The sequence below is a fragment of the Oryx dammah genome, unplaced genomic scaffold (assembly GCF_014754425.2).
Source record: "Oryx dammah isolate SB20612 unplaced genomic scaffold, SCBI_Odam_1.1 HiC_scaffold_21, whole genome shotgun sequence".
NCBI lineage: Eukaryota > Metazoa > Chordata > Mammalia > Artiodactyla > Bovidae > Oryx > Oryx dammah.
Genome location: NW_024070205.1, coordinates 28,072,402 through 28,144,490, shown reverse-complemented (window position 1 = coordinate 28,144,490; position 72,089 = coordinate 28,072,402).

The following is a 72,089-nucleotide window of genomic DNA, read 5'->3' as shown; positions in this document are numbered from 1 at the left end:
GAATCTCCAAAAGATAAAATGTTGCTTAGACTTGTTTGGGGTCATTTTTGCCTCCTAACTAGAAAGGACAAAGCTTAGATGAAAGGAAAGCTGGGAGATGACAATCCTCTGAGCCTATGGATGCAGATGTGCCTGAAGCTTGCTTGTGAAAGCGTTAGTCACTTACTTGTATCTGGCTCTTTGCAACCCCCTGGACTGTAGCCCACCAGGCTGCTCTGTCTATGGAATTCTCCTGGCAAGAATACTGGTACTGGAGTGGGTTGCTGTTCCCTTCTCCAGGAGATCTTCCCAACCAGGGATCGAACTCCAGTTTTCTGCATTGCAGGCAGATTCTTTACCATTTGAGCCACCAGGGAAGCTAGCTTACCTCTGACCAATTCAGTTATTGGGAGCTACTGATTTCCCTTACTATAAGTCCGAGGTAATGTTTCTATCATTTGCAACTCAAATAGTCCTGTAACTACATGACTCCGGGCAGGCAGCAGGAAAGTAGGAAGTGCAAACAATACAAAGCCTAGTGTTTTTTCTTTAACAAATAGTATTAAGCTTTAAGGACAAACCTCTCTGAGCCTCAGATGCCACCCTGAATGCTGGTGATCAAGCCTCCCTAACTCACAGGGTGAACAGGGAGAGTAGCCAAACCCTCCCACAACCTCTGTTATCTTTTTTTTCTTATCTTTTTCTCACGCTGCATGGCATGTGAGATCATAGTTCTGCAACCAAAGATCAAAACCATGGCCCCTGCATTGGCAGCTCAGAGTCTTAACTACTGGACCACCAAGGAAATCCCAACCTCTGTTATCTTTAACATGTTAAGGCCAAGGGAAGCAGGAAACCCACAGCCCTGGGAGAGACAGGCTGTCAGGGACACCTGTGCAGCGCTCACCACACCTGAGCCTCTGGCTGGAGTTTGCAGAGCTGCCCCACGACCCTTCCACTTGACAAAGAGCCCCACCCAGTCCAAACCCACAAGGCAGGCACAAGGAGCTTCCCACCAAGGCTGGCACCCTCGAGGGACAGAGTCCCTTTGTTATTCCTCACTTCAGACTCTGCTGTAGCTCAGGATCGACACAGATGAGGCTGCAGAGTCGGCTGCAGTGGGGACAGGAGAGTGGTGGCTACCATGGGCTCCAGCCAGACTCCAGCTGGACTCTGAGCTGAATCCTACCTCCTCTGCTTCCTGGCTGTAGGTCTTGAGGTGAGTTTCTTAACCTTCCTGTGCCACAGTTACTCCATCTGGAAAATGGGATGATTAATGTACCTAATTTATTTCAGTTGTTTAATGCAGGCGACCCTGCAATGCAAGAGTTTGGGCTTCCCAAGTGGCTCAGTGGTAAAGAAATTGCCTGCAATGCAGGAGCCATGGGTTCTATCTCCAGGTTGGGAAGATCCTCTAGAGGAGGAAATGGCAACTCACTCCAGTATTCTTGCCAGGAGAATCCCATGGACAGAGGAGCCTGGCAGGCCACAGTCCACGGGGTCACACAGAGTTGAACATGACAAGTCACTTAGCACGAGCGACTAACACTTAACACTTAGACCAGGCTCCCCTCCATGATGTTCACAAGTGCACATAAAGTGACAAGACCTTCCAGAGAGTCTCTCAGTGACAGGGATGTGGAGGGGAAGCAAGAGTCCCTCTAAGCAAACAACTGCTCAGAACACTGGTACATCCACCTGGCAAACAGCAAGTCTCTGAGAAGAACTCACAGAACAGAACCAGCAAGTCAGCCCAGAACCAGCAAGTCAGTCCAGAAAGCAAGGAGGTGGAGCTGGCTCAGTGACAGCAAGAGGGTGGGGCTCTGGCCCACGGTCATCAGGGCTGGCCACAAGCATAAGCCCGATTACCTTGGAGAGATGGTCACACGGGGACACGTGGTCTTTGGGGAAGCCACTGCTGCCACCACGGGAGCCCAGCAGGGAAGGGAGAAGAGCTGCTGGTCATTCTAAAACCCCTGCAGCTGCCCAAACACACAATCAAGCCTCCTCCAGCTGGGCCCCAGCTAGCTTCCACGCCCAGTGAACTAGGATCCTGGCTTAGGCTTGAGGACAGAGAAGCAAACAATGGAAAGATTCACTGATGTAATGGATTCTTAGTTTCTTCCATGTAAGCGGCAGGGGTGGGGAGGGCTTCCCAGGCGGTTCAGTGGTAAAGAATCCGGCTGTCATTACAGGAGACAGGGGTTCAATTCCTGGGTCGGGAAGATCCCCTGAAGGAGGAAACCCACTCCAGTATTCTCACCTGAAAAATTTCATGGACAGAGGAGCCTGGTGGGCTACAGTCTATGGGGCTGCAAAGAGTTGGACATGACCAAGTACAACCACCAGTCCTAAGATGCTCAGCTTCTGAATTAGGACCTCAGAGGTCTGCAGAAGCCTAATTCTAAGAAGGGAATTGTCCAGGCTCTGTCTGGACAAGTTGGGGGAGCAGAGGGTACCTTAGGAAATTTTCAATGACAATGGAAACACAGAAAGAGTTTTTGGTGCCTAATTTTCTGAAAATAACCTGATGAATGCTGTTAAGACTTGCTGGCATGACATTCATAATTCCCAGTAGAGTATTTGATAAGTGTTCAATAAACATAAGAAAAAATTTTTTTTCTCGAAAATATCCTTGACTTTAAGCACATGAGGGGAAGACTGTTTCATCTACAACTGTTTGCTGGATACTAAGCAAGGATTCTGTTCCACACAAGCGCACTGTAATAATCTGAAGAATGAATGAACCAAAGACTCTCAGGGACTCCATCACACTCAAAGATTCTGGAAACTGAAATGCAAACTTTCCACATGTTTGTGGAGATACAGCGACCAGGCAGTAAGAATTAACCTGCAGTGCAGGAGACCAGGTTCGATTCCTGGGTTGGGACAATCCCCTGAAGAAGAAAATGGCAAGACATCTTGCCTGGAGAATCCCCTGGGCAGAGGAGCCTGGCAGACTAGAGTCCATGAGGTCGAAAGAATCTGCTATGACTGAGTGACTAAACCACCAACCACCAGTAACCAGGCGATACAAAGACAAGGGCAGGGGTCAGACTCAATGGACTCATCATCTCACATCATCAGACCTGGGCCTCTGGCTGCTGGGCCTGAGAACAGGGGCTAGGGCAGAGGAGTGAGGCCAGCAGTGCCCAAGCCACACTCCCCACCCACCCCACTTCTGCCTCTTTCTGTGGGTCGCAAATTCCAAGAGGGAGGGGGGACGGACTTACTTTCCAAACCCAGCAAGTTCTGGTGGGGCTGCAGGTGTTCTCCATACGCTGCCCTCCCTGCCACAGGAGGTTCCTGTGCAAAGGTGCGCCAATACAGCTACCAGATTCAAAGTTGCCTAAGACCTTCCTAGGCTTCCCTGGTGGCTCCATGGTAAAGAATCTGCCTGCCAATTCAGGAGATGATCCTTGGGTTGGGAAGATCCCCTGGAGAAGGAGATGGCAATCTACTCCAAGATTCTTGCCTGGGAAATCCCATAGACAGAGGAGCCTGGCATGCTGCAGTCTATGGGGTCACAGAGTTGGACACAACTTAGCGACTGAAGAACAATAATACCAAGGTCCTTCCAGCTGAGAAATCTACATGTGTGTTTTCTCCCTCTCAGAGCACTTCCTAAAGCTCGACTCTGTGCTCCAGGTGAACGAAGGGAGGCAGATATGTAGGTGCCTTGTGGCCCTGCCCACTTGGGGGTAAGTTCAGGAGGAAGGCCCTGAGAAGCACCCCGGTAGGACCCTGTGGCAAGGCAATGACTGTGCACAAAGGGGCTGGAATGAGCAAGACAGACTTTACAGCAGGGTCGGGGCCCAGGACAGGGTGGAATTTGGATTTTGTACGGGGTGGAGACATAGGAAGAAGAAGGTGGGGGGGGGGGGGGATGAGTCAGCTGGTTCCTGGCACAACGAGGAGACCCCAAGCCCCTCAACAGCAGCCAGGAGGGGAGCTGACATGGTTCACGGCAAAATGAGGACAGGGCTGGTTTGGCTCAGCTTGTTAGTACCAGGTACCCACTCAGGGCCTGATGAGTATTCATCCATTGAGTGATCCAGTACACAAATGGGTAACTGTGATTTAATAAAGATGTGCTCAGCTGGAATCTGAGTGGTGGGTCAGCCAGACCATCAGTCGATGCCCAGAGACCTGAATGAGCTGGAAGTGAGAGCAGAGCCAGAAGCTCAGTGCCGTCAGTGGAGGTAGGTAGGGGGCCAGGAGTCAGGCAGGTGAAGCCTTCACTGCTGGGAGGGTAGGGTTGGGAGGAGGATCGCTTTCTATATGGCAAAAGCAGCTGGGTATGGTGGCCAAAGCTGAGTGTCTGGAAGCCACTGGGGTACAGACAGGGAGACCAACTGTTCTAGTTTGCCTAGGACTGAGGGGTTTCCCAGAATGTAGGACTTCCAGTGGGCTTTCCAGGGGGCTCCGTGGTAATGAAAGAAAAGGCAATCCACTGCAGTGCTCTTGCTTGGGAAATCCCAGGGACAGAGGAACCTGGCAGGCTGCAGTCCATGGGGTTTCAAAAGAATTAGACACAACTTAGCAACTGAACAACAATAACAGGACTTTCAGTGCGGAAACCAGCAATGTTCCAAGCTAAGCAGGAGGAGCTGGCTCCCCGAGGCACAGGGCTGCCCTCACCAGCACTGATGGGGTACGAGCCACATTTGCAAGGTGCCTCTGAGCGTGCAAAACTCTCCCAGATCCACAGGCTCGGGTAAATGCAATCACAGATCTGTGAGCTGAGCCAGGCTGCCACTACGGGTCTCATTCCACGGAACCAGGAAACTGGGGTTCGGAGGTGAGCGATCCGCATAAGGAAGGTTCCGTAGTGGATCAGGAGCACGGCCACGTCTGAGCTGGCCTCCAGCTTCCCTGCTTTCTGTAAACACTGGGAAGACATGAAACAGACAAGTGCTGTCTGTTGAGCACAGCTGTGAGCTGTGCCAACTTCCTTCAGGCTGATGGATGCCAAGGGAAGCAGCAGGGGCCTGCCCCACGAAGCAGGCCTAGGGGCCCCAGGGAAATTGGCCCATCTGGCCCTCTGCTCTTCTGAGATTCTGGCATCGGGTGGACAGCTGGCCACCACCTGGGATTCTGGGAGAGACGATGGGGGTGGCGGTCTGCTGGCCACCGCTCTGCTTGCCTCCCCTGTCACATCCCCATGAGGGCCACCCCTCGTGTAAGGCCAGGATCCCCGAAGACCCTTGTAAAAGGCAGATGGATCATCTCGCCACGCACCCAGCAGTCCCTGGGTGTAGAAAGGTCTTGGCAGCTCTTGGAAGCTGGAAAGAGGACAGGCCAGGGTACAGAGGGAAGGAGGAACAGGAAACAGGATGGGGAGAGGAAGGAGAAGACAGAAGACATTGGGGGGAAATTTTTAAGTTGAAGGAGCTTCCTAGAGCAGTCTTGCTGAGTGACTGGTTTCAAGCTATAGCTGCATTAGCACTGCCTTGAGGGGTCTGTTAAAACCCAGACTGCGGAGCTCACTCTAGGTTTCTGATTCTGCAGGTCTAGGGCAGGCTGAGGGTTTGCAGTTCTACCAAGTTGTTAGATGAGGCTGATTTACTGGTCTTGGCACCCTATCTTGAAAGCCACTGGCCTGATGCAGGTAGTGGGGTTGGGGTGGGGGGACAAAGGCAGAAAGGCACTGATGGACTGCTGGAGGCTGAGAAACCCCCCGACAGTAAAGATGTAACATGCTGGAGCCTTTGGTTCACAAATTTCAGAAAAGATCAAAATCACCTCGGGGTGGAGGTGATGAGTTTAAAGAGCAGATTTCTGGGGCCACCCTAGATAGCTATCTGACTGTCCAGGTTTGGCAGAGGACCCAGGAACTTAAAAACCTAAACAGCTGAGTAGTTTTGAGGCAGGTGATCTGGAGACCACATGGAGAAGTGGGACAGCCTTAGAGGAGCACAGTGGGAAAACACACCTTGGGCTTCATGAGCTGTGATGGGCCATAGCCCCGTCTGTGGTATCAAGCCCTGACTCAGGACCAGCTGCACCAGCCAATACCGTAGCCACTGGCCACATGCGGCCTTTAAAACAGATTGAAATTCAGCTGTGTGGTCGTACTAGCTACATTTTAAATCTAGCGGCTACCACACAGGACAGTGGACCATTTTCAGCTTGGCAGAGAATTCCATAAGATGGTTCTGGCCCAAAGAGATCACAGTGTCTGCCTCTATTTCCCTTTCTGTAAAAGGGGGCTGTCCTCTTCTGGGGTACAAAAGAGGGGAAACAGTCTATCCAGGGCAGCCATTGCTAGCCCACATCTAAAGACCCCTGTACCTGCTGCTGGCAGAAGGCAGTCCAGCTTGGTGGGGGTGGGTCTCCCAGCTAGAGGGGGACCACAGACAGAGCAGAGTGGGGACATCCCACTCTGCCACCCAGGCCTCTTGGCCCCCCACCCTGAAGAAGCCAACAAAGTCCACAGGGTATAAGGTGATAGAAACAGTCCCCATGGCTCCCATCTGTACTGTGGACACGGCAAGAGATGCCAAGAGGAAGCACAGAACAGGCCGCTCAGCTGAACACGTCTGTCATGGGCGCAGCGTTCAGACTAACAACAAAAGGGACCCGCGGCAGGGAAGGGGGCGGCCCGGGATGGTGTCTGAAGAGTCTGGATGAACCACGGTCAAGAATGTGGTCTCCTCTGACTCTCAGCACCCAGCCCAGGACCTGGCCTCTCGGAGGAGCTCAAGGAAAGAGGAATATTGGTGGAGAGAAAGGCTGAGTGAGTGCTAGTGGCAGCCTAGGACACAGAGCAGGACATCCGAGCAAAAAGGCCTAACTGGCGGCTTTCTCAGCACAGCACAGTCTTGTGAGAGCGCAAGACAGAAATCCATGTGCCTCTTTTTAAGAGATTCTGGGGAAAGGTTGGGGGGGGGGGCGGCGGCGAGAGTGAGGGGGAGGAGCAGGAAGAGGTGGAGGCGGGGAAACAGATTAGAAAAGAAAGAAGTGGGATTGAAATAGGATACTCACGTACCTGATGTCCACTCCGGTTCACCTGTGGGAGGGGAAAAGGATGCTGCCAAGGATGACAGGGAGCAGGGAGTAAGCCAGAGTGTGCGGCTCCCTCATTCCTTGCTCAAAAATTAACCGAATCCCAGAGAAGTGGGCTTCCCTGGTGACTCAGCTGGTAAAGGATCCACCTGCAATGCGGGAGACCTGGGTTCTATCCCTGGTTTGGGAAGATCAGCCGGAGAAGGGAACGGCTACTCACTCCAGTATTCTGGCCTGGAGAATTCCATGGACTGTATAGTCCATGGGGTCGCAAAGAATTGGACATGACTGAGCGACTTTCACTTCACAGAGAAATGAATGGCAGAGGTTCTCCAAGTCTGATCCACGGAAACCCCACATCAAATTTACCCAGGGCACTTGATACAAAATACAAGATTCCCAGGCCCTTCCACAGATCTAGAGAGTCAGAATCTTGAGGTGAAGCCTGAGAAGGTGCATACTAGCAATCACCCTAGACTGATGTGATCCCCAAAGTCTGAGGCCCCCTTCAAAAGATCAGAGGGAGCTAGGGAAGAGGGTGAAGAGAGAGAACACCCAGCTTTGCCAAGACATCCAAGTACCTTTGTAAGTTTTCACGTCTCACCCTGGAAACTATCCCGCGTGACACCTTGGAGCATGGTCCCTTCCTCGCTCTGGGCCTCAGTTCCCGAGCTTCGGAGAGGGAGTAAATTGACCCCATCCCTTCCCTCTCAGGGCTCTGCATCCCAGCTTTCCAAATGGCCAAGGCCAAACCTCCTGTCACAGGCCAGCTGGCCTCTTTGGATTCTTGCCGGGTTAGAGGTGTGGGCTGTCTTCTGCGGGCCCTTAGGGACCCTCCTTCCAAAGGTACCCAGCTTACTGGATGCTGTTATGCCCAAAATGAGAAAAAGAAAAGCATCACAGCCTCCTCCTGGTGCCCCAGTAGCTCTCAAGGCATCGTCAGCTGATGAATGAAACCGCAGGGAAGAAAAGGAACACAGGTAACAAAGTGCCTGGCTCCTGGGCGGCCCTCAACACAAATAAGGATTCTTCCCTGCCTGGGCACACAGGACTTCAAAGTTAGAAGTACCCTGGCAAGGCTGAGGGAATAAAGCATACAGGAACCAGCAGCTGTTGTTTTTACTTCTCTCCAGGCCCCCGGGGAGAGCTTTCTGAAGCTTCTGTACAATTAAAAGGTACTGAACACAATGCCTGTGATAAAGTTACAGCCCAAACTAGCTGGGAGCCTGAGCCCGTCTCCAAATCTAGGCGGTAACAAAAGACAAGGCAGTCAGCACCTGCAGACTGGCCACTGGGCAGACAGTGTTCACCGAAGCGGTCCCCGAAGCCCAGCATGATACACTCGGAGGGTCGCCACACCGAACCCACCAGCTCCCCTTCTCCCTGGCCCAGGCATAACCTCATCGTTTAGGGCCAGGACACTAGGTAGGTGGGACGCACATACCTGTCGCACCTTTGTGGCTGTCAATTTCTTCTAAATTTGGGGCTGTGGCAGCACCAGCTGGGCTAATGCCATGAGGTGAGAGCTCCAAGGAACTGCCACAATCAGCATCTTCTAACCGGCTTCTCTTGAAGGCATCCAGACAGCAGACAAGAGAAAGTCCGAAGTCCCCACCTTCATGGTAGCTGTCCCAAGAAGGACAGAGGGCCTGGTCCTTGAGAATAGGAAGCAATCCTGACTTTTCCCCTCCTGGACAGGCACTCATCTGATGCGCTCAACATGAAACACATTTACGGAGAGTCAATTCTTAAAAAATAACTATACATGCAGGCACGCATACATGCAGGCACGCACACGTGCATGCGCACACCTTGTAACCACAGCTTGCCATCCTCTCTGGAGTGTTTATAGCCCTTAGTGACTCACAGCAAACACAGGATCCCCACGGCAATTGCTTTGGACAGCTTTAATGACACGCTTGGTATGCTTATCTGCTGAGGCTAAAATCTGTGCGCACGCCAATGTGCCTAATTTTCCACTTTGGTCTACGGGCTGTCTTCTGGGGGAGGGGCGCTAACACTGAGGGGGTGTCTGCTACCGTCCATGAGCCACGCGCGCTCTGTGGCTCTTGAGATGATGGGAAGGGAAAGAAAATCCTCTTTGCCCAGAATGGCTGGAGGGTCCTAGCAAATCACACAGTTGACTCAGCTGGAATATTAACACAAAACACAGAGGCCATTCTGGAAATTTCCCGATGACTCAGAAGGCCAAATAAGCAGCTCGTACTCTGTCAAAAACACCTGTCCCATCAAATCCCAATATTTCAGACTTCAAAAGTTTAACGCATTTTTGAGACTTCTCTGGCAGTCCAGTGGTTAAGACTCTGCACTTCCACTGCAAAGGGCATGAGTTTGATCCCTGATCGGAGGATGAGAAGGTTACGTAGCATCCTCAACTCAACAGACATGAATTTGAACAGATTCCGGGGGATAGTGACGGCCAAGGAAGTTGGGTGTGCTGCAGCCCATGGGGCCTCAAAGAGACACAACTTAGTGACTGAACAACAACAACGGGGAACTTAAGATCCTGCATGCTGCATGATGTGGTCAAAAAATTTTTTTAATTTCACACACACACATTTAAGTCCTTTGTACTCTGGATAAATGGGAATCCCCCCATCCCTTATGGCATAGGTAGCAGCAGGCCCCATGGGTATGAAGGATGCTAACCATACAGATTCCTGTCCAACAACTCTGAGGTGGCTAACAGGATCCCATTTTAGAGATGGGTAAACTGAGGCTCAGAGGAGCCTGGCGGGCTGCAGTCCATTGGGTCACAGTGAGTCAGACATGACCGAGTAACACACACACACAGAGTTCAGGACATTAACTAACTTGCTTGGAGACAAACAGTCAGGAAGCAATAGAGCTGGTGAATTCAACTAGCAGGTTGCATTTGATTCCAAACCTGGTGCCCTGTACCCACTGCCCTGGCAGAAGGATCTTTCAGTTCCTCTCCCTGAACAGTCACATAGGGTGGAGGGGGCTGGGCCACAGCAAACTGCCTGAGGGAGACCAATGGAAAAATACATTCAAACAGCAGTGACTTTTCATTCCTGAGTGTTCAGAAGAGCCACAAGCCCCCAGTCGTCTCTCTCCCACCCCATTACAGAGGAAGCTCACTCTAAACCCTCTCAGGCCTAGTGGCTGACTTTCAAAGACCATCCCCAATTCCAGTGTGGAGACTGAATCTCCCCCTCACCCAGCAGAAATTCTTTACAGAAGGGATCACACAGAGCTGACCTAGTGAGGAAATTGCTAAAGGCACAAAGATAAGCAAATGTTTGAGTTGCTTAAACTGAGGAATGTCAAGGAGAGGACAAACTTTTTTTTAGAGATAAAAATTTAAAGGAAAAATGGACCTGACACTTACCATGGGTCTACTTTCTTGAGATCACAGTGAGGTGCTCTGAGGTTTACAACGTGGGGCCAAGTCCTGGCTGTGACACCTACTAGCTGTGAGATCTCAGCGGAATTTTCTGAGTACCAGTTTCCCCATCTGTGGACAGAATTAGCAACCGCATCTACCCCTGGATGGCTGGAGGACTAACAAAGACAAAATCTGGCATTTGGTGAGCACCAAGCCTGGCCCCTGGACATCCGAGGTGGTGCTAGTGGTAAAGGACCTGCCTGCCAATGCAGGAGACATAAGAAATGTGGGTTTGATCCCTGGGTTGGGAAGATCACCTCGAGTAGAAAATGGCAACTCACTCCAATATTCTTGCCTGGAGAATCCCATGGACAGAGGAGCCTGGTGGGCTACAGTCCATAGGGTCGCAAAGAGTCAGACATGACTGAAGCTACTTAGCATGCAAGACTGGCCCCTGGGAGGGCAAGGGATGGGAGCCAGTATACAGGTACACAGGGCCTGGCCCCCTCCTCCGGGGGGCTTTATGTGAGGGGGAGGGGCAAGAGAAGATCAGAACTTAAATGACTAATAAAGGAGGAAGCCTGGGAGGCTTCAGATTTGGACAGATAAAGTGCCCAGCCTACAAAAATACTAATTTACCAACAACTTAAAGAAAAAAAAATGACTTGATTGGGAATTCCCTGGCAGTCCAGTGGTTACGACTTGGTGCTTTCACTGCCAAAGGCTGGGTTTGATCTCTTGTTGGGGAACTAAGATCCCATAAGCTGCGTGGCCAAAAATTAAAAAAGAAATAAAAAGACTTGATTTCCCTTTGTCGACCAGCAATATCCTCTCGTCTTAGGAACTCAGCACCCACGCAGCTCCCCTCATTCTTTTCTAACCACTTATACTAAAAACCACCCGCTCCCACTGCGCTAACCCCTCACCTGTTTTTCTCTCCTGCCTAGCCTTTACCATCCCTTGACACATCCTGTGGGTCTTTGCCTACTGGAAATCTCCTCCCACAGAATACAAGCTCCATGGAAACAAGGGCCGCAGTCTCCTCGCTGCTGCTACAGCCCTGGCAGCTACAACAGTGCCTGGAGGGAGGAGATGCTCAAGAGATGTGACTGAACGGAGGGACAATCGCAAGGGAATCATTCAGGTTCTCATCTCAGAAGGTTCTGGGGCCACCTGAACACTCTGCGGGGACCCTGGAAGGAGCCTCCCTCTGGTGGAGTCACTACCACCCCACACCAACAGGGAAACCGAGTTACAGAGTGTCTCAAGGTCAGACAGATTTGGGGCTGCATCAGGTGCAGACCAAGCACCGTGTCTCATTTCTGCATCACCTGCTCTTGTCCGCAGTATACACGCAAATGGTAACCTCTCCTGGAAGTGGCCCCGCCCTGGAGGCCTGGGGTCAGCAGAAGTCACCAGCATAGGGTCTGTCACCCTGACAATCCCAGGAAGTCACCTATGAACAATATCAAGGTGCCAGGCCTCCATCCCACCAAGCGAGCATCCCTTCTCCCTTTCCCCTTCCCCAAACCCTTAAAAGTGCCAATTTTCAGACACTGTCACCCAGAAGGGCACTCTTGCAGTTTCTTAAACTGAGCTTTGCATTGGGCTGGGAGTAACGTTCTAAGATCTTGAAGTGAGTCACCTCACAGCCTGGCTAACGTGTCTATTTCAGTAGTAATTTTGACTTGCAGTTCTAAGCCTGAAGACTTTCCATTGACCTCCCAGTGGAAAATCCCTCATGATAGCAAATGGTGTGAGCACCCGTGTCCATGATAGGCTGTTTGAGAACCCGTGTCCATGCAACTACCATGGACTTTCTCAGAAACTGCATTTGGTCTTTAAGATCCAGAGACCAGATGAGGGTGAAGGGTGGTAGGGTAGAGAGAACTCAGAACTTTCTGTTTTAGCTGCTGGCTTGATCCTGTTTCATACCAGTGATGCCAAGTGTAGATCAGGAAAGGAGATGCCAACTGCTCTCTGCCCTAAAGGGACACCAAGAGGGCCACTGGAGTAACAGCCACCCCCAGATCTCAGAGACAGGCTTTTCTCAGCTACATCATGTCATTAGGATGTTGTTATCATGATACACAAGTGGAGTCTATACAGACAAAAAGTAAACAGATTTATCTCCAACCAGCCCTCTTCTACATGTGTACATAATAACAGCCTCCATTGGCCCAACAGTCAGCTTGGGATCATGGAAGTATTTTACAGACAAAACAGATGTCATTTCAACATAGTTCAGGAGCAGGGAGATGGGACAGATTAACAGTTCATCCTAAAGAAAAACTGAGTCAGCAGGGGCATCAAAAGGTACCCCACAAGTAAAGCTGATGACTTACATTCATCAGGATCAAATATGAACTAGGGAAGGTGCTTTGCAGACATGAGCTTCTGAATGATCAAAATGTATCTGACATTATTAATATCTCCACTTTACAGATGGGTAAACAGTCTCAGAAAGATCAAACGACTTGCCCAAGCCCTCCCATTTGCTTATTCTCTGCATCTATGTTCTGTTTCACAGCAAGCTGTCTTGGGTTCTAATTGCTCTTTGCAACAGGGGAGGAGGTGGGATTGGGTCTAGCAAGCCCAGCTCCTAAACCAAAGGCCCAGGGACTCAAGCTCCTTCCAGTCCTCAGTGTCCCGCTTCCAGACCCTTGGTGATCCAAGACACCAGCTGTTCCAGAACACCAGTGCAGCTCAGCTAATCAGAGTCAGTTGATTGGTGGTCCCAGCTCCTGTGGCTAGAACTCTGACCTCTGGAATCCCATCTCCTGGGGAAACCAATATGGGCAGCCTGGAATTAGGAGGTTTTGCAGTTGGCTGTTTTTAAGAAAGAATTATTAGGTGAATAAGCCTGGTGTTTCCCAGTTGGTAAGCTTGTTGCCTGGGCGAGGCATTCTGGTGCCAAACCAGACGGAATTTGAAATTCCAGTACCAGGGCTTCAGGGCTTTGCGACTTGGGCAAGTCCCTTAAACTCCAGCCTTTTCTGACCTCATCTTCCTGGAGATAACATAGCCTCACTGCCAGGGTCGTAATAAGATTTTAAGACACTGCAAGTAAATTACTGGAACACATGGGTGTTCAAGAAATAATGAATAATCATGTGGTTCACCTATTCCCCACCCCCCACCCCATTTTTCCTAGAAAAAGTATTTGAACTTCAAACTGATGATGACAGTCTTCTCGGAAGCCCTTCCTCTTCCAGCTTCCTACCCTAGAGTCTGGAGGATCCAGGGGTTCCTGTGTCCCATCTTCCATGACCTAACTGGAGCTGGGGAGGGACCAGCTGAGGCCGGAACAGAATGGAACCGGAGCATCCACTCGGAACATTTAACGCTCAAACGCTGTTCTCCGCTTGGGGCGGATTAGCCAACGATACATAATTAGACCATTGCATTTGTGTCTCCTCCGCGGCAATTTCTCTTTCTGCCTTAGTCGTTCAAGTGTACGAGAAATCTCTTCGCTCCTAGCAAAAGCGAGTCATCACTTTCGTCTGAGAGGGGCGACGGGAAGGCAGCGCTCCCCTCGGCACTTGATGGGGTTGCCAGGTGGGTTACAGGTGCGGTCACAGGGGGCCTCCCCAACACAGCGCGAAGCTGGCCCCATTCCCACGCTTCCCAGACAGGCACGGGATCCGACCCAGACCCGGGTCTCCCAGCGCCGCGGGATCGCACGGCTCCCGTGGCCTTGACCACCCTCTGCAGCTCCCTACGGGGCTCTGCCGGAAAGCCGCCGAGCCCCGAAACCCCCAGGCTGAGGACTAACTCCGCGTCCCGCGCGTCTCCTCCTGCACCCCAGCCGGCGCTCGGGGCTCCGGGTCCGGCGAGAACTTTGCCACCAGCGGCTGCCGGATCCCGGTCGGGAGCGCCCCCGCGCGCCCGGCCCGGCGCTCCCGGGCCTGCGGCCGCGCCGCCCTCCCCTCTCGGCGCGCACCTACCCGGCTGGCTGCAGTCGCCATCCGCTCGAGCTGAGGGTGCCCCGGCGCGGGGCCGATCGCTCGATCCCGCCGCGTCCGCACTCGGCTCGCAGACTGCAGGCCCCGGGGGGCGCGCCGGCCCGGCCCCAGCCCCGCAGGAAGGCGCCGGTTCGCCCTGCGCCGCCAGCTGGCGGACGCGCTCCCAGGTGCCAGAGTCGGCGGCCCGCATGCCGCGTGCCCGGGGGGTGCTGCCCGCGGCGGCGCGGGGGGCTCCGACGGCGGGCGCCGGGCTCACAGCCCGCGGGGTCGTCGCCGCATCGGGGCGCAGCCGAGCGCCGCCCCGGCCGCCCGCCCGGCGGCCCGCGCGCGCCGGACCAGGGCTCTCAGTCCGGCCGGACGCTCGGCTGTCCGCTGCCGCCGCACGCGAGGAATTCGGCCGCGGAGTCTCTCACGTGGGAACGACTCTCACTCCCGCGGCTCCTCCTCCCGCTCCTTCCGGGCTGGCGAGCACCGCCGCTCGCCCCGCCCCCGACCCCGCCCCCGGCCCCTCCGCGGCGCCCAGACTCGCCCCAAGGCCGGGCAGAGCGCCGCGACGCCCCTTTGTGCGCCGGGTCCTGGCCACTTGATACGCTCCCAGCACGGTCATTCCTAGAGAAACTCAGGGTTAGAAAGAAGGGCAGTGTCACAGCGCTTGGGGTGACAGGCCTGAATCCAGGTAACCCAGCCTGCATGTGTCTCTCTACTTTTCTGACACCCTTGGGACAGCCTTGCTGGAGAGCTGAAGTCCCAGCAAGTGGCCGGGAGAGGGCGGAAAAAGCAGGCAGGAAAAGGGGTGGGCCCTCTGGGACACTTCCTTCACTCACCTGGACTGTGCGGCCCGTCCTGCCTTAAGTGCATACAGTACTGAGCGCAACGGCTGTGCCAGTGGGGAGGAAAACTGATACGGTCCATACCCGTGAGGAAGCACTGGTGGGGGACCCTATGTCTGCACCTCAATCCTCCGTCTCAGCTTCCCTATCTATAAAATGGGACATCAGGACTTCCCACCCATCATCAGTGCTAAGTATGAACTCCCCTCTGGTTGGCGGGGCCGGGGGGCGGGGCGGCGGGGGGGTGGGGGGGGGAGCGCATGTGGCAAGGGAAGTGGTTCCAGGGAGGACCAGGGTCTGGGCCCCTGCTCTGTGGGTTATAGGCCAGCCAAGCTCTGTAGGAGGTGACACACTGAAGGGGCCGCAAATCGAGCCCGCCCACTCCAGTGGGTGCTCCCGTGGCTGGCAGAGTTCACTGTAAAGTGAACCCAGCAGCTCTGAACCTCCTTTGATCTGGGGATTATAATACACTTTAGAAGAACTAATTATCTCCTTGCAGCCCCAGGAGGCAGGTCCCGTAGACATGGGAAGGTGAGGCTACCTGGCTGGGTGAGGAGTCACACACTTTCTCTGGTGTCCTCAGCCTCCCCCTCCAGACAGCAGGCATCCCAGGTCCTCCAGGCCTGGCTCAGTCACCTATGGATTCCACTGGCCCACTCCTGAGCTCTGGGAACTTCTAGGTCCTGGCATATGGCTCTCTGACCAGCGATGGGAACCAAAGTCTCCCTCCCCTCCCCACCCCCGCGCCGGTGCAAGTCTGGCTGCCTCAGATCCTCTGCCCTTGTCTAATAGGGTGCCCGGCTGCCCAGTGGAGAGTGGACAGGTACATAAAATCTTAGTGATGCTCCCAGCTGGGAAAGAAAACCATCCATGGGGTTAATTAAACGCCCATACCGCTCTGGGAGAAGGAACCTGACCCCACACCAAGTGACAAGAGATGCTGGGAATCCCCTATGTCCTCTGCCTTTGCTGGGAAAAATGGCAGAACAGAACAAAAGAAAGATCACTCTGAACCCTCACGGGAGGAGAAGCTGGGAGGGTCTTTCATTCTGGAGACATCTGGTCCTGGAGACTGTTTTGGATGATTTCAGGGACATGACTGAGGGAAAGGGACAGCAGGGACCGCTGTGGTCTGCTTTATAGGGTATTTCGGTTGTTCTTTTTACTTAGGATGTCTTTGCATATTAAACTCATAAGGAGGTTCTTCACTTCTACAAAGAAACACACTCTTTCCCATATTTCTTGAAGTACATGGAACTCTTGGTCAGTCTCCTATTTTCCCTTTTTTCACAGAGACATTCACTTCCCTCTTCACTTCGTAAGGAGGACACAGCAGTGCAAGCATGGATATGAGCACTTGCCACTTGGATTCAATGTCAGGGAGACCTTAGGGAGTGTTGGGGACTGTGGCAAACAGGAGGGTTAGGGTTAGAGTTAGAGGAGGCAGCAGATGGTTGTCATACAGGAATTTGGCTCCAGCGTTACCAGAGGTTCCATTTTTTTTTTTTTCTGGAGCTACGAGGAATGTGAATTTTGATATGAACTCGAAGTTTGAAATATTGGCAACTTTTAAAAACCTAAGAAGAAAGAGGAGGAAGAACGAGGTCAATATATCTAGAAGTTTGTTTGGCTCACTGGCCACAGGTGCTCATTGGTGCCCTGTGCAGCCTTTCTAGAGTCTGCACATGTTTGCTACTGACGTTTCAATGATCCAAGCTATTTCTCAAGCTCCCAACCCTGGGGAGTTTCTGCTGCTCTCCGTTCGCAGCAAAGTTTGGCCTGGCTGGTGTGTGTGTGTGTGTCCCCCACACTCAGGACTAGGACTTCATATGGCATTTGGGCCCACCTGCCCTCACTTTCTGGGATTTTCTGATGACCCAGGCCTCCCCTAGTCAATCTCAGCCTCTCTGTCTCCCTGTTCACAACTCTACTAGCAGGCAAATCAGTGACAGGAGCGGCAGACTGCAGCCTTCCAGAAAACCATCCATCTGCCTCGAGTGGGAGGTCTTTCCTCTTTGAGATATGTTTCTGATTATGAGGATGTCCTGGGCCCAGGAGACATTTCTGCTTAACTGCAACAGGAAATGCGGGAGCCAGGGAATGACAGCCGTTTTCCAGGAATGGCACCTCCAGGGTGGTTTGTATTGAAGACTCCAAGACCGGGCTGGCTTCTGAATGTGCTGCCTTGCAGAAGGGCCCTGCACTGGGGTTTTGTCATCACTTTGATATTCTTAAATTAGTTTTGAACTAGGGGCCTCACACGTTCATTTTGCATCGGGACCCGCAAATTATGTAGCTGGGCCTTCTCCCAGAAGACCTGCTGGCCTCCCTGGCAGATGCTGAGATTTGATGTTGGAGACAGCTGGGCCTGGGGTTTGGCTCTCTCTGTCCCTCTGGGTAAACTGTGTCCAGCCTCTGTAAGGCAGTGGGAAAGGAAGATTTTGGGTGAGGAGAAAGGCTATAGGAATTGTCCCCTCCAGTCCTCCTGACTACTCATAAGGAGCAAAGGCATAGTGAGAACTCAAAGTGGGGGCTGGGGGGTGGGGTGGGGATTGGCAACCCGGCCCAAGGGTTGGGAGGCTGCTCTAGTTGTAAGCTCTGAGGCCAGACAGTGTCCCCATGACCCTGACCTCAGGCCAACAGGGCACCACCAAAGAAAACAAAAAGGAGGCTGGGGGTCAGGGACATCAGGGGCCAGTGCAATTCCCATTCGCAGCGCCTCTTCATTCCCAAGGAAACTTCCTTTAGATAGATCACAGGAGCAAGTGATGTGACAAGATATATTTGACTTAAGGAATAAAACCCAGAAACCTTATAGTAAAAACTTCACTATATTCAATATCTGGTTGAAACTGAATATTTGAATCCACTGGAATTTTTCAGGTTTTTTTTTTTCTTGATTATGTTTTTAGTATTTGTAGAAGAGGTTTAACTGATATCTTCCAGCCACAATTACTCTCTTCAAACACCTGGCACTAAGAGAAGGTAGCAACAGTGGATTCTCAAGACTGTACCATTTTGTCTCTAACACCCTCGTGAAGTCCCAGAGTCTGGAGACCTTGGTACCAATCCCCTAGCTTGTGTGTAACTGTGGAAAAGGATTGTTCTGTCTCTGCATCTAAGCGCCCTCATCGGCAAAAGCAAAACGAAGGGCTGGATTAGCAGAGGAGGGCGTTCCCAGCTCTGCCCAATACGGGTGAGTGGGTCTTTTTTAATCCTTCTCATGGTGGCTGTGGGGGTATGCGTGTTCTGTGTGTGTTGCTGGTAGTGACAGCAAGTGTATTGGTTATCTATTGCTGCATGACAAATCACCCCAAATTGCAGAGGCTTGAGACAACAAGCATTTATTATCTCCCAGTTTCTGTGGGTCAGGAGACCAGGGTGGCCTAGCCTGGTGCCTCAGGTTCAGGGCTTCTGTGTAGACTGCCGACAAGGTGTCAGCCACGGCTCCATTCAACTTAGGGCTCTCCTTGGGGAGCAACTACTCCCTAGCAAGATTCAGTTTCTTGTGTTGGACTGAGACCCTCCACACCTCCTTGGCTGTGGGCCCTGAAGCCACCCTCCATTCTTGGCCATAAAGCTGTAGATCTTCTCGAAAAAGTGCAGCTTGCTTCCACCTTGGGCTCCAGGAAAGAGCAAGAGAGGGCGTACACAAGATGGAGACTGCTGTCTCTGTAACCTAATTTTTTTTTAAAAATACTTTTTATTTTTTATTGGGGTCTAGCCAGTTAACAATGTTGTGATAGTTTGAGATGGATAACAAAGGGACTCAGCCATATATATCCATGTGTCCATCCTCACCCAAACTCCCCTCCCATCCAGCTGCCACATAGCATTGAGCAGAGTTCCCCCTATGCGATACAGCAGGTCTGTTGGTTACCCATTTTAAATATAGCAGTGTGTACATGCTGATCACAAACTTCCTAATTGTCTCTTCCTCCTCCATCCTTCCTCCCTGGCAACCATAAGTTCATTCTCTAAGCTTGTGAGTCGGTTTCTGTTTTGTAGATAAGTTTATTTGTCTCATCGTTTTAGATACTGCGTATAAGGGATATCATAAGATATTTCTCCTTCTTTCTCCGACACTGTAACCTAATCTAGGAAGTGGCATCCATCACCTTTCCCCTGTTCTGTTCATTAGAAGGGAATCACTAGGTCCTGCCCACAGTGGATGGGAGGGGTGACAAGACAGTGTGACCACCAGGGGGCAAGGATCAGCGAAGGCCATCCTGGATGCTGCACACCCCCGAAGGCTGGGGACACATTCTCTGGAGGCATAGAGACGAGGACTCAAATCCTGGCTCTGACACACACGAGTGTATAATCTAGAACACACGATTTCAGCCCAGAAGCCTTGGGCTCCTCATCGGTCAGATGGAGGTGCTTGTGGTCATTACGTTGAGGGTTGTGGTAGGAGGATTTTGCACATGCAGAGCTCTGAATGGTGCTTGTTGTTGTCATCGCTAAGTTGCATCCAACTCTTTTGCGACCCCATGAACTGTAGCCCGCCAGGCTCCTCTGTCCATGGGGTTCTCCAGGCAAGAATACTGGAAGGGGGTGTCATTTCCTTTTCCAGGGGATCTTTCTGACCCAGGGATCGAACCCACAACTCCTGCATTGGCAGGCAGATTCTTTACCACCGAGCCACCGGGGAAGCCCTGAACGGTGCTTCAAACAAAGTAAACCCTCAAAAAAAGTGAGCTTGAAGACATGGCTGGAGGAGGCCAGGCGACGTGTCTTTTGCTTTTGAGCCAGATAAGCACTCTGCCATCTCCATGGAGATCTGCAGCTTGTGATCTATTTTTCAGAAGTCCTTCCAGCAGGCCCCAGGATGCCTCTGTGGCTGAGGCCACCGTGGGGATGGTACCGATCTCCTCTCTTCACTCGGCCATCCCCGTAGGACTCCGGGGCACAGGTGCAGTGGGAAGGATTAGACTGGTGTTTTCCCCTCAAACCTTCTTAGACCTTAGCCCTTGGAGGCTGGAGGATTTTACCCCCTGTCCATCTTGCCATCTGTCCTGGGGAGGCCTTCTTGGCTGGAGACTTTTGTGTGCCTGTCATGGGCTCACTGATACCTTTGCTGATCTTTCCTGGGCCCCAAACGACCTGTCGAGGATCCTGATCCTCTCTGGAGGTTTCCAAAGGACCTGCCCTGGAGGCAGATGCTTATCCCAGATCCAGACATTGAAGTGTTTTCACCAAGTACAACTGTGCCCTGCCTGTCAGACAATCTTGTATCCTAAATTAGATTCTGAATTGCACCAAAAGGAAAAATTCCTTCCTCATCCAGAAGCCACATCTCTCCCATTTTCTCTAAGGCTCTTTTGAGCAAGTTCATATCAAACAGAGAGGTTTCTACAGAAAGTTGAAATGTTGCAGCTTATTCAGGATCATTGGGCTTCCCGGGTGGCTCAAGTGGTAAAGAATCTGTCTGCCAATTCAGAAGACGCAAGAGGCACGGGTTTGATCCCTGAGTCTGGAAGATTCCTTGGAGAAGGAAATGGCAACCCACTCCAGTATTCTTGCCTGGAAAATCCCACAGAGAGAGGAGCCTGGCAGGCTACAGTCTATGGGGTCCCAAAGAGTTGGACATGACTTAGCAACTGAACACAGCATTCAGAATAAATAACATCAAAATACTATGACTTCTAATAATAATATTGGCAAACATTTACATAGTGCTTACTATATAACCTTCCCAACAATTCTGAGAATTATATGTACTATTATTATCATCCTCATTTTACAAATTTTACAAACAGACACAGAAGTTAAGTCATTTACCCAAAGGCACACAGCCAAGAAATGATGTAGGCAGGACTCAAGCTTAATGTAGTCTGGCTGCAGAGTCTGGGCTAATAACTATCAACCTTGGTAACAGTGTCATTGACTGAGCACTTACTTCACCCCAGGGACTGTCCTTTCTAGCTCATTCAACCCTGCACCCTATCCCCATGTCCCAGATGAGAAAACTGAAGTTTAGGGAAGACAAAGGGACTTATCCTAGGTGATGTGGCTGGTAAACACGGGGTTGGGATTCTAACCCTCAGAAATGAGGGGTGTTCTCTGGTAGAATACCTTGAACCACAGGGTTATGGAGAATTGTGGGCATAGTGGAATGGTCAACCCTTCCATGATTAACTCCTGAAGTCAGGAAAACATCACGGAACCCTCAGGAGGCATGGGGGAATGGGGCCTCTGCTGCCCCCAGTGGCCACTGGCAGTACTTCCCCTTCCTCAACTGGGGTCCTCAACTGGGGTCCTCAACTGGGGTCCTCAACTGGGGCTGCTGGTTCCTGGGAACAGGACCACTATGTTCACCACCACAATTTTCAGGCCCCATGTCTCCATGTCCTATGTGTGAGTCAAGAGACACAGAGGCTATGGGCCAGCGAGTACCCAAAATAAGAATAATGTTTACTGGGACTTCCCTGCTAGTCCAGTGGATAAGAATCTGCCTTGCAATGCAGGGGACTGCATGACTGATCCCTGGTCAAGGAACTAAGATCCCACATGCCCCAGAGCAACTAAGTCCACGTGCCGCAATCAAGGAGTCCCTGTGCTGCAACAAAACTCCCACATGATGCAACCAAGATATCTCAAGTGCTGCATCTAAGACCTGATGCAACCAAATTAATTAATTAATTAATTTAAAAATAAAGAATAATGTTTACTGAGCCCTTCCACATCTGTACCAGGCACTCTGCTATGTACTCATTATTGTTCAGTTGCTAAGTCATGTCTGACTCTCTGACCCCATGGACTGCAGCATACCAGGCTTCCCTGTCCTTTACTATCTCCCTGAGTTTGCTCAAACTCACGTCCATTGAGTCAGTGATGCCATCCAACCATCTCATCCTCATTACTTCAATGTTATAATTTAATTTATCGGCACACAGATAGAATCATCATTGTTAAGGGTTATTTATAGTATTTGGATGGGCTTCTCAGGTGGCTCAGTGGGTAAAGTATCCATCTGCAATGCAGGAGAAGTATTCAGTCCCTGAGTTGGGAAGATCCTCTGAAGAAGCAAATAGAAACCCATTTCAATATGCAGAATTCCATGGACAGAGGAGCTGGTGGGCTACAATTCACAGGGTTGCAAAGAGTTGGACATGACTGAAGTGACTGAGCACACAGGCACGTATAATATTAGATAGAGCACTTTATACATATTAGCTCATTTTAATTCTCACAACGCTGTGTAAGTACTCTCACAATCCTCATTTTATCAACGAGGAAGCCAAGAAACAGAGAGTTTCAGTAGCTTGCCTGAGGTCACACAGTAGAATAGGATGAAGCCAGGAGTTACAAGCAGGCAATTCTGCCTCCAGAGCCAGTTTTCTTAATTATTATGCCACTATTTTGTATTATTATAAAAATTATTATTTTTCTGATCTTACGGTTGAAGAAACTAAGGCTTAGATAGGTGGAAGGATTTGTCTAAGATCACATAGCTGGTTAAGTTTAGACTCAGTATTTCAACCATGTCTGTCTTCACTTATTCATTCATTGACTCAACAAACACTGACTGTGTACCAACCACGTGCTAGGCATCGTACTGGGCTCCGGCTGTAAAGCACCATGCAGGTTAGTGTGCCACGGGCACCCGGGGTCTACCAGCATGTGACACCACGTGGTGGGTGGCCATTTCCTTCTCCAGGGGATCTTCCTGACCCAGGGATCGAATCCTTGTCTCTTCCATCTCCTGTACTGGCAGGCAGGTTCTTTACCACTAGCACCACCTGGGAAGCCCCAGGCCTAAGGCAGACTCCCAGAAAGACCGGCAATTTCTGTAAAGAAGAAAGTGTTCTCCCTTCCTGGAAACAGGAAGGACCTGGATTCCTAGATCACCCCTCTCCCAGCTTCATCTCCACAGCAATTATCTGCAGAATGGCTCTTAGAAGAACACAGAAAAGAACACCAATTAGACTTGGGAGAGGCTTGCAAGGGTCTGCGGTGTGGAGTTCTACACTTCTCCTTCAGAGTTGGGCAAGTCAGACCACCTTCCTGGGGCCTCAGTTTCCCCATCAGTGAAATGGGGATAAGAACACTTGCCTGTCTCTCCACAACTGTCCTGTGAAGAACAAAAGAGACCAGGGGTAGGAAAGCCCACGTAACTGCAGAAGGCCAAACAGACAGCCAGGCTGCAGGGCCGGTTCAGTTAAGGAACCATTTGCTTATTTCCTTGGGTCCACATGTGCCATGAGTCCACTCCTCTCTTAGATACTATGGGGAAGGTCCCTGAGTGTAGTCAACCTGGATATTCAGATGAGACAGGAGAATTGCTGGCAGATATGACTTTGATTATGACTGTGCTGCAGAGGCCTGACCAACTGGGACAGTGACGAGTCCTTCCCCAGGGAAACAAAATTGTCCCAGAGCTCAGGCTAGCAAACAGCTTCAAGGTTCGTGCATGCAGGGTGAGCACTGAGGCCGAGAGATACTGGCCTGGCCTGTCTCTTTAAGGCTTACAGTGCCAATCTCTCCCGAGGCAACTGCTGTCACAGTGGCCACAAGCAAGTTGGCACCAGGGAGAAAGACCCTTGTGCAAAGGCCTGTGAAGGTCTCTGTTGTTCAGTCGCTCAGTCATGTCTAACTCTTCAACCCTATGGACTACAGCACACCAGGCTTCCCTGTCCTTCACCATCTCCCAGAGCTTGCTCAAATTCATGTCCATTGAGTTGGTGATGCCATCCAACCATCTCTGAGCTACCTGCAAATAGTAATTAGGCATCTCAACACCAAGGTGGGGTTTATCTGTTCAAAGAAAAAGCTGGCTTCTTCCTCTGAGAGGGGAAAGAAAAAGTCTAGAGAGGCTCAGATATTTGCCTAGAGACACACAGCAAATCAGGGGCCCAAGTAGACTGATTTCAGAAAGCCCTACAGCAGTGGTTCTCAAAGTGGTGTCCCTGAACTAGCTGTATCAGCACCCTTCCTGTGCATTTTTGAGAAATGCAAATCCTCTTCCCCACCCCCACCTCCTGAGTCAGAAATTCCTGGGGTGAGGCCTGACAAGTCTTCCAACAGTCCTCTCCAGGTAACCCTGATGCTGATAAAGGTGAGGGCCACCGCCATTGCCTGGAGCAAGGACTGCTAGTTCTTCATGTCCTTCTGAGTGGGTGGGGAGGAATGAAGCCGTGGAGTGTAGTGCCAGTTTTTCAGTGGCTGTATGCCCCACTTGGGTGATCTTGCCTGGAGAATTCAATGGACAGAGAAGGGAGTCATACACGACTGAGCGACTAACACAGACACAGACACACACGCATACACAGACACGCATACACATCGCAGTTACATAACTACCCCTCCCCCACCCCGATGGCTTTTTGCACGCAGAGTGTGAACCCTGGGGCCCTCCCTAGTTGGGAGGCCACCTGCCTGGGCTCCAGGAGGCCTGTCCGCACATGCCCCAGGCTGCTTTCCTGTAATTATGGGCTTTACCTGCTTGCCCGCCCACCAAAACTCAGGCACGTCAGCCAGAGCGACTCCAGGCTTTTCCCACCCTGTAGGCAGAGCTCTCACAGCCTAAGTCAGCACCGCACAGCAGATAAAGGGTTCTGTGGCTGCAAGGCCTCCAGCAAAGCCAGGAATGGGCCTGACGCTGCCCCCAGCGGCCCCTGTGTGGGCCAAGCCCAGGAGGAAGAACGTTTTGCATCCTGGACATCAGGATGTAACCTTAGGCCCTGGTGTCTGGGTTCTCAGGGTAGAAATTGTCCATGGCCCCTAATCCCACAGGGACTAATTAGAACTTGTTCTAAATTCTTCTTTTCCCAGAATTGTCCTTTTAATATCTTTGGAACTTGTTTTCGGGAGGCAGATTTGTTGAACAGATATGTAGGAAGGACTGTCATTTTCCCCGTGAAGTTTCTCATTGAAATAAACAAGCAGAAATGTGTTTCTAATGTAAAAAGAGCTGCGTTCTTTTTGTTTTTAAAGACCTGACCTTTGAAAGTAGGATGTTTCTCTCGGATTAGAGGCCCACTGGAGGGATGTTCTGAGATTCCTGGGATGAAGATCAACCCTGCCTCCCCTGTAAATTCAGGGTGGGGACAGGTTTTTTTTTTTTAATATAAATTTATTTATTTTAATTGGAGGCTAATTACTTTACAATATTGTATTGGTTTTGCCATACATCAACATGAATCCGCCATGGGTGTACACGTGTTCCCCATCCTGAACCCCCCCTCCCAACTCCCTCCCCATAGGGTTTTAAATTGACACATGCCCATGGCACGAGGCATGCAACACGTGCTCAAGTTTGCAGAATGATGGAAAGATCCCAAGTTCTGGCTCAGGACCTCCCAGTTGCCTTGTGCTGAACTTAACAAAGCCCTTCCCATTTCTCCTATGAAAAGTGTGTTAACAAATAATAGCTGCCTTTCACTGTGGGCCCAGGGGTAAGATAGGCCCTCTAGTGGTTTCATTTCATTTAATCCCTCAACTGCCCTCTTGAGAGAGGGATCCTGTTATGATACCCATTTTAAAGTAGGGTAAACTGAGGGTAAGAGAAGAGAGCAGAGGCTGCAAACTGGTAGCCCTGGAGCCAACTGTGGTCTGTAAATGTGTTTTCTTTTCCTAGCACTCCAATAGAAGGCATTTAAAACACCAGTGGCCAACATTTAAAACTGAGGATAATTTATACCAAAAAATTCAGCTATTTAGCTTTATTTTGGAAAAATCAGGAGGCCTGGTGATAGAACCCTGATTCCAGCCCACATGGTAACAGTGTGTCCCCTGCCTAGGTGTTCCTGTCCACAACCACTGCTCTTAAACCACAGTTGGTGACAGGCAAAGTCAGTGCTTGTCTGCGTCTGTCTATCTGTCACTCTTTGTGCTTCTCACCAGCGCCCACTTCCGGAATAGCCCGCTGATAGATCAGAAGGAGCACTGGACAGGGAGTCAGGAGATGTCGGTGTTCGTTCTGTTGTCTTGGTGACCTTGGGCCTCAGTTCCCCCATCTATACAATTAGGAGGTTGGATAAAAGTTCTCCCAGAACCCCTCCCCTCCTGTCAGCTTAAGGAAGGCTCCTCTCAGCTGCAGAGTCCCCTGGGAAACTGCCCGAGGCTTGCAGACAGGCCACATGCGGGCTTGCCCACCTGAGCCATCTTATGGCCATGAACACCTCTGGGCAGGATTGAATTTTTTTCTTTTTTAAAAATTCTTCTTTTTTTTTTTAATAGTAGGCTCTTGTTGGTTATCTATTTTATTTATTTTAAAATTTATTAACTTATTTATTAATTGATGGCTCTACTGGGTCTCACTAACCCAGAACTTTGCCGTTGGCACTAGCAGGGCCTACAGTCTGACTCTTCCTAGGGACAGAATGGTGGATTCCACTCTTGGAACAACCTCCAGCATCCATAACCCGATTGCACAGAGAAAAGAGTCCATCAGGGTGACCCAGACTCCCTGCTCTGACATGCAAGATTCCTGAGCTGGGAGGTGGAACCAGCTTGTCCCTGCCCAGGTCAGTCTGAGGACAAGAATGCCAGTTGGGCACTGGGGGCCAGCTGGGACTCTGTGCAGCCAAGAGGAAATACTCATTTAAGTCCCAGGAATAGAGAGCAATCATCCTCTCTTCTCTTTCTTCATCCTACAAACATGTGACAGAGGAGGAAACTGAAGCTCAGAGAGGGCGAATGATTGCTCAAGGTCACACAGCAAATCAATGCCAGGGTTGGATGAGAGCTCAGGCTTCTTGATCCCCTTCCAGGGGTACTTGTCATATTCTCTGTCACTTGGGAATTTAGAACCTTCCACTTTTTTGGAACTGGGCTTCAGAAGGGGGCTGGAGGAGCCCGTGTGGGCTCAGAGACTATCTGTGTGGTCCAGAGTCCCAGTGTGGGGCTTGTGCATAGTGCCTGAGACATCAACCACTGCAGAGAGAATGGGGACCCTTCAGCCTCGGAGGTAGGAGCTGCCTGAAGCTTCTAGGATGGAAGTTCAGTCCATAGGAAAGGTTGCAAAACTCACAGACATATTCTGGTTTTCCCACATGTTTAAATGAAAAATTCATATTAGTTGCCAACAATTAAGAAACAGAGAATTTTTTTTAAATTCTTTTTTTTTCCCTTCCAGTAGGCTCTTATTAGTTATTCATTTATTTATTTTTGGCTGTGCAGGGTTTCAGTTGCGGCAAATGGGGGCTACTCTAGTTGCAGTGTGGGGGCTTTTCATGCAGTGGCTTCTCTTGTTGCAGAGCATGGGCTCTACAGTGCGCTGGTTTCAGTGGCTGCAGGACACGGGCTCTAAAGCACAGGCTCAGTAGTTGTGGCGCATGGGCTTAGTTGCTCCTTGGCATGTGGGATCTTCCCGGATCAGGGATAGAACTCATGTCTCCTGTATTGGCAGGTGGATTCCTCACCACTGAGCCACCAGGGAAGCCCTGGTCACCCGTTTAAATATAGCAATGTGTACATGTCAGTCCCAAACTCCCAGTCTATCCCTCTCCTCCGACTCTTCCCCACTGGTAACCAACCATACATTCATTCTCTAAGTCTGTGAGTCTGTTTCTGTTTTGTAAATAAGAATCAGGGAATTTCATGTAAAAGATAGGATTTCTGGCTTCTTTTGACGAGTTTCAAGATACGGCAAAAGCTGGACCACATTTCCACCTGGCTGTGACGGGCAGGAGGTGGGTACGCTCCTGCTTATTCACCATCTCAACCACCCTTCCTGGTCTCTGTGACCTCCCTGCATGTAGGTTTGGGGAATTCAGGCTCCCCCTCTGCACCCTCCCATGCTAAAGTTGACCCTTGCTCATCCTGGCCACCCCTGGGGAAGTTCTGGTTATCAGTGGTTCTCACTGTGGGTCAGCTTTGCCCCACAGGGGACACTGGGCCATGCCCAGAGACATTTCTGCTTGTCACAATGAGAGAGGGGAGTTCCTAGCAGCATCTAATGGGTAGAGGCTGGGGATGCTGCAAAACATCCTACGATGCACAGGACAGTCCCCACAACAAAGAATTATTGGGCCCCAAACATCAGTAGTGCTGAGGTTGAGAAACTGAGCTGAATCCAAATAGCCCTGGGCCAGGAACCAGATCCTAAGAGGGAGGGTCACCCATGCTGGAAATGATGGCACTCAGCATCACGTTAGGCAAGGCGGGAAAAAGCCAGGATGCGTAAAATGTGGCCTTGGCTCTCTGAGTGCATGAGGGGTGGGAGGTGGCCAGCTGAAGAGGAGGCACCCAGAAATGCAGAGGAGGGGCTCCCCCCAGCAGATATATCCACAGGGTCTTGAGGGCAGAGGTCGGGATGGGCAGAGATGGGGAGGGGAGCATTTTGGGCAGAGGAAACAGCCTAAACAAAGGTATGGTGGCCATAACAGACACACAGGCGCACATCCGAGACGAGGTGGCTTCTGTTAGGCGGGAAGAGTACTGGGTGGGAAGCAAGGGCTTGATGGAGGAGAAGACTGTGGGCAGGGTGTAAAGGCTCTCTAAGTCCAGCTTGTAAGGGCTCTAAGTCAAGCCTGGGAGAGAGAGGGCAACCCTTGTGAAATCCTTGCAAACCTAGAGGAATATTAACTTTGTGACCTTGGAGAAATCGCTTAAATTCTCAGAGCCTCAGTTTCTTTACCTGTTCAATGGAATAATAAGAGTACTAACAGTTATCTCACATAGAACTTACCACACAGAACTTCAGTACCAGGTACTGAATTATATGTGATGAATTTAATCCTCATAGAAGTCCTACAAAGTATATACTACTATTATTCCCAATTCTATAGCAAGGAAACTTTGAGATATGGGTGGTAAATTAACTTTCCCAAGGATACTACTAATAAGGAAAGAATGTGAGATTTGAACTCAGGCAGTCTGGTTCCAGCACATGCTCTTCTTTCTCTTTAATTAAACTTCATTTTGTATTGGGGTATTGGTGATTAGAGCTTCCTTGGTGACTCAGATGCTAAAGAATTCGTCTGCAATGTGGGAGACCTGGGTTCGATCCCTGGGTCAGGAAGATCTGGAAAAAGGAAAGGCTACCCACTACAGTATTCTTGCCTGGAGAATCCCATGGACAGAGGAGCCTGGCAGGCTATAGTCCATGGGGTTGCAAAGAGTCAGACACGACTGAGTGACTAAGCACTCAACTTAGAGACAATGTTATGATAGCTTCAGGTGAATAGCAAAGGGACTCAGCCATATATACACATGTATCCATTCTCCCCCAAACTTGCCTCCCATCCAGGATGCCACGTAACATTGAACTCCTGTGCTATAGAGTAGGTCCTTCTTGGGTAGCAGTGTGTATGTCAGTCTCAAAATTCCTAACTCTTGCTTCTCTGAATCCTTCCCCGTAGCATAGCACATACTCTTAACTGTTTTGCTGTTGTGAATCTCTAGAACATTCTAGGTGAGTTGTCCTCAAGAGTAAATGAAATAAAGCAGGCAGATGCCCAGCACGATCCTGGCACAGAGTTAGTGCAGAAGCTGTGACTCATCGAGTAGAGTCCTAGCCCAGGCTGAGAGAACAAAGCCCAGTTCACAGCATCCATGAAAACAGGCACCAGGACGTTCAGTACGGGGCATACCCGCTCTAGGGGAAGATGGGGGTAGAGGCAGGGTGCCCCTCCACTCAGGTGAGAAACAGCTAGCCAGATTTCCTGAAATGCAGCTCCATTTGCAGGGCCCCTGCTTCCCCGCCCCCACCCCAGCTCTTTAACATCGCCAGGACTTTGCTCACTCCATGTCCCCTGCCTGCCGTGTTCTCTCTTCCATTAAACCCCTTTTGTCTGTCCCTCCAACTGAGCTCAGAGGACACTTCTTTCCAGAAGCAGTTTAGGACATGCCTGGGCATGCCTTGTCTTTGTACCCAGAGCATTTTTTCAAACTCAATTGGCCTCCTGGGGCAGCATCTCAGAGCTGTCTCAGCCTTTACCAAGCATGTGCATCCTATTTCTTTCTTTCTATTTATTTTTGGCTGTTCTGGGTCTTCCTTGCTGTGCTCAGGCTTTCTCTAGTTGCAGCGAGAGGGGTGGGGCTAGTCTCTAGTTGCAGGGTGCATGGGCTTCTCATTGCGATGGCTTCTCTTGTTGCAGAGCACGGGCTCTAGAGTGTGGGCTCAGTAGGTGCAGCACATGGGTTTAGTGGCCCCGTGGCATGTGGAACCTTCCCGGTCCAGGGATCGAACTAATGTCCCCTGCATTGGCAGGTGGATTCTTAACCACTGGACCACCAGCAAAGTCCGGGGCTTCATTTTAAATGCCAGCACAGGAGTGGGAGGGTAGGGAAGGGAGAGGGTGGAGGGAGGACCAGATTGAATACTTCAATTTGACCCACACGTTCTCTGTTTCAGAGACACCTCCCCTTCCAGGTCTTCAAAAGGAGGCATATCGAGTGGTCCCATGATGAGGGCAGCCTGGGATTATTTCACTGTCACCTCCCTTCGGGGATGAGCACTGAGGGTCACCAGCTTGTCCTCAAGAAAGTGATGAGATCACTAGGGAAGGGAGAGAGTCGGTGAACACCATGATTTTTAAAGATTTCTTTCGTGTTTCAACTGATCATCTGTGCTTTCACTTTTTACATTTTGTGATGCTGAAAAAATATTAACATGCCCCTGTTAACATTTTCATTTTATGGGGCAGAAAGCAAAATGTCTGGAGTATTCAATAAACTCTGGACTCCTGTTCGGCATTGGGCTACTTCTCCCAGGTCACCAGTCATGCAATGGCTTGCTTCTTTCTTTCTTATTTGCTCACCACCCTCTGTTTTATTGAGACATAATTGACATGCAACATTGTGTAAGTTTAAGGTGTATAATGTGATCATTTGATACATGTATATATTGCAAAATATTTACCATGACAAGGTTAGTTAACACATCCTTCACCTCACACAATTATCACTGTGTTGCTGTTATGGTGACAATACTGAAGTTCTAGTCTCCTAGCAACTTTCAAGTATATAATAGAATATTGTTAGCTATAGTCACCATGCTGTGCATTAGATCCCCAGAGCTTCCTCCTTTTATAACTGGAAGTTTGTCTCCTGTGTTAAACATCTCCTCATTCCCTCCACCCTCCCGACCCCACTGCCCACTAACCCCTGGTAACCACCATTCTCTTTGTTATTATAAATTTGACTTTTGTTTTTATATTCCATGTATAAGTGAGACCATATGATATTTAGGTATTTGTCTTTCTCTGTCTGGCTTATTTCACTTAGCATAATGTCCTCCAGGCTCATCTGTGTTGTTGGAAATGGTAAGATTTCCTTCTGTTTTTAATGGCTGAATAATATTCATATATATACATATATACATTTGTATATACACAAGTATATATATATATATATACACGTATGTATATATATATATACAGATATTTACATATATATCTCACAACTTTATTTTTAGCCATACTGTGTGGCTTGTGGGATCTTAGTTGCCTGACCAGGGACTGAAGCTGCTCCCTCTGCAGTGAAAGCATGGAGTCCTAACCACTCGACTGCCAGGGAATTCGCCATGACTTCTGTATTCATCTGTTGATGGACATTTAGGTTGGCTCCATGTCTTGGTTATTGTAAATAATGCTGCAATGAACATGAGGGTGCATCTGTATTTTCGAGTTAGTGTTATTATTTCCTTTGGATAAATACCCAGAAGTGGAATTGCTGGATCCTATGGTAGCTCTAGTTTTAATGTTTTGAGGAAACTCCGTACTGTTTTCCATAGTCGCTGTACCTATTCACATTCCTTCCAGAGCATGAGAGTTCCCTTTTCTCCACATCCTTGCTAACGTTTGTTATTTCTTATATTTTTTAAAATAGCAGAATATAATGACAGGTGTGTGGTGATACCTCACTGTAATTTTGACTTGCACTTCCCAGATGACTAGTGATGTTGAGCAGGAGAAGGCAATGGCACCCCACCACAGTACTCTTGCCTGGAAAATCCCACGGACAGAGGAGCCTGGTAGGCTGCAGTCCATAGGATCACTAAGAGTCAGACACGACTGAGCGACTTCACTTTCACTTTTCACTTTCATGCATTGGAGAAGGAAATGGCAACCCACTCCAGTGTTCTTGTCTGGAGAATCCCAGGGACAGGGGAGCCTGGTGGGCTACCATCTATGGGATTGCACAGAATCGGACACGACTGAAGCGACTTAGCAGCAGCAGCAGCAGTGATGTTGAGCACCTTTTCGTGTATCTATTGCATGTATGTCTTCTTTGGAAAAATGTCTGCTTAGGGGTTTGGCCCATTTTAAAACTGGATATTTGTCTTTTTGCTATTGAGTGGTATGAGTTCCTTTTATATTTTGGATAATTAACCCCTTGTCAGGTATGTGGTTCAGAAATATTTAACCCCATTCTAGAGGCCGCCTTTTCCTTTTGTTGTGTCCTTTGTTGCACAGAAGATTTTTAGTTTGATATAGTCTCACTTGTGGACTTTTGCTTTTGTTGCTTGTGCTTTTGCTGTCATACCTCCAAAAAACATTGCTAAGATCAACGTCAAGGAGCTTTATCCCTATGTTTTCTTCTAGGAGTTTTATAGTTCTGTGTTTACATCTTATTTAATCCATTTTGAGTTAATTTCTGTGGAGTCCACTCGCATTCCTTTGCATGTGAACATCCAATTTCCCAACACAATTTATTGAGTATTTTCCCTACTGAGTATTCCTGGCTCCCCTGTCAAATGCTAGTTGACTGGATAGCACATGGATTTATTTCTGAGCTCTCATTTCTGTTCTATTGGTCTGTGACACTGTATTTCCTGCAGGGCTCACTTCTGAGCCTTATGACCAGGAATGCTCCTGGTGGCCTGCTCCAGTCCCAACTCTGCCAAGCAAATCAAGGAATAAAAACGCATTTCAGCATCCACTTAAGACAATTAGGAAGGTCACCCAGCTTCAGGGAAGAGAGTGTGAGAAAGTGAAAAAAACCCAGTATACTCTGAATGCAGTCACATTAATTGTCAAACTGTCCACCATTCACAGAGAAGTTCCACTGGACAGTCAACAATAAGCCGAATTCACATATGCTATTTTCTTTTTTGGGGAAAGCATTTTTTCTTTTTGACCACCCTGCACATGGCATGTGAACTTCCCTAACCAAGGATTGAACCTGTGCCCCTGTAGTGGAAGCTCAGAATCTTAACCCCAGGACCACTAGGGAAGTCCACGTGTGTTATTTTCTTATTAAATATTTGCATGAACTATTTGGTTCATCCTTATTATTAATGTTTGGTTAGCAGACTCTTGGAGGATGTTCTGGATGTGGGCCTGGGGCCCTTTCTTTCTCCAATGCAGGCCCTTGGGACTAGGTCCTGTTTTGCAGGTGGCTGCAAGACCCACCAGTAGGAGTTTTCCTACTCAAAGTGCATTTTCTGCCCCATGGGGAACAGCCAGCTTTGGGGCCAGCAGCACCCGCAGGAAGGTGCACTTGAGGGATGGATGGAAAACAACTCCGTTTGTGCCTGGAAAGACGCGAGCAGTGGCTTCCCCAGCAGGGAATGGACCCGTCTGTGCTGAGACCTGGGGCCAGCACAGCTGGCGTGAATCCTGCAAGCTGATGTGCAGGTGTCACGTTCTTGGTACCGGGATGCAAAGCTGCACTGACAGCTGGGGCACAGCCTGGCAGTCAGGGGTCCCCAACTCTGGGCCAAGGAGTGGTACCGGTCTGCAGCCTGTTAGGAACTGGACCACACAGCAGGAGGTGAGGGTGGGCGACTAAGCAAAGCTTCATCTGTATTTACAGCTGCTCCACATCACTCACATTACTGCCTGAGCTCTGCCTCCTATTCGATCGGTGGAAGCACTGGATTTTCATAGGAGCACAAACCCGACTGTGAACTGCACATGCAAGGGGTCTAGGCTGTGCACTCCTGATGAGAATCAGCCCAAACTGCAGCACCCCCCCAATCCGTGGGAAAAAACTGTCTTCCATGAAACGGGTCCCTGGTGCCAGAAAGATTGGAGACTGCTCTCAGTGACCATTATTAAGCAGCTGCCATGCACCAGGTTTTTATATGCAGTTATCTCCTCTAATCCACAACCCAAACCCTACAAGGTAGGGCAACTCCTCTGCCCATTTTATGAATGAGGAAAACTGGGGCCCGCGGGGGGAATGATTCCCACAAGGCCACACAGCTAGGCAGTGGCTGCACTAAGATTGGAACCTGGGTCTGTGGACTCAAAACTGGGCCCCTAACAATTCTTCAGCCTAATCAGGCCAAGGTAACTCATCACCCCGCTAACCAACCAATCAGCTAGTCAACCTCCCACTGGCGATAACAGTTTCTGGGTGCTTACAGGGTGCCAGGCACTGGAGACAGGGGGAGATTAAGAATCCTGGCTTCTCTGGTGGCTCAGTGGTAAAGAACTGGCCTGCCAGTGTAGGAGATGTGGGTTCAATTCCTGATCTGCAGGAAGATCACACATGCCGTAGAGCGGCTAAGCCCATGCCCCACAGCTACGGAGTCTGTGCTCTAGAGCCTGGCAGCCACAGATGTGAGCCCATGTGCCACAACTATTGAAGCCCACATGCTCTAGAGCCATGCCCTGCAACAGGAGAAGCCATTGCAATGAGAAGCCAGTGCCCACAACTAGAGTAGCCCCCGCTCTCCACCAGAGAAAAGCCTGCCCAGCAACAAAGACGCAGCACAGCCAAAAAAGTGGATGGAATCCTGCCCCAGCTATATGACATTAAGCAGGTCACTTAAGCTCTGAGGACTTTAGTTTCCTCATCTGTAAAATGGAGCAATAATGTTGCCTCCCCCCTTGGGTTAAGTGCATAAATACATATAAAGAAAGCACTTGGAACAGCATCTGCCGCAGAGTAAGCGTTCAATAACTGTTACCTATTCATGTGAGATTAATAGGGTTGTGATTTTGTAAATTACATTTTGTTTCTGGTGCAATGTTTTAAAATTGATTTTCAAATAAAGCAACTTTCTACCAAGCCTATACCCAGGGGTGGGCTTCCCAAGTGGCGCAGTGGTAAAAAAATCTGCCTGCCAATGCAGGAGACGCAAGAAATGTGGGTTTGATCCCTGGGTTGGGAAGATCCCCTGGAGGAGAAAATGGCAACCCACTCCAGTAATCTTTGCCCTTGGGTCCCAAAGAGTGGGACACAACTGAACACGCACGCACGCACGCACGCCTGTGCACACCCAGGGGTGGTGGGGGCACAGTGCACCTGTCTTTCAGGCCAGCAAGTAGATTCACACTTCACTCTCCAGCATCCCTATCTTTAGTCACCAAGAGACAGACAAGCCGGTCTCAGTCTGTTTTCATCCTCTGGTTGCCCAGCTGGCAAATGCACTGGGGAAGAGGAATCCTGACCTCTGGTCCCCTAAGTGCCCGCAGCAAAGCCTGCCCCTCGAAGCCAAAGCAGGAGCACCCCAGGCAGGGAGAAGGGGTGCCCCACCTAACTGCCAAGACCCGAGGGTTCCTACCTGCAGGGCTGAGGCGAAAGGGGACTCTACGGACTGGAAGCTGGTGCTCACCGGTCCTTAGGGCCACTGGACAAACCTGTCATTTCACAGACTCCTTCCTCAAAAAGTACAGTTTGGATCCTGTGTTTGAGTTAATAAGCGTGAACGTGTTGTCAGCAGTTTTTTTTTTTTCCTTGCATATTCTGAGCCTGGCATCCTAAGGGTTATTTATAATTCATTTGTCTACCAGAACAACTGCTTCAATTTTCTAAACCCAAAGTGACAACAGCAATAACAAAACCAGGACATTTTCTGTTCCCAGGGCGTCTACCTGTCTGCGCCCTTTATTTCCTGTGGGTGGGAATTTCAAACAAGGACTTTTGCTGCCTTCACCTGGGCTCCATGATGCCATTTTGCAGGATGGCCGTAAAGCTGGTACAAGGTCCTGTATTTTTCTAACTCCAGCTGCATATTGGGCTTCCTTTGGACATAACATGGAAGATAAAAAAATTGCAGTTCTCAGCACTTCGGATTTTCTAGCCTATAAAGACTGTGTCCATCAAAGCATGCCCCCGGTCCCTGTTTGCCCCCAGCATCCTCAGATAGGCACACACCTGACTGTTAGCACAGGCTTTCCAGGTGCTGCGCCCTTGGCTGGCCCCGGTGTCCCTATGGGGCCCAGAGGATCGGCCGCTTCTGCACGTGCATATTATATACACCTGCATAAATTGCCTTTATCAGTTTTATTAGCAGAAAGCGCCTGCCACCGCTGGAAACCCTCGCTGCACTCTGAAGAGAGGGGACCCGTGGGTTTCCATCCCCGTAGGTCCGTGTGTCACTCTGCTTTCCTTGAGTGTGTGCGCCCTGTCTCTTGGGAGACAGAAGGGTGAAACTTTGCCATGCCAAAGGGAGGCAGCTATGGGAACACAGATTGAACAGTCCTTTGAAACTTGACCTTGGCCCCCGGGCTGTGGGGGAGCTTCTCCCACTGTGACTGTTCTTGGGTGTGACCTAGACGGACCCACCCTCTAGTGGGTCCTGTCGGCTCCCACTCCAAACGTGTCTTGAATCCAATAGCTTCTCACCACGCCACTCCAACCGCTGCTGCCCTGGGCTAAGCCACTGTCATCTCTCTTCAGGGACATCGCAATAGCTTCCGGGTGGCCTCCCTGCCTCCATCTTATCCCCACTCTATCCACTTTCCACCCAAAAGCCAGACATAAAGCGAGTCAGACCATGGGACTCTCTGCCTAGACCCCTCCACCATCTTCTCCTGGCTGTTTGGATAAACTCTGAACCCTGACAATGGTGTGAGGGGCATGCTCCAGCCTTTCCCGCTCTGGACTTCAGTCACTAATCGCCACTGGCCTTCCTGTTGTCTCGTGACTAAGCTGAGCTGCTCCCTATCTCAGGGCCTGCGCCTTCCGACTGCTCTGTCCCTGTCACAGCTGTGCCCAGGTCCCTCTCCCTATCCAAGGCTCAGTCAGATGCCAGCTCTCCAGAGGGGCCCCGCTCCCACCCCCCTACCTGAGCAGCCTCTCCCCCGAGTCCTCACCAAGTGATGGCTGTGTTTTCTACTTGGCACGGCACTTTTGCATCTCTGAGATGATGTGTAGTGCCCATGGGGTGTCTTTCTCCACCAGACAGTGAGCAACTTGAGGACAGGGGCCATCCCTGTCTTGTGTCCCCACTGTGTCCTGGCCCTTGAGACGGTGTCTCCTACAGAGTAGACGCTCAATTATTTGTTGAATAAACATATTTGTGGACAGTTAGTGCAACATACCCAAATGGGCACTGTATCCAACCTTGGAATCATGGCGGTCTGGGTAAGAAGACTTTCTTCTCTGAATTAACCATGCCTGCCTCCTTCTCCTTTTAGGATCTTCCCATTTCCAGATAACAGAAGACACCAGATAGACCTCATCATGGTAGCAGCTGAACCCACTTACTAGGCTCTTCCTGTGAGTCAGAGCCCACGCCTAAGTTCTTTACAGACATGCAGTCCTCCTGATGACCCTACTGGGTAGTTACTACCCTTGTGCCCATTTTGCAGATGGTGAAACGGAGTCACTGGTTTCAATTCATGCAAAGTGGCAGAACTGACTACAGAGCCAGAGCTGTTAGCCCCTCCCTAAATGCATATGAAAAGTACAAGATATCTCCCAGGGGGCTGAAAACCAGGCTTGGCGCAGGGGTGGCAATGGCTCCCTAAGAAGCTTTTCTGATTTGGAGGCAGAACGCTGGCTCTGGTGGTGGCTCTGAGTTGGCTCCCTCCTCTTGGCACCGTCCCTACCCCCAACGCACTGCAAAACTGAAATGTGCAGCCACCAGGGTGAGCAAACAAGAGTGAGCCCCAGGGGCACGCAGGTCACCAGCCTCTGCCTCCCTGGCCATCCCGGGCCTTCCTGATGAACTTGGCTAAGCCCCAGTGGCCTGCTTTGAAAGCAGCCACAGGGCTGGAGCAGGGGAGGAAGAATGTGGGAAGAAAGACACTACTTTGGAGGATGGAGGGGGCGGGCAGGAAAGTAGGATTACAGGCGGGCTGGCTTTTGTTGGCAGAAAGGAGAGGGCGGTGGGAACCTGCCACCCTGAATGCCCAGGGCGGAAATACAGGGTCACAAAGGGAGAGTGAAATGAGGACAGCACTTCTTAAGGGGCAGCTCCCACCTCCTGAGGGAGCAGCGAGGGCTGAGGTGTCTTGGGGACATTACAGGGGCTTGGGGGGAGAGGAGGAGGCGGGAGGAGAGGAGAGTAGGGAGGAGAATGAGGCAAGGAGCTGGAGGAGGGCAGAGGCGAGGGGAAAGTGGGTAATGCATAGGAGAGTGGAGGGCCACATTCTGGTTTCATGATCTTGGGTAAAATACTGCACTTCTCTTTCAGTTTCCTTGGGACCATGATACCTACCCTGTGGACAGGAAGTCACATATGTAGTGAAAACATCTGACAGGGGCTTGATGTATCACAGGTCCTCAGTAATCATTCACTCCTTTCCTATTTGACTCTCCAGTCCCACATTTGGATGAAAGAGATTGAGCCTGCGACGAAAATTGGCTTCTTTTCCTTCAGATCATTCTTCACGGTCCAGATCCAAGTTCACAGGCCTTGGGACTTCCCTGGAGGTCCAGTGGTTGAGAATCCACCTTCCAGTGCGGAGGACACAGGTTTGATATCTGGTTGGGGAACTAAAATTCCACGTGCCACGGGGCAACTAAGCCCATGCACCACAATTACTGAGCCTGCAGGTCTACCCAGTTGGAAGACCTTGATCTTTATCAGGTCAGAAGCTGGCAAACCCCTGTAGGTTCACCAGGGTAAAGGGGCTCTAGAAATGTGTTACAAGGGCTGAGATGGGACAAGTCGCCAGGTGTGGAACCCCAAAGTTCCCAGATGCCATGACCCTTGGCTGGCTTACTGTCTCCCTGGTACCCCCCCCACCCCCGTGACCCTGACTTAGTGGAATACTCCACACTGCTTGTTGCTGGGCCCCCAAGCCCCTCATTCAGCACACATTCTCGGATGTCCTCTCTGATGCTTTTATCCACCCACAGATGGGAGACCTGAGTCACCAAGAGGGAAGGTGACAAGCTCTAAATGACACAGTGACCTAGTGCAGAGTAGGAGCTAGAGCCAGTGTCCCCCGAGCTTCAGAGCAGAGCTCCTTCCGCTGTCTGTAGGGGGAGCAGGTTCTGAGCCCCACATCCAAACGCTTTGTCAGCTAAAAGCTTTGGGAGCTACTCCTGGGAGCAACGGGCAGTCTGGGAGATGCAATCAGATGCTGAAGCATGGGAAATTCTTGGACATTTTGTTGGGGATACAAGGTCCTACCCTCTTAGTGTCTTTTAAAACTGGGTCATTCTGAAAGCTGTGCTGTGTGGCCAGTCTATCACACCATCACTTTCTCCTCTCAGCCCTGTACCCTGTGAACACATGCACACAAGTGCTGCAGCTGCTTCCTGCAAGCCAGAAGTTCTGACTTTGGTCTGAATTCTCTAGCTCTTCTCCCTGAATCACCAAGGCCCCCTGTGCTCTCTCTCTGGCCCGGCTCTGACTTTCTGATACCATCCAGTTTTCGGATTCCCATTTCCAACCCCAGCCTGCTGATGGGGTGCTGGACTCCGATGCTTTGCTTTGGCCTCTGGACTTTGGACTGTATCTTGCTCTATCTGCACAGCCACTCCAGAGAAAGGGCCTCCATTCTGCCCTTGTGAGGGACCGTCGGCAAATCTGAGGCTCACCCTGATCGCCAGCTTGTGTCAACTCTGGCTTCTGCCTCTCTTTCCGATCAGGGAAACACTGATTCTGATCAGGTGCTTGAGATGGACAGCTTCGTTTGATCTTCCCCTCTGTTGAACAATGCCCTCATTTTCCTTTCCATGGCAATTTTGTTGTATTTCTACTTCCAGAGATGTAGCAAGAATGGCATAATGGGATGTGTGTGGGTGGAGGGGCCCTGGGGAAAGGAATTGAGAAGTCAGTTCTTCTGGGTAATGGATTGTTACCTGAGGCTTTTACCTGAGGTCCTTCCTCCCTCCCAGACACAATTTACTGAACCCAGTGTTAAGCAATTTACATACATAATCTCCCTTAGTTCTCTCTCAACAATGCTATGAAATAGGGTGATTATTATCTCTGCAAATCTTGCTTAGCTTAAGCAAGTGGTTGTCAAGGTGTATTCTGAGGACAGCTGGGGTTCCTGGGATCCTTCTAGGAGGTCTGTGAGGGCCTCCCCTTCCCAACCACGTATCTGCATGAGGTTAAATTTTCTTCAAGTACGACCAAAATAACACAGAGACAACCTGAGCGCAGAAGCAGGTATGAGAGCCCCGCTGTCTTCTGTGGAGTGAGATTTCAAAGAGATTTCCAAAAGTAGAAAATAACGCTACTCTTTTCACTAACTTTTTTGGGGGAAAGTATAATTCTTATTCATAAAATAGGTTATTTATAGTAACAAGTATAATGGGTTGTTTATTGTTATTTTAAAACCAAATATTTAATCTTTTTTAGTTTTAATTTCTAAAATGGTAAACATCAATAAATATAGTCCACACAAACAAAAGCTTTTTGGAGTCCTCTCTAATTTTTGAAGGTGTACCATCCAGATGCTGGACAAAAGTCTGAGAACTGATGTTTTAAGCCAATGGTGATAATCTCATAACCCTGGCCAGTGATTGGTTCAGGAGTTTAGGCCCAAGCCTATCAGTATATGGTATTCTCTTGGTGACAGCTATTGGTTGGAGAATAGTCATGTGACTGATTTTGAACCAATAAGATGGGTGGAGTGTTTGTTATAAACTGCTGGGAAAGCTCTTCCTGACTGGCTGGCTTACAGGAACACCTTTTTTTTCTCTGAGGTTGTCCTGACCAGATGCAGTGTCAGAACTTCACCAGCTATCTCACTTCCAGCCCGAGGAGGGAGCTGATGCCCAGAGGAGGGCAGAGCCAAGAGAATCACCAAGAAAGGAGACAGAGCCAAAGGTCAAGTTGAACTTCATCTTCAAGTGCAGTGTCATGACTCTAATGAATATCTTCATTTTTTAATGTCAGCTGGAGTTGGGTGTTAAGTATTTATAGATGACAGCATTTCAACTGCTATACCCTAATCCACATATGAGGAAATGGAGGCTCAGAGAGGTTAAATGAGTGCTAGTGGATGGAAAAGCCAAAATCCAATACTCAACCTCTCTTCCCTCCACCTCCACCCCTACATTATGTAGCTTTCAAAAAAGTTAGGTTCTTGCCAGTCTATGTCTGGAATCCAGATCACAAGAAAATCGTGTGAAGGCTCAGGTGGCTAAGCAGTCTCAGATCCTCAGGAGTGTCTGCCAAAGTCCTTCCCTTTGCCCCAGAAATGACAGCTCCCTGGCCCTCCTCTGGGAGTTTTGAGGCTGTCCCTTGGATCTGCTTGGCACAATCCTCTACCCCAACTGGAGTTCCCTTCCCTAATGACCTGATGAGGCCTAATGACAGCGTACTAATTAGAGCTGCTGGTTGCAAGCAACAGAAACCAATTCTAGCTGATTTAAACAGAAAAGCGATGTTTGTCTGGCCAACTCATACATCTCCTGGAGAATGGAAGAGTCGGGTTTGGAGGGTTGAAACCAAGATTAATGCCCCAGGACTTCCCTGGTGGTCCACTGGCTAAGACTCTGTGCTCCCAATGCAGGGGACCCACGTTTGATCCCTGGTCAGAGAACTAGATCCCACATGCTGCAACTAAAGATTCTGCATGCCACAACTAAAGATCCCACGTGCCTCAACTAAGACCCAGTGCAACCCAGTAAATAAATAGTTTTAAAATTGTTATAAACAAAATTAATGCCCCCAAATCAAACCACTATGAACTAGTCCTATGATCAGTCCATGCTGCTGGGCACAGAAACTCTATCTTGACTGCCATCACTGACAATGGGCTGAGGTGTGCTACCACCACAGTCTTTGGAAACTGAATACAAATTTGCACTACTTGCCTCTTCTCTGGGTTTTTGGCTTCCAGATGTTTGCATTTGATTGGAGACTAGGTTACAGATTCATTCCTTAGCTGCAAGGGATGCTGGGAAAACAAATATTTTCAACTTGATTGTAAGAAGCAGGCTCTGCCTTAAAGCAACTGGAGCTTCTCCAAGCATAGCAAGGAAGTTTGCATGCAGTGTGGCCCAAATGAGTGACAAATGTTTACTGTAGAAAGATACTCAACAATCTGGATAGCTGCTCTGAGCTTCCAACCAGCAAATCTGGTGGGTCAAAGCTCCCCAGTGCCCAGGAACAAGTTTTTCCCAGGGACAAATACATGGCTTTGGCAGGAACTTGGGCTGCCAGTCATGGAGCACAGCAGGTCTGCTGGCTCCCTAAGCAAATGCAAAGACGCATGCTCACTCAGGAAAAATCAGGAGCTTGTATGGGCCCAATGCCGGGCTTTATCACTTATGAAGGGTGTGCCTTTGTCAACCAATTTAACCTCTCTGCACCTCAGTCTGCTGACTGTACAGTACCCCACTGTACGGTTGTTGCAACAGCCAGAAGTTCAGGTTTTTGGTGGCTGGCTCATTCACTGGGACTTGTCATAGAACAGTCAGGAGTTCCACCAGCACCAACGCTGTTATAACTGTCTAAATCTCACCTGCCACTGTCCGCGGTCTCCCTCTTCTCTCTCACTGCACAGAATCTGTTCTATGACAGGGGAGCAGAAGGAAGCCTCGTGTCTTCTAGAAAGTTTCCCTCATTACCCCGGTTCCTAGTGGTTTCTCATTGCTTTCAATTAAAAACAAAAATTATTTGGCTGCACAGGATCTTAGTTGCGGTATGCAAACTCTTAGTTGCGGCATATGGGATCCAGTGCCCTGCTGCTGCTGCTGCTAAGTCGCTTCAGTCGTGTCCGACTCTGTGCAACCCCATAGACGGCAGCCCACCAGGCTCCCCCCTCCCTGGGATTCTCCAGGCAAGAACACTGGAGTGGGTTGCCATTTCCTTCTCCAATGCATGAAAGTGAAAAGTCAAAGTGAAGTCGCTCAGTTGTGTGCAGACCCCATGGACTGCAGCCTACCAGTCTCCTCTGTCCGTGGGATTTTCCAGGCAGGAGTACTGGAGTGGGGTGCATTGCCTTCTCCTCCAGTGCCCTGACCAGCAATCAAACCTGGGAACCCTGCTTTGGGAGCATGGAGTCTTAGCCACTGGACCACTAGCGAAGTCCCTCACTGCTTTCAACTCTGATTCATTCAATCATTCCCTAGACTAGTCCTTCCTTCACCAGACTAGTCCTTCCTTCTCATTACCTAGCCCTTTCCAACTTCCTACCAAGCTCTTTGCACATGGGCCTTCCCTTTTTTTAAAGACACATCTTTTTTCTCATTGGCACTCACTGTCCCTTGTCTTGGAACTCCTCTCCTCCAGAGAGTTGTCTGGCCAACTTTTCCTTGTCATTCACATCTCAGCTAAAATGGCCCCTCCTCCGAGAAGCCCTTCTGATTACCTAAACCTAAGCAGCTGCTGCTCACTTTCCCCTTCACTTGCTCTTATTCTCTGGCCTCAGGTGCTCTCAGCTGACCTAGCTACACTCCCAGGGCTGACCAGTGAAGGGGGCTGTGGCAGACGTCCAGGCCACAGAGCAAGGGCTTGGAGGAAGAGATGGAGCTTTCTTTTTTAAAATTGAATGTATTTATTTATTTTTGGTTGTGCTGGGTCTTCATTGCTGTGCACAGGCTTTCTCTAGTTGCAGTGAGTGTGGCTACTCTCTAGTTGTGGTGTTTGGGCTTCTTATTGCGGTGGCTTCTCTTGTTGCAGAGCACAGGCTTCAGGGCACATGGGCTCAGTAGTTGTGGCTTCCAGGCTTAGTTGCCCCATGGCATGTGGAACCTTCCTGGACCAGGGATCGAACCTCGTGTCCCCTGCATCGGCGGGCGGATTCTTAACCGCTGGACCACCAGGGAAGTCTGGGAAGGACTTTACTGATACTAAGCATCATGACCCATATCAGCATCTTTTGCAGCTCCTAGCACAGACTCATTGCATAATGGAAGGGCAAAAAAGACTTGGGACAGGAGGCCTGCATTGAACTTCCAGAGGGGCCTCCCCCGGCCCCCACCCAGCCCCAGCCCGGCCCTCCAGGATGATGAGCCCCTGCCGGGGTTACACATCAGCAGATGACAGGGCATGGGATGGCCCTTTTTGGCTGTCACTCCCTCCCCCACCACTGAGTCCTGGTGATCCTGGGGGAAGGTTGCTGAGGGACAGGCTGTGGGGGCTTCAGCAGCTGAGACACAGATCGGATCAGTGTTAATGAGAGGCCCTGCTGATCTGGCGGCTTTGCTAATTAGGCTGCAACAGCTCCAGACCCAGCCAAGGAAAGCACGTTGCTTATGCTAATCAAGGGTGGTAGGCACTTCCTGGCTGGCAGAGTTGCCCAGAGCCTGGAGCATGTGCTCAGCATATAAGGCATGGCAGGGGAAAGTTGGGAATTGGTTGGGGGGAACCAATGCTAGAAAGATCCAAAGATAGCCCCATGGCTGCACTTTAGATTCTGGGGCTGCCCGTTGGCCCAGTATAGGGAGCAAGAGGCATGGAAAATGGGAGAGGTCACCAGTGAGGTAGAGGAAGGAAGGAGGAAAAATGGCAAGACACCCTACTCTGGAAGGTGGGGAGACAGAGCGTGAGGCTCACTTTCCAAAACTCAGCCTCAAGTGATGGCGGGCAGACTGTATCGGGACATTCATGGAGCCAAGATAGACTCTGTCTACTGTTCCTAAGGGATCAAGTGCCCCAGGGCAGAGGACAGCCTCTGGGGCAGTTGAGTCGTAAGATAGCCAGACAAGTAAAACTACTTCACCCCTGGCAGGGTCAGATGGGCTGTCCTCTTCACCAAGTAACAGATGGGAAATATTCTGAGTTGATTTTCCCATAATCAATGTGTCATCAAGGATCTCAGGCCCTGAGATCAAATGTGCGTTGAGATTCACTCACTCAGTTACTCATTCATTCATTCAGCACCTACTGCATAGCCAATTTCAGCCACAAGGAATACAGAGACGAATGATGTCATCTCTGTCTTCAAGAAGCTTAGGCAAGGACCACAAACCAGCAATCTGAGTAACCATGCAATCACATTGCACAGGTTTCATTGCTTCCTTACCTGAGACTGGGAGGCCAAGAAGGCTCCAAGAGGAGATGATGCTTGAGCTAAGTTAGGAAGGATGAATAAATTCAATGCCTAACATCTAGAGAGTAAGTATTAATGTGCGATGCAATGGTCTATGCCCTTGACATCCCTAACATGTCCTGTCTTCCCAGTGACCCTACTCAGTGGCGACTATTACAGCTTTCCCATTTTACAGATGAGAACACTGAGGTACAAAGAGATGAAGAAACATTCCTGGAGTTGCACAGTGTTAAGAGGCAAGTCAGGGAGCAGGAGAGGGCCAGGTACTCAAGGCAGAGAAAGGATCCCTGAGAAGAAGGACCAGTGTGTGCAAAAGCTCAGAGGGATATTGCAGCGGGAGTGGCCATGCCCAAGGCTGTGGGCTGGGGAGGGAGACAGGGGGTGACGAGAGGCACCGAATTTACAACTGGATTCAAGCCCAGCTGATTGAGTGGCTGCACTCTGGACTCTGATGGGTCAGAGACATGTGCATGGGGAAGAGTTAGCTTGAAGCCTGCAGCCAGAGGGCCCTAATCACCGATGAATTATGCTTTTCATCAACTATTTAGCACCTCCCTTGGTAGCTGGGTCCGGAGCTGGACTCTGGTTGCCACATCAGTATGTCAGCTGTGTCTTCTTTTTGGCTAAAAATGAGCTTGTCATTTGCACAACTTTTGAGACACCTCAGTAAGCAAGCTTTTCTGCTTCTAAACTAGGGCAAGGTTTTTACATTCAGAGGGGGCCCCCCTTATGAGAAGGACTTTCCCAACAACTCTTGTACCTGCAACACAGGCTTAAAGGGGACAGATTGATTCTGTCCCCTTTGAGTTCTGACCCTCTCTGGCTTCCAGGTACTGGGGTCTTAGCCTGAGTGTCATAAAAAGCTCCAAACACAAAATTGCCAGAAAGAGTTATTGGATTCTGTACTTTCCCAGCCACTGTTGTGTCTGTAGAGAAAGTGGAGGTGGGTGAATGTGATGGGGAGGGGGGAGGGAGTGGAGCAACCAGTTAAAGTTAGGGTCCAGGTTGGGGGTCTTCATCAGTGCTTTCCCCTCCCACCCTTCAGCACTCATTGAGGGTTTTGCTTCCCCAGGAAGTCCCCAACACACACCCCAACCACCTCCAAGGGCCTCTACCTCTCTTGTGCAGCTCTGGTCATGGGGGCCATTTTTCTCTAAATTTAAAAAAAATGATTATTTGCTTATTGTGACTTCCTCCTGTAGACAGTCAGCCTTATGAGATAGGGTGCAGGTCTAATTTGGTTCATCATTATACCTTTTGTTGTTGTTTAGTTGCTCAGTTGTGTCCAACTTTTTGTAACCACATGGACTGTAGACCACCAGGTTCCTCTGTCTCTGCGATTTCGCAGGCAAAAACACTGGAGTGGGTTGCCGTTTCCTTCTCCAGGGGATCTTCCTGACCCAGGGATTGAACCTTTGTCTTCTGCATTGGCAGACAGATTCTTTACTACTAGCATCTAGAATTGTGTCTGGCACATAATACACGCTCACACATACTTGCAGAAAGGATGCAGAAATAAGGACTAATCCTGAGAGACTGACGGTTCCTCCTTCCTTTCCTTCCATCTCCCTCCCTCCCATTCTTCCTTCCGGAAACTTTTTCTGTGTGTGTACTGGAGATACAAGACAAGTCAGATGACTTGGCCTGGGGATCGCCATCAGATGGCTGAGCCTGCAGGAGGCCCTCACAGCCCAATGCCAGGAGCTTCCTGGGCTTCTCTGCCCCCATCTTAGAACGATGAGCAAATCTAACCCTTAACATGGACAAAGACGGTGGGTGGTGATGGCAGGATGGAAAGTAATTCCAAAGTCTGCTCTGAAGACACAACCCGGGGTTTCCCTGTAAACTTCAGGGCCTCCCTTTGCACGCTGTTCCTTGCAGACCCTACAGGGAATGTTTGCAGGGTAGGCTCCTGTGGGCTGTCAGGGGAGGGTAGGATGCTGAGGATGTCATGGGGGAAACTAGCCTCCAAACAACCCAGGGATTGAAGGATACAAAGAGTGAAAGGGAGAGGCAGATGCCTGTGAAAGACAGATGCCCCCCTTCCCACAATGAGGATGAAGAGAGAGCATCCAGACACCAAGTCAGCAGAGATGGCCCAGAGGCAAGCCGCAGGCAGGGACTCTAGCTGCCAGGACTGCTTTCTCTCTGGGGTTCTGGGAGCATTTAGCACTTATGGCAGGTGCTACGCTGGGCTCCCTGGAGACCTTGAGACGCCATTTAGGCTGGGAATGAGAACACAAATGACACAGGGCCACCACCCTCCGGAGGGGCTCTGCTAGCTGCCTTGAGAGGGCATTTACTTCTGCCTGTCTGAGTGGCTCATGGACCCTTGAGAGGGAAGCCAGAGGCAGGGAGTAGGGAGGGAAGGGGGAGTGCCAAATGTAAACACTAGAAAATTACATCCAAAAAAAAAAAAAAATCCCAGGACCCCTGTGGAGACCCATCAGTGGATCTGCAAGTCTGTATATTGGCAAAGCCTCCAAGACAAGTCTGATTCACAGAAGCTGACCTCTAGGATGCTTTTATTTATTTGGCCACGCTGCTCAGCATGCAGGATCTTAGTTCCCTGACCAGGGATGGAACCCATGTCCCCTGCAGGGGAAGCATGGAATCTTAACCAAAGGAAGTCACCTAGGATGCCTTTAAAAACACCCTTCCTCTCTTCTGGAAGGCAGACATGGTGAAAACAAGACTTCAATTTGATAACAGGAATTTTTCAAAATTTCAGCTTTTATAGGTACTGAGGATTGAAATACTTGGCTGCAACTTGTGTTTTACTGGTTGTCTTTATATTTTTACCTGATAATTAACAAAGTTTTGGATCACTGAGGATGTGGGATGTGGGTCACAACCACAGGGGTAACTCAGGGCAACTGAGGAAGAGAGATTTTTCCATGGAAGGGATCATGTTTGGATCATGAATGGAAGAAAAACTAATTTAAGACGAGAAAGAGATTTCACCTTTTGGGAGAGGTCACAGGTTTGGCAGATTCAGTTTCACTGTCTTCTCTTTACGAGGCACAGTGTCTCACCAGTGGGGAAGTGCCATCCTTGAGCAATGGAGAGCTTCGACATTTGCAAGGTGAACTTCTCTATCAGGAAAATGGGCTTCGCACACAATTGAAACATCTTTTCCTTGGGGGGCAATGCCAAAAGGACTGTTTTGCTCAATCTTCTATTAAAGAGAAATTTCAATTGCCCAGATCAGCCTGTTTCTGGAGTGGTGCATTCCAGCTGACCAAACTTGGCTCACTTACCCCAGACCCAAACTTGCTGAGCTGGAAAAGGAAAGGTGATTGTTTGGCAGATTCTGAGAAGCCCCCGCGTGGTTCTCATCGCAAGAATCCTGAGGCACCTCAAACTGGATTCTGCCTCCAGGGTGTGGTTTTTTACTTGTAGGAAGATTTCAGTGATGCTGCTACCCCTCTGATGGTCACTGCATTTTGTCATGTTAAAACAAAGATTGATAAACTTTTTAATAAAGGACCAGATAGTAAATATATGGGGGCTTCCCTGGTGGCTCAGATGGTAAAGACTCTGCCTCCAATGCAGGAGACCTGGGTTTGACCCCTGGGTTGGGAAGACCTCCTGGAGAAGGGAATTCTCCAGGAATTCTCCAGTGGAGAAGGCAACCCACTCCAGTATCCTTGCCTGGATAATTCCATGGACAGAGGAGCCTGGCAGGCTAAAGTCCTTGGAGATGCAAAGAGTCAGACACGACTAAGCAACTAATGCAGATAGTAAATATTTGGGGCTTTGAAGGTCATATGGTCTATGTCCCAACGACTAATCTCTGCCATTGCAGGGCCCAAACAGCCTATAACACGCGGGTCCCACTTTCCCATGGAGGCACAACTTCCCTTCATCTTGAGCTGGAGACCTGAGGCTACCTTGCTAGTGTCTTTTCTGGGCCTCAGGGCTCTGTGTCTGTAGGCAGTACGTCTACTGTATTCACAAACTCCCAGGGGACACAGCCAACCCAGCCTTAGCCCATTTAAGTACTGTGAAAGGGCATGGCCTCAGGTCAATTCAATATTCAACACTTAATTAATCAATTACCACTGACTATAATATTGTCTTCCTTTTTTAAAGCATTGTCTATATGTCTTATGCTAAAAGCTCTGTGCCATTTACATCCTTCCACACATCCTGGGAAGGAGCTTTTATCATTCCCACTTAGTAGATGGGATTAGGCAGACTCCCAAGGTCAAGAGGTTAGAAAATAGTAGAGCCAGGATTTGAACCCAGGTCTGTGTATTTCCAAAGTCCATGTTCTTTCTTTCAAAATAAATTCTTATATTATATTTGATACATAGAAAATAATATATTTAGGTGGTGGCCAGGGGTAGGTGAAGGGAGAAACAGGGAGTTAGTGCTTCTTGGGTGTAGAGTTTCTGTTATGCAAGATGAAAAGAGTTCTGGAGTTGGATGGTAGTGATGGTTGCCTTACAATGTGAATGTATATCACTGAACTGTGCACTTGAAAATGATTAATTTTATGTTTGTATTTGACTGCAAGAAAAAAGTGTATGTAATATACCTATAAGTTGTTGTTTAATCGCTAAGTCGTGTCTGACTCTTTGTGAGCCCATGAACTGTAGCCCACCATGGAAATCTCTCCATGGGATTTCCCATGCAAGAATACTGAGGTGGCTTGCCATTTTCTTCTGCCCGACGCAGGGATTGAACCTGAGTCTCCTACATTGGCAGGTGGATTCTTTACCACTGAGCCACCAGGGAAAGCATATATGTAGGTTTTATGGATTATAATAATGAAATAAATAGCTGTGAATCAATATAATCACCTCTCTCTTGTTTTAAACCCTTGCTGCCTCCATCATAGGGTGCGGCTCTCAGAGGTTTGGGGGTTTATTAATCCCTTTGTTTAGTTAATTAATGAATCCCTATCTTGAGACTTCCCTTGTGGTTCAGTGGCTAACACTCTGAGTTCCCAAAGCAGGGGACCCAGGTTTGATCCCTAGTCAGGGAACTAGAGCTCCCACGTCATAACTAAGAGTTCACAAGCCATAACTATAGATTCCGTATAAAGCCAACTAAAGCCACAACTAAAGATCCTGCAACTAAGACCCAGCCCAGCCAAAAAATTAAGTGAGCTGCATTTGTAATCATCACTTGAAAAAAAAATCTTATTTAATTAATATGTATTAACAACATACTTTTTAGTTTCACTTTTTTGAGTTTTAAAATAATACCACAATATACAGTCTTTTATGCCTTGATTTTTTTCACTCAACGTTGCATTCTCATGTTCTTACCTATAGCCATTTAACTGATTTATATTATTCCATTTAGTAAATATATCATTTCTAAATTTTTTACTTTGTTTATTTTGTAATTATAAACTATAAACCCATCATGGTGACTGGATTATTTTTCAGAAATATTTATTGTTCCTCCTAGGGGAGGATTATACTTTCCTTCTAATGATGGCAAACTTGGCTTTGCAACTTTCTTTGGTCAATTAAATGGAAACAGAAATTGATGTGTGTCACCTCTGAGTGGAAGCTTGCAGAGTCAGCACATGATCTGCCTGTTCTCTTTTCCCCACTTCTGTCTTAGATGGAGGCTGTTCCATCCGCCTGGGTCCTGAAGTGAAGACGACACAGAGCACAGCCACTGCTGAATTACACTGGACACGTAGCGTAAGTGAGAAATAAAGATGTGAGAGATGGACCATAAAGAAAGCTGAGTGCTGAAGAATTGATGCTTTTGAACTGTGGTGTTGGAGAAGACTCTTGAGAGTCCCTTGGACTGCAAGGAGATCCAACCAGTCCAGCCTAAAGAAAATCAGTCCTGAATATTCATTGGAAGGACTGATGTTGAAGCTGAAACTCCAGTACTTTGGTCACCTAATGGAAGAGGTGACTCATTTGAAAAGACCCTGATGCTGGGAAAGATTGAAGGCGAGAGGAGAAGGGGACGACAGAGGATGAGATGGTTGGATGGTATCACCGACTCAATGGACATGAATTTAAGCAAACTCTAGGAGATAGTGAAGGACAAGGGAGCCTGGCATGCTGCAGTCTGTGGGTTCGAAAAGAGTCAGACATGACTTAGCAACTGAACAACAACAAACCCTTGTTGAAAGCTAGTGAGATTTTTGGGATCATTTGTTACTGCAGAATAACAGATCTATCCGAACTGATACATCATGCTCTTCTACTACAACACAGTGAGTCCCAGTGAAGTGGAGTGGACAGAGGGAGTGGCCATTTTCCTATGAGACTGAATTAACCAATAATGCATAAAGCCACATTTTAACAGGTTAAATAGGGTTAATACCATCCCTGTCCACTGTGTGTATTGAGAGTGATTCACATTAACAACTAGAAAGTACTTCGAAGATACTTAGCATTGGGGGGACTGAGTGGCACCTCTCGCCTGACTTCTGGGCTTTCTCCCTTCCTCCCCCCTTCCTATAGGTCTCTCTCTCTCTCTCTCTTTTTTTTTTTTTGGCTGTGCTCGGTCTTCCTTGCCGTGGGTGGGCTTCTCTAGTTGTGACGAATGGGCTTAGTTCCCCAACCAGGGATTCAACTCGTGTCCCCGGCATTCTTAACCACTGGACCACCTTGGAAGTTCCCCTGCAGGTCTTTGAAGTAACTCTCACGTACAGAGGTTGCAGGAGGAAGTGGGGCCAGTGCAGAAATTCTGCAACCGTGGAGTTCAGGTGCTGGAAACGCCAGCTGACATGTTGTGGGAAGAAAACAGTCTGAGTAGGGGAGGGGAGGATGTGCTCAGGCAAAGAGACTCAGCGAGCAGACAGGGGAGAAGCAAGTCTGGGCAGAGGCCTCTGTGTTGGGAGCGTATACAGCACAGCTCAGGCAAGTGAGTTCAGCTGGAACCTCACAATGGTGCTCACAGTGCCGGAAGATGACAGAAACGTCCCCCATCGGTCAATTTCCCTTTCTCATTAAAGCCATGGTGATGAGGAAGGACAAATGGGGCTGTGTTGTGCTTTTCCCATTCTCAATTATCATCCAGAGGGGCTGTCGAGAGAGCGGCTCATTTTGTGCCATTTTCATTCCTTGTCACTTTTCTTCCTGTTTCTTTCTCTTGTTTCTTTATTCCCAGTTTCTGTGGAGGTCCCCTTAACTATTTCCATCCACAAAGCGAGCAGAATCACGCACACACAGACACAGAGCACGATGAAATCATAATGAGAGAACAAGAGAGAGCCCAGCACGGGAAACTAATCCATCCTAATGATAAAGATCATTATGGAGACAAAGAAGGAAGGGAAACAACACATTTCATTCTAATTAGGCCCGAAAGCTCATTACTGGGAACAGGGAGAGAAAGTGATCAAGTAGATGCATCTTGAAAAAAAACAGCTCCTCTGGGCTCCAAGTCCTGAGAAATAGCATGGGCGGGAGAGCCTGATGGTTCCCAAACTGGGGTTCCTTATGGTAGCCGAGGGGGAGGGGATCTGCAGGAAAGGGCTGTTTTTCCAAAAATGTAAAAAGGGGTTGATAGAAATTATCATTTTGCTCCTAATAACTCAATATGGACAGATAAACTAAACATTTCAAGTTTCTTCATTTAGGGCTGGCATTTCATCTGCTCAGGCATAACTAGCTTGCTTATAACAGAGATCTAAACAATTGTTGAGAACATAAGAATTTCTGGGTTTGCAGTGGTGGCCTATTTACAGCTGGGATCACGGTATTCCTACAGCAAGGAACCTTGGATTCTTTATGGGGAGGCTGATCCTACTGTACCATTAACCATGTCTGTGCTTCATAACACAGGGAAAAAAGTAATTTATTATTTAGTGACTCCTCTGGTGGTCCAGTGGTTAAGAATCTGCCTGCCTATGCAGGGGACATGGGTTTGATCCCTGGTTTGGGAAGATTCCACGTGCCGCAGAGCAGCTAAACCCATGAGCCACAAGTACTGACGCCTGAGGACTCTAGAGCCCATGCTTTAGAACAAGAAACGCCACCACAACGGGAGCAGCTCCCGCTTGCTGCAACGAAGACCCAGTGCAGCCAAAATAAATAAATATTTAAACCGATTTAAATATTTAAATGGGCTTCCCGTTAAGAATCTGCCTGCAATGCGGGAGACCTGGGTTTGAACCCAGGATTGGGAAGATCCCCTGGAGGAGGGCGTGGTAACCCACTTCAGTATTCTTGCCTGGAGAATCCCCATGGACAGAGGAGCCTGATGGGCTACAGTCCACTGGGTTGCAAAGAGTCAGACATGATTGAGTGACTAAGCACAACCGGCACAAAAAAATATTTAAATAAATTTTGAGCTGACTTAGGCAACCTACTCCAGTGCTCTTGCCTGAGAATCCCAGGGACGGAGAATCCTGGTGGGCTGCCGTCTATGGGGTCACACAGAGTCGGACACAACTGAAGCGACTTAGCAGCAGCAGCAAACTGCACTGGGTCTTTGTTGCGGCGGGCAGGGGCTACTCATTGTGGTGGCTTCTCTCTACGGACAGAGGAGACTGGCAGGTCCATGGAGTTGCAGAGTCGGACATGACTGAGCACACGCCTCAAAAAATTTAATCAGTTTAGAAAAAAAAGAATCTTTCAAAACATGGAGTTCATAAGGAGTAAAATAATAAAAGAGGTTCTTGGCAGGTAGGGAAGGGGTGAGAAAGTGGGGAAAGAGAGGAGGAAAGGAGAAAGCCGTTATTGTTCACTTACGTCATGATGTGCTTATTACATTAATAATCTCATCTAATTCTCACAGCCACACTGGGAGTGGTGGTGGTGGTGGTAGTCCATCCATTCATTCACTTAGCAAGTATTTCTGGGCACCTCTTTGCTGTTGTTATTCAGCCACTCAGTCACACCTGACTCTTTATAACCCCCATGGACTGCAGCATGCCAGGCTTCCCTGTCCATCACCAACTCCCGGAGCTTGCTCAAACTCACGTCCATCGAGTTGGTGATACCATCTAACCATTTCGTCTCTGTTGTCCCCTTTTCCTCCTGCCTTCAATCTTTCCCAGCATCAGGGTCTTAGGATCCAGCTATTGTTCTAAGTGTTGGAACTATAGCAGTGAATGAAACAAAGACTCTGCCTTCATGGAACTTACAATAAACAAGTAAACAGAGACGCACATGTTTAAGTATAGGTCTAAATATACATACATATACATACACATAAACATATGTGTATGCATATATGTGTGTGTACATGCATATGTACACAAACATTAATATCATACTTGTGTGTGTATATGTTGTGGGAACGTTGAGCTCAGCAGGTGCAAAAGTCTGAAGGTGCGAAAGTCTGGGAGCTCTGGAGACCCCAGAAGGAGGTCAGTGTGCCTGGGAGGGGGGGCAATGGGAGAACAGGAGGGGTGCCTCTCCCTCACCCCCAGGCTGGTCTCCTGGGGTTAACACAAGCCAGAAAGCTGTGACTATCTTCTCATCTTCAGGTGAATGAAGGAGAACTTGGAGGTAATGTTATTTTTGTTGATTCTTGATTTCTTGTTAAAACATTTTTCGGAGAAGAGTTGATACTGATAGATAATAGCTCCGTTTAGGGCATTTTCCCATGGACAGGAATGCCCTCCCCTCCCTGGCCGACTCCCTCAGTGAGCACAGCTTTATGCTTCATGTTAAACCCTGTCAGTCTCTGGGTCCTCTGCCCCCGTCCCGTCAGCAGACCTCCTCCACCACCAATGCTCCTTTTGAGAAACACACGTCTTTGGAAGCATTTGGATAACACTTCCTGCTCAGTTATGAGACATTGTTCAGGGAAAGGCAAGAGGATGGGTGAGTCTCTGGAACTTGCTAGAAATACAGACTCTTGGGCCCCACTCCAGAGATAGTGAATCGAATTTTGCATTTTCACAAGAGCCCCAGGTGACTGTCGTGAATATTAAGTTGAGAAGCCCTGCTTTCAATGACCTTCAAAAATGCACTCAGCTGTGGGCTTCTATAATCCCCAATTTGGAGAGCTTGACAGTATATGACAGCATATACATATTTTCAAAGCAAAGCCAAACAGACCATACTTCTGTTACACACACAGTATTAAATGCTAATTTTACCCTTTAATTCAGTGGCACAGTAGAAAGGAATGGTGCGGTGTTGCATGCTTTTGGGCTTCATTATTCACAGGCTACGAAACCCTGGGAAACAATGCCTGCACCCAACAATGGCTGGAGCTTTATTTCTGGGAGCATTATCTCTTTTAGGCTCTGTTTCTTCATCTGGGAAATGGGAAAAATAACATCTCCCTCACAAGATTTGCGGCACAAAAGAAAACATCTAAAGATGTAAAATGCCTGCACCCAACTCCTTGCCCGTGCGCTTTCCTGCTAAGCAGATTGGGGCTGGGGTACCCAAGGGATAAAAAAGGGTTTCCTAATCATAAACAGTAAGGTCAGGGGGATGTTTACTAAAACAAGTGATTTTCAAGTAAAGTGAAAAGCGCAAGTGTGTGCTCAGTCATGTCCACCTCTTTGAGACCCCATGGACTGTCACCTCTGACATGGAATTCTCCAGGCAAGAATACTGGAGTGGGTTGCCATCCCTTCTCCAGTGAATCTTCCCAACCCAGGGATGGAACCCAAATCTGCATTGCAGTCAAATTCTTTACCGTCTGAGCCATCAGAGATTTTCAAGTAGCTTGTATGTAAATAAGTGGTATGCTAATTTCAGAATTATAGCTCAGACTTAAACAAGACTCCTAACTATCTCTATTAGCAAATAGGTTTCTGACTTTTAACTGGGATTCTTGTCTGTGGGCATATGGGGGGATGAGCAAGCTTGGGAGGGGGTGACTCCCTTGAAATTGTATCCAAATATGAGCAATGTTTATTCTTTTAAGTTATGCCAGACTCTACCCTGAGATGGAGGTGTGTGAACATGCCCGAGGCTTTTGGCTGCGTCTCAGGCTCACTCTTGGAAAGGGCACAGCCCTGGGGAAGATGCTCCAGGCACATGCGTGTCCTGTGCTCAGTTTCCTGGGGGCGGGGCCATCACTTCCATCATAGGACTAAGGAGACCTGGGCCCCTCAAAAAACAGCTTAAGAACCACTGCTGGAGTTACCAACAATGGCTCAGGAGCAGCCTTGGAGAAAAACGCCTGGATTTGATTTCCAGCTCCCCACGTAGTCCCTGAATGACCTCTGACAAATCTCTTCACCATTCTGTGCCTCAGTTGCCTCATCTGTAGAAGGGGGTGATGGTAGGACCTACTTCACAGGGTTGTTATGAGACTCAAATGAAATAATTAATGTAAAATTCTTAGAGAAGATTTTGGAAGTTAGTAGGTATGCAATAAATGCCAGTTCATTTTAAAAAATGTTCTATAATTGCTTTTATATTGCAGTCCTTCCAACCTGCCATCCTGAATGCACGGATGAACAGAGATTTTAGAGAAGAGCAAGGTTTTGCTGGATGGTGCTCCAAGAACTGGACCTCCGAATGGTGCTCTGTCATCACCCTTGCCCCTCAGAGCTGGGGTCTCCCTTTGCACTAACTCCTCTGCCGTGGCGTTTAAAGATCTGGGCTGGTGGACGTATTAGATCTAGAACAGCAACCTGCATTTATCAAAATCAGCTGTGCACCCAACCCCAAGCTTGTTTTCTGTGCACCATTTCCCATCCTGACAGCCCCCCATCAAACAGGTCAGCCCCCTTATTACCATCAAAGAAACCAAGGCTTAGAGAGATTCAACAACTTGCCCGAGTGAGAGGCTAGAGCATGGGAAGCGAAAGTGAAAGTGCTAGTCACTCAGCCCCACGGACTGTATTCCACCAGGCTCCTCTGTCCATGGAATTCTCCAGGCAAGAATATTGGAGTGGGTGAAAGTGAAAGTGAACTCTCTCAGTTGTGTCCGACTCTTTGCGACCCCATGGACTGTAGCCTATGAGGTTCCTCCATCCATGGAATTTTCCGGGTAAGAGTACTGGAGTGGGTTGTCATTTCTTTCTCCAGGGGATCTTTCTGACCCAGGGATCGAACCTGGGTCTCCCACATTGCAGGCAGATTTTTTTACTATCTGAGCCACCAGGAAAGTCCCTGAGAACATGGGAAGAAAATTTTTTTTGCCATTTTATTTATTTTTAATTGAAGGATAATTGCCTTACAGAATTTTGTTGTTTCTGTCAAACATCAACAAGAATCAGCCATTGGTACACCCATGTCCCCTCCCTCACATCTCCTTTCCCAATCCATCATTCTAGATTGTCACAGAGCCCCTGTTTGAGTTCCCTGAGTCAAATTTAAATTCAGGAATGTCTTACCAAGTCACCCTCACCAAGCAGAGATTTCAATTTTTTTTTTTTCTGTTTTAGGAAAATTTGAAGTTTTGCTAAATACGTTCTAGCCATGACTATTCAAAATGACCTTCAGAGTCACAGCAAAATTTTAGGTTCAGCTCTAATGACTCAGGAGGTATTTATAGAGTGTCAGTGCCAAGGGCAGCTCAAAGTAGACCCTGAGAGACACACAGGAGGAGCAGAAAACTGTCCTTGCCCCGGAGCTTATAATGAGTCGAGAGAGAGGAGGAAGTTGCCACCAGCAGCTGCATTTGCAAACTCATCTGGTTTGAACAACCATACCAGAAGATCCTATTCTTACCCCCAGTACATTAATGATGAAACAAATTCAGAGGGAGCAAGAAAGAGGTTAAAGGTCTCCTGTGAGGCCTTCCAGGCAGCACGTGGTTGACCAGGAACTCAAACCCAGGCAAGATCTGATGACAGACCCTAAGCCCCCCATGCAGTGCCCTGAAACTTATAAACCACAAGACTGCCAGCTCCTGAGGGCAGGGACAGCTCTGCTGTGCTCACCGCCAAGTCATCAGGGCTTAAGACAGTGCCTATACACCTGTGGGATGAAGGAATAAATGAACAGTGGAAAGGACTTCCCTGGTGGTCAGTGATTAGGAGTCTGCCTGCCAGTGCAGGGGGCATGGATTCTATCTCTGGTCTGGGAAGATCCCACATGCCTCGGAGCAGCTATGCCACAACTACTGAGCCCCAACTCCGAGAGCCTGTGCTCCAAAATAAGAGATGCCACCACAGTGAGAAGCCCTCGCGCTGCTGCTAGAGAGTAGCCCCTGCCCACCGTAAGAAAGCCCATGTGCGGCAACCAAGATCCAGCACAGACAAAAATAAATAAACAAATAGTGGTTCTTTTATATAAAAAAAAGAAAAAACAATAGAAGACCAAGGCCAAGGCAAGGTAGCAAACTGTGCCCTGGTCTTGGTGGCAAAAGGCTGGAGAAGGGGGCAACAGAGTTTGAGATGCTTGGATGGCATCATCGACTCAATGGACATGAATTTGAGTAAACTCCAGGAGACAGTGAAGGACAGGGAAGTCTGGCGTGCTGCAGTCCATGGGGTCACAAAGAGTTGGACACAGCTGAGTGTCTGAATGACAACCCCTCACATGATTTCCAAGGTCTTGAAAACGGGATTCTGCTCCTGGGGTCAAAGTTTCACAAGCCAGTGGTATTTTCTGCCCCTAGTTGTGACAAGGGTTGGGAAGTGCATTGTGGGAAGCTAGGGGACCAGTCACTCTGCTGGCTTTTCTGGTACAACTGGAAACACCCTGTTCATTGCAGGAGAATTTACCCTTGGGAATCTGCAGTTTAACCTGGTCATGAGGAACTCCGAGAATACAGCATAGCTGGCTAATGGTTCGGAGCAATTAGGCAGTGAATGCAGTCAACACACACTCTAAGAGTGAGCTCCATGCCAAGTTCCCAGGGTCCTCGGGAGCACAAGACGTGCTGAGCTGGGATTCTTTTTCCCCTCCGTTGTTTTCCCCGCACGTACTGGGAACTCCTCAAGGGCAGGCGAGTGGCTCACAGTTCTCTCAGTCTACAGTACTAGCTCACAGCCCAGGGTAAGTTAGGTCCCATCACCTTGAATTTGGGCTGGCTAGTGACCACTATTGCTGTGACTGGAAAAGCACAGGAGAAGCGATGTCATTGACTTCTAAGGTCTGCGGTTTCCCACTGGTTCTCTTACAAATTTCCCTCTTGGAATCCAGCTGCCATGCTCTGAGAAGCCCAGGGGACGTGGAGAGAAACTGTGCATGACCTCATACTGAGCCCAGCCTTTGAGTCCAACCTGTCTGCTTCTTTTTTTTTTTAATGTTTTTATTTATTAATTTATTTGGCTATGCCAGGTCTTAGTTATGGCACACGGGATCTTTAGTTGAGGCATGCCGTCTATGGGGTCACACAGAGTCAGACACGACTGAAGTGACTTAGCAGCAGCAGCAGCAGCCAACTTTTAGTTGAAGCATGTGGGATCTAGTTCCTTGACCAGGGATCGAACCCAGGCCACCCTGCATTGGGAGTACGGAGTGTTAGCTACTGGGCCACCAGGAAGTCCCTTGCCTGCTTCTTTAGATGAGTGAAGATGCCATCTCAGAAGTGGACCCTCTGACCCAGCAGGTCCAGCTCCCAGCTATTTGGGTCACCCCCCAACTGAGGCCCTAGACACCATGGGGTAGAAACAAGCTACCTGAGCCCTGTTCAATTCCCTGACCCATGAAATTCACGAGCATAATAAAATTAATAGCTAAAATGTTTATTAACTCATAATACCTCACTGAGTTTGGGGTGGTTTGTCATGCAATATGGGACAAGAACAGCTCTGGAACCAGACTGTTCAGTCACTCAGTCATGTCTGACTCTTTGCGACCCCATGGACTGCAGCATGCCAGGCTTCCCTGTCCATCACCAACTCCTGAAGTTTGCTCAAACACATGTCCATCGAGTCGGTGATGTCATCCAACCATCTCATCCTCTGTCATCCCCTTTTCCTCCTGCCTTCAATCTCTCCCAGCATAAGGGTCTTTTCCAATGAGTCAGTTCTTCACATCAGGTGGCCAAAATATTGGAGCTTCAGCTTCAGCATCAGTCCTTCCAATGAATATTCAGGACTGATTTCCTTTAGGATTGACTGGTTTGATCCCCTTGCTGTCCAAGGAACTCTCAAGATTGCCTGAGTTCAAATCCTACCTCTACCAAATTACTACAAACATTTCCCAAGGCAAGCCATGAGCCCCCACAGACCTCAGCTTTCTCATCTACAGCATGGGCATCTGCAAAGACTCTGTCTCAGAAGGTTGCTGCACCGGGTAGAAGCCCAGGTCCATGGTTACTTGTATTGCAATTCTTGTCATATGATTTGATCTTTCTGAACCTTCATTTCCTCATTTACAACCAGGGGTTAAGAGAGTTGTAAGCATTCACGAGATAGGGTGAGCAAAGTACCCAGATTAATGTGGTGGCTTGCATGTGGGGCCCATTCTGTGGTGGTCACTAGTTCATGATGGCATGGTTAAGCCTGATTGCATCTTAAGCATGTCTATTCCATGCAGGAGTGGCTACATTCATGTATAGTCTCACACTTCAAATTATATTCCAGTCATCCTTTCTGGAGCCCAACTGATCTTCAGAGATTCTTGGGCACAGTTCTGAGGTGTGGACTTTTCAGAGCCAGGCTTTGAGTCAATCTGAGCCAATGCATGCACTTCCTGAATGAGATCCAGGAAGGAGATGTACTTTCAGTTAGAGATCCAGGCTGTTTCTGACCCTGAAGCCAGAGTAAGCCCTGTCTGATGCTGATGGACTGTGAAATTGACAGTGCATACTTGGCTGTCTGCCTCAGGAAAGCTGGCAAGGTGATATTTCTGACACTGATGACATCTTAGTATTATTTACATTTGCAGGTAGCAATGAACAACTTACCAAGCACTGGATTTAAATAATCTCATTTGACTTCTTAATCACAACATACATTTGCTGTTGTTGTTCAGTTGCTCACTTGTGTCTGACTGTTTTCAACCCCATGGGCTGCAGCATGCCAGGCTTCCTTGTCCTTTACCATTTCCTGGAGCTTGCTCAAACTCATGTCCATTGACATAATTCCATCCAATCATTTTGTACTCTGTCACCACCTTCTCCTTCTGCCCTCAATCTTTCCCAGAATTAGGGTCTTTTCTAATGAGTCATCTCTTTGTATCAGGTGGCCATACATAATTGTTGGTAAATCATTATATATTGAGTATTTGCTATGTTAGGAACTATGCTAAGTGCTTTACATGTATTTATTTAATTCTAACCACAACCCCACAAGAATGGAGTATTGACTCCATTCTTTGTTAAATAAATGAGAAAATTGAGGCTTTGAGAACTGGTGACCTGCCTAAGGTCACCAACCAGGTACTGACCCAGCAGGGACTGGAACCAAGACCTCACTTAGAGATCAGGTGTCAAATGCAATGCCATGCCTCTGACAGGTCCTTCTGCTCTTGGCAGAAACATGTGGGGATTTAAAAGGAGAGGAAAAGCTTCTTAATTTTCTGAGCAAAGTTGAGCTGCAAGATTACCTTCCAAGAAAACCAGGACAAAGTCCTTCAGAAAGATGGAGCCAGTGCTAGGAGGCCCCCTGAGGGAGATGAGGCCATTTCAGACACCAGAAACCAGATCAATATCAACCACGAATTCACCAACAAATTCATTAATATTCAAGTGACTCCCCTATTTTCATGGGGATGGAGGAAGGCAAGATGTTTCTCCCCTTCCCCTACCCACCTGGGCAAACATGGTAGCCAACAGGAATCTTGGCCATGAAGGCCCAGAGCATGAGATGGGGTACAGAAGGAGGGTCCACGTGAGCATCTGGAGGACTGCATCTCTGTCCAGCTGAAATGCCAATGGCCTTTCTTTTTCTTGTCCAAGCCTGCTGGTGGAACTTGGTGGGATTTCATCATAATACCTGGGCCTGGGGAAAACTCTGTTCTGGGGAGATCTATGGTTATCCATCTTCTGGGTCAAGCCATTCATTTGACAGAAGGGGAAACTGAGGCCTGGGGAGGGACATCCCAGAGCAAACACTTAATCAGAGGGATTCTTCCAGAGCAGTGATTCTTAACTGGGGGTGGAGGGGGAAGGTGGATTTTGCTTCCAGGGGACATCTGGCAATGTCTGGAGACACTGTTGGTTGTCATGACTGGGGATATCTAGTGAGTAGAGGCTGGAGACGCTGCTAAGCTAAATATCCTACAATGCCTAGGACAGTCCCCATGACAGAGAATCATCCTGCTCAAAAATGTCCACAGAAGGACTTCCCTGGTGGCCCAGTGGTTGGGACTCCATGCTCCCAAGGGAGAGGCCTAGGTTTGATCCCTGATCATGGCACTGGATCCCACATGCTGTAACTAAGAGTTCACGTGTCCCAACTAAACATCCTGAGTGCCACAATGCGACCTGGCATGTGGGTGCTCAGTCGTGTCCCACACTTTGGGATCCCATGGACTGTAGCCCGCCAGGCTCCTCTGTTCATGGAATTCTCCAGGCAAGAATACTGGAGTAGGTGGCCACGCCCTCCTTCAGGGGGATCTCCCTAACCCAGGGATCGAACATGGGTCTCCTGCCCTGCAGGCAGATTCTTTATCGTCTGAGCCTCCAGGGAAGCCCCAGCCTCATGAAGTAGTTGCTATTATTATTCACATGTTACAGATGAGGAAACTGAAGCACAGAAAGGAAAAATTGTCTTGTCCTAGGTGAGCAGCTGGGAGATGGAGGAGACAGGATTTGGACCCAAGTGGTTGGAAGCCTTTGGAGCCTTTCCCCTGACCATGAACTAGCGGTGAACCTGTGCTGCACGTCTGTCCCAGCTCTGCCTTTGGAGAAGCATCCCTCTTCCATCTTGTGGGCTAGACCAGGCAGAGCTGACCCCGTCTGTTGACCTTTCAATCCAGGGTTTGGTCCATGACTCAGCTCTATCAAGACCAATGACGGAGAAGGGAGTGTGAGAGAGTTCAGGTGACACTGCTTAAGCTCCTGGATCCAGCCATCCCCGAAGGGTCCACCCTGGCATTTTTGAGCCCCTGGATCCAGCCATGCCTGAGGGATCTACACTGGTGTATTCAATTACCTGAGCCATAGCTATTGCACTTTTTTTTTTTTTTTTTTTGGCTTAAGATAATTTGGATTGAGTTTCTCTCACCTGAAATTCAAGGATGTCTGACTAATACAAGTTGGTTTCAACTTGCCCGAAGACCTTTTTGTTATCATCTTTAGTTCTGATTTCAGTGTGAATGGCTTTGCAGTATCCTAAGTGGTAAACAGAGCTTTTCCAAATCCAGACACGCCTATCTATAAAAGGGCCTGGAAAAGAAGGATAACAGCTGACATTTATTAAGCAATATGTAGCAGGCACTGTTTTAAATGTTTGACATAGATTATTTATTATTCCTTACAAACACATGATTCTTTTTTGGTACTATCATTTATTATTATCATCTCATTTTATGGATGGGTAGATTAAGGTATATAAGCAGGATCAGAAAGGTCCTCAAGGTCACAGAGCTAGTAAGTGGCAGAACAAGATGTGAACCCAGGCAGTCTACCTCTATCATAATTAACTACTACCTAACCCCATGTCTGCTTTCCCTGCACAGACCTGCATAGAAGAGTTGCACACCTAAGGTGTTTCCTCCCAAATATCTGTTCTTTGCTCTGTTGCCAAGAGCATGTTTAGTCATCCACCTAGGGCTCCCTCCCCAGCTTGCATCATAATGAGCCCACAGCAGCTGCTATCGCTGAGGCCGTCCTAGTTGTTGGGTGCATTTACACATGTAAGAAACACACCTACCACCAGATCAGAAACAGGACAGGTGACAGCAGAGGCGGGGACTGTACAGATCAGATTGGGGACCGGGAACTGATAACATTGACAATCCCACAAAGCCATCTTCTCATCTGTTGCCTCCTGACTTTGCAGCTAAGTGTTAGTCGCTAAGTCGTGTCTGACTCTTTGCGATCCCATGGACTGTATCCCGCCAGGCTCCTCTGTCCATGGAATTCTCTAGGCAAGAATACTGGAGTGGGTTGACACTCCTCTCTCCAGGGGATCTTCCCAACCCAGGGTTTGAACCTGCTTCTCCCACATTGCAGGCAGATTCTTTACCATCTGAGCTACCAGGAAGCCCTAACTTTGCAGCTAGTTGTTTTTTAAAAATTTATTCTTAATTGGATAATAATTGTTTTCCAATGTTGTGTTGGTTTCTGCTGTACAAAAATGTGAATCAACCATAAATATACATATATCCCCTCCCTCCTGAACCTCTCTCCCACTCCTCTATCCCATCCCTCTAGGTTGTCACAGAGCACTGGGCTGAGCTCCCTATGTTGCAAGTCTTTGAGGTGCCTTGATGAGGTGACCTAACATCTGTAAACATCACAGTCCCACTCAGTTTCATTCTTCCTCCTCTTCTCAGCCAAACAACTGCTTTGAATCTCCCCACTCCCAGGAATTACACTGCCCCCTCCCCACTGCACCAACACCTTGCAGAGATCGAAGTAGGGGACGTCACTGTGAAAGTTTGTGGGCAACACATCGTTTTCTGCCCCTCTGTTTATGCAGCCATCACAGCTGTGCTGAAATCTCTTCCTTCCCAGGAAAGCAGGAAATTCCTGAGACCACACTTTAGATAGATCCCAGAGGATCTCTGTCCTACTGTTCCAGGCCACAGGCAGCCACAGGCTTGTAAATGCTTCACCACCAGCTCTGGAGTTGGGGAGGAGTGCTAATTTGTAGTCATTGCCAATTGCCTTGGTATAAATGCCCTTACCGTCAATTTCAAGCTACCCATGTGAGGCACACAACATTCCTGAAAAGTTAACCCTTGACTCCCATGAGCTTGGAACAGCTGACTCCAGCACACCCTGTATAGAAAGCCTGGTCTGAGCCGCATGCCTCCAAGTTATCTGATTTTCATTAATAGAAGGGAGAAACTGCTGCATGGAAAATAGGCCTTTTTATAACAAAAAGGAAGAAAGAAGCAAAAACCTAATGATAATGGAAGACAGGCTGATTGTCTGAACTTCAACCTCCATGGTTGCCCAGTGAATGATAACAACCAAATAAACTCATAAAAAGATAACACTTTACATAAGCTCTCCAATTCGCCAACTACAATTTATAAGCATATCGCAAACCTTCTCTCACTTGCCCATAAAGTGAAGGAGATTCACCAGGGACTCCTGCTTGCAGAGGTACAGATTTTGCAAATCTGCTCCCCCTTGAAAGGTGGGGATATTTGGCAAAGCAACAGTTTGGCAAATGCAAGTACAAAACCAAGTAAATCCAGAACCCCAGGCCTAGTCTTTTATCTCATTTTATTCTCTTTCTTTCCCTTCTCAAGCCTCAAAAGAGGGAAAAAAGTCTACTGAGAGCATTATGCAATCAAAAGAAGGACAATCAAACCAGAAAATGCCAAGATTCTAATCTTAGAGTCCAGGGTCACACCAACATTTCTGGGCTGGATCTAAAAAGACGGGAGAATGGAGAAGGGGATTAGTCCTGACAGTTTGGGTTCTGGCATCCAGGGCGCCAGGCAACATCTGCTTAATTGTTGTTACAGGTGAAGGGATGCTGCAGTCAGCTGCATTAGTTAAGTTAACCTTTCATCCAGCTGGCCAACTGGTCAGCAATTCATGCCAACATTCCTCTGAATAGCGCAAGGTCACCAATGACCTTCACGCTGTTAAAGCCAGTGGCCAGTTTTCCAGCCCACCCTTCCCATCCGTGTTTGACTTCTCTGTAGCACCTAACAGTTGATCACTCCTCTGACACACATTGCTTCGGGGCTTGAGTCTTGACTGGCTTTCTTCCTGCCTCACCTGCTGCTCTGTTTCATCAGAGCTCTGTTGGTTCCTCTTTCTCTTTCTGACCTCAAACTGTTGGCAGGCCCTAAAGTTCCATCCTCAGGCCTTTTCTGCGTCTATATTCACTTGTTTGGTATCCTGGCTTTAAATATCTCTATGCTGATGATTCCTAACTTTATATGACCAGCCCCGACGTCTCCCTTGAATTCCAAGCTCTTGGATGCTTAACAGACACCTCAATTAACATGCTCCAAACTGAACTCCTGATTTCCTTGTGTCCCGCACCCTCTAAGCTTGTTCCTGCCCCCATCTTCTCCAGCTCAACAAACAGTAATGCTTTCCTTCCAGTTATTCAAGCTTTCATCCTCAGTCATCCTTGACCTTTCCTTTTTTCTTTTACCGAACATCCAACCATTAAATTCTGTGGGCTCCAAATTTAAACTGGATCTTGATTCTCACCACTCTGTCCCACTTTGCACTGCCCCTCTGTGCTCCCTGCCACCATTGTCTCTTGCCTGGATTACTGTAACAGCTTCCTGATTTGTTGCCTGCTTCTGCTTCCCTCCCCAAGAGGCTGTTTTCAACACAACATAAACATATGTCAGATCCCGTCTCTCCTCCAAACTAGAGATTGGCTTCCTACTTTGCCTCCCTAAGATCAGTGCTTACAATAATTGGGAGGATGGTCCTGACTTCTTCGCATAGTATCTGGCCCTTCCTGTGGGCTTTTCCATTTATGTATGCAATGACTATTCCTTATTGTTCTTTACAGTTTACAGAGCAATTTCACATGCATGACCCCACTGACTACTCATAACTGAACTGTGCAATATGGTCACTGCTAGCCCCATGTAACTGTTTACATTTAAATTCTTTAAAATGAAATAAAGCTAAAAAGATCAATTCCTTAGTCATACTAATCGTATTTCAAGTGCTCGATACCCACATGTGGCTAGCAGCCGCCATAGTGGACGTGCAGATGTAGAGCATTTTGATGATCCTAGAAAGTTCTTTTGGACAGTGCTGCTACATAATCGCCCTATGAAGTAACTTTTATTTCCCATTTTGTAGACAAGGAAACAAACCCAGAGAGGTCTGTAAAACTAGCATGAGACAGTGGCTACCTTGAAGTCTGGCCTTTGGGCTCCAAGTTCTTTCCAAAGCAGGGCTGCCTAAAGGCCTGGTCCTCAAAGACGTGCACATGAATTTAACTTCTGACACAGGAAGTGAGGTGTTTATCTGCTGGTGGGTGATGGCCTCTTGCCATATTGTCTTGGCAGTATCCATGGCCCCCACTTCTGGCAATGGCACCCCCATTACCCTCCAACCCTTCTTTCCCTATTCTCAGTTGGTGAGCCTCAGGTGGGGTTCACTCCACTCTGATTTCAGGGGTGAGCATGGGAGACAAGTCTGGTGAATGAGAGGACTGCATTTCCTGCACTCAGCAAATGAATTACTAATGCTACACAGGGGCTTCCCTGCTGGTCCAGTGGCTAAGACTCCATACTCACAGTGCATAGGGACCAGGGACCTATCTCTGGTCAGGGAACTCGAGCCCAGGTGCTGCAACTAAGACTCAGTGGAGCCAAACAAATAAACAAATAAGTAAATATTTTTTAAAAAATGCTACACAGAGTCACACACACACACACACACACACACACACACACACGCTTCTGCTTGCATTCATGTCAATGGCTCAGGCTCACTGCAGGTGGTACCTTTGGTTCAGATTGGCATGGGGGTGAGGGGAAGATGTCCAAAAAGCATCTTCTTACTCCCCCGTTACAGTCCTACGGATAATAAGGGGTGGTGGCCCTAGTGAAATAATACTTTGTGACTGATCTCAATGCTGTAAAACTCCAGACCAGAACTATCTGTACAGTTCTCTCCACTCCCCTCCCCTGCTCTGAAAGACAATGAGTCCTTCAGGGCCCTTGCCTCAGAGGGGTTTGTGTGTGGAAGGAAAGCAGGGCTTACATGAAGGCCTATCTATCCTTCCTGACTTTTGTTCCCCAGACAGGAAGGTCATGGAAGGAATTAGGCCTAGAGAATGGAAGAGGTGGTGCTTCTGGGAGTGGTGACATGGAACATTCCAGAAGAGAGGAGACTGGACAGTTCCCCAAGCCCTGGAACGGGAGTCTGCCAGTGAGGGGACTTGTGTCTGGTCTCTGCCAACATGGCGAGGAAGTGGTGGGACAGAACGGAATGGACCCATGCAGGTATCGTGTTGTAATAGTGGGTCTGGATGTCATTCCTAAAATCACCAAAGACATATCCAGGCTCAGGCTGGAGTGCTGGGCCTGGGCAAAAAGCAGGTCAGCTGAGACCATGGTGGATGGAAGATTCCAGGCCCCTTCCTCATTCTTCAGACATCAGATACATTCCTGCATTAATATGCGACTCCAGGCAGGCGTGCAAGAGCCCTTTCGTATGGTGAATCCTCATTTCTCATCACTCTGGCGGGGCTAGGCCTGCTCAGATCCTTGCACACTTGGTTGTGGAGTAAGATTCATGTCAGTAATAATGAAAACAGCAAAACCACAGCCAGTTACCACTGCCACCCTCATAGCAACTGCCCTCGGTCAAGAGCTATGTGAGGATCACTGTGCCAAATTCAAACCTCTCTACACTTCATCTCATTAGACATCATAGCAACCCATGAGGGAGCTGCGACAACCAGCTCCATTTTACAGATAAGGAAACTGAGGACCAGAGAAGTTAAGCCATTTGGTCAAAGTCACACAGCAAGTAAGGAGTAGAACCTCAACCCTCAGTCTGTCTTAACTCTGAAGGCTGCAGCCTTTTCTTTCGAGTGTACGGGGCTTAAGTTTCCCACAGCCCATGGACCCCTCCCATCCCCGGCTCAAAGAATCTGCCCAGCGGATGCCTGGGAGGTCAAAGTCAAGGGGATCCAAGGCCAGGATGGATTCCGGGATTTTCCAAGAGATGAGACCCTGAGTCCTCACCTCAGTGGGACAAATATCTGAACCCGTGACCCTCTCATCCTTTTCCCCGGACACCCTGGAGCAAGTGCACAGGAACGGGGGTGGGGGCTGGGTGGCTGCAGGCAGGCAGTGTCCGAGGGCAGGGGACTGGCACAGCCCAGCAGCCAGCACATGGAGCGAGGCTCTTAATAACGCTGGATTTTTCCAGCAGGTCTGCTTGCTAATTAAACCTGCTTCTCACAGTCCCTGCAAAATCCAGGCACCTCACTTGAAAGCCTATAATTTGCCAACACGAAGGAGAACAGAAGTGAGTATTCAAACATTACCCCCAACCAGGGCTCTGAGATATTGATTAGCAAGACATGGAGATGCCAGCCCACTTTCAACCCCTCGAACCCAATAGGAATCAATATTTCTTTCCTTGAAGGGGAGGAGGAGCTTCTTTTAATGTGGAGCTTGGAAACAGTGTTGGGGATGTGCCACGGGCCAGCCCAAAGCTGTGTTCTGCCTCACTGCAAACGCCATCCTAGGTGAAGCCGTAAAAATTACAGAACGCGTCAAAAGATATTATAAAGCCACAGCCACACGTCCTAATGACTCACAAAATGACTGGTCTCCAGCAGCAGCCTGTAATTAGAGCTGCGTTGTGCCAAATATATATATTCACAGGCCCTGCGCTGAGGTTCCATAACGAGCCCAGAGTTGGCCCCCTGAATTGTGCTCGCACAGGGAAAGGCACGAAAGGTCACCAGCTCACCCCGAGCGGTGAGAAAAAACATCAGAGGCTGGAAAAGCTGGGGACTGGCCAAAATGCAAGTGGAGGGTTAAAGGGACAAATCGGAAGGGTCAAAACAGGCAGGAATCGGGTAGATGCAGGAGATGATGGAAGCTGGACTACGAAAATGATGCTTTGATCCCCAGCTGGAACAGGAGGCGGCTGCAGAGCTTCGTCAGGACGGGTGTTCCCATTTCCCAGAATATCCCAGGATGCTCACAGGGACTGGTGCAGGAAAGCCTGGCTTCCTGCTCTGAAATTCATTGACCCCAACAATACTACTGCTTCAAGGTGGCGTCGGGTAATGGAAGAACAGAAAAGACAAACTAAGCAGACTAGATAACCTCTAATTCAAATTTCACTTCTTGGCCCTCCATTTCTGGAAGGACGGGCAAAGGCGAGGGTGGCAGCAGAGGAGACCACTGGATCCCTCAAACTCAAGGCCTGTCTGTCTGCATGATATTGATCTACATGACCCCAGGCTGCCCAGTTGAGAAGTGGCAGTGGTTAGGGATTCGCTTCCAGCAGCAGTGCCCACCAGCAAGTGGCCTCTGGGGTTGGTAACCCCGGGCTCAAATCACAGGTCTGTTCTATGTGGCCTTGGGAGAGTGGTTTCACCTCTCTGATCCTCAGTTTTTTTATCTATACAATAGCCCCACTCCAGGGAAGGTGTTACAGTAGTGTCTGGCACTCAGTATATGCCCGAAACAGGTAGCAATGGTTATAGATCTGTCTCCATTTATGATGAACTTTCATCCCAAAAAACCTATTATAAATTGAAAATATCCTAAGTTGAAAATGCATTTAACACACCTAACCGATGGAACATCATTGCTTAGCCTTACCTACCTTAAATGTGTTCAGAAAACTTACATTTGTCTACAGGGGAGTGACATCATCTGTACAAAGACTGCTTTGCAATAACGTGTTGAATATGTCATGTAATTTACAGAATACTGTACTGAAAAATACAATAGTTTTCTGGGTGCAGAATGGTTGTAAGTGTATGAGCTGTTTATCCTGGTGATTGCATGGCTAGCTAGGAGTGTTGGCTCTCTGCCCAGCATTACAAGCGAGTGTTAAATGGCATATTGCTAGCCCAGGAAAAGATCCAAGTTCAAATTCTTCCTTTTTTTGGTCAAGCCATGCTAGTATGCAGGACCTTAGTTCTCCAACCAGGGATTGAACCTGGGCTCCGGCAGTAAAAGCACCAGGTTCTAACCATTGGAGTGCCAGAGGATTCCCCTAAATTCAAACTTGACTTTGGGTTTCTACTGAATGCATATTGCTTTTGCATCAAAGTTGAAAAATCATAAGTGGAAGCATCATAAGTCAGGGACTGTCTGTGGTAGTAGCAATGAAGCCAAGTATTACTGGAGAGGTCAAAACAGTCCTTCTGCCTGAGGCCTTGCAGCAGCCCTGTCTATGCTTATGTGAAGTCACCCCTATTTGCTCTTGTCCTTCCGGTGATGAAATTGTGTCTCCATCTCCCATCTGCTCACCTGAGCCTCGTCTGGAGCCTTCTATGTATCACAGGCTCAGCATGGAAAAGCTGAGGGCTCAGGGCCATGCATGAGCCCTCTTGCATCAGGGGCCATGCTGGCTAATCTGCCTGCTGCTCACTCAGGCCCCCATGCTCTTGGAGTCTGATCTAGAAAGTGGAGTCTTAGCGAGGGCACTTGGCAGGGTGACTGTTGTTATCACTCACAACACAAACAACAGCACTGGACCTTGGTGGAGCGTGGACTGCGTGCTATATCATTTCATCCTCTCAGACCTGTGAGATGGATGATGCAGCTTCCCCACTTTGCAGAGCAGGAAACAGGCACGGAGGAGAAAATGAGACTGCCGTGCCTGTGGGCCAATGGCAGTGGCTAGATGGATGCCTCTGGACGTGCCAGTCACTCGCCATCAGTATGGAGGCTGGAGTCTGTCCCAGGGAATCAAATGCTCCAGGATTTCTATTTTGGTCCCATGGTCTAAGTCGAGTATAGCTTTTGTCTTCTGTTCCCCCACTCAGCTTGTTGAGCCTGAATGCAGAATAAATCGCCCTGTTCTCGCAGATCTCACAAAACAACAAGTCTTCAAGGGAGAGGAGGAGGGGAGGGAAGCCAAGAGTGGATTGGAGGCAGGTTTCTGTGATCCAAGACTTGGGGGCCCTGAAGCTGGCAGGTCCCCCTGCCCAAGGAGGGACCTGGCTGGGCCACGGCCAAGCATGGTAGCCAAGGGGGCCGAGGAAAAACGAGCCTGAACTCAAGATTGAGGAGATGGGCATTGCAAAGTCGAAAGTCCACCACCATCGGGGTAGGGGAGTGGGCATCCTCACTCAGTTCTTGGCTTCCATTCTGTATTTTCAAATCTGAGTTTATACCCTGGCAACACCAGAGTTCTCTGGGGCACCAGTCCCAAGAGTTCTCCATAGACTAGGGTCTCCCGGGCAGAACCCCATGCTGGGAGCCTCAGGATAGGAGTGCAGATGCTCACAGAGTCGGGCCTGAGTCCTTAAAAAGGCAGAAAGGACCTACTGATTTCCCTGGGTTTAGCA